Raw genomic sequence first — 72,089 nt, forward strand, 5'->3', positions numbered from 1 at the left:
CTTCTTTGGTCCTGATCATACAACTTCTATATATCGAGGCCCAAAGGATTCCAGCTTTGCATAATTTTCTGTGTCCAATAGGCCTACATGACTGTTGCAGCCTAAGAGCTTTACTGGCTGGCATCTACAAGATGGGTCCAGTAAAGTTCCCAAGTCTTAGTCATGGAGTCAGCGACCAGCCCAATGTACTGACATTTGGAATGTAGTGGCCTTTTGACAAGCTGGATACTGGATCAATGTAGCTTGGGTAGGAGGAAGGGTCTCAAGGGACTTGCTACAATTTCCCTGACTATGTGAAAAGGAGTGCAGAATCTCACAGAAACCCTGGTCTTTTCAAATGGGGTCTTGCCCTGATCATTAATTTCAGGGCAAGACCTCGACCTCACGCGTGCCGACTCGGCCCCCAGCCTGGTACCGTAGTCAAAACATGGCCCTTGAAGAAAATTAATTGGGGAACCCTGCACTACACACAAACACACAAAGCTGGGCATAGGCCCAAAATAGAAGTCCGCACACTAGAACTTTGTAAAGCTCCCACCAGTCAAGGCTTTAGTGTTTCGATGCAAAGTCTTCATCAGAATGTCGTTCTGTAATTTATACTACTACATCTATAATTAAAGTAAGTGCAGTAAGTGATATTGTTGTTAAAATGAGTATGAAATAGCTGCTCTATATTCTGATAGTAATCATTGATATGCAATATGCCTATCGTGTTTATTCAGTAATAAACACAGTACAAACAACAAAACTCCCATAACATAATTCACATGGTCAAAAAACACAGATATGGCCCAGGCCATAGCGTAACGGTCTGGGCACCGGACTGGTGATCCAGTCGCGGTGTGCCGCGGGTTCGACTCCCGGACCCGACACGGCCTTTACCGCATGTCATCCCCCCATCTCTCTCCCGTTTCCTGTCAGCCTACTTTCTATCCCTTAAAAAATCAATAAAGGCGTAAGCCGCAAAAAAATATCTTAAAAAAAAAAAAAAAAACACAGATATGCGGTGTGGTAAAATGCAAATAATAGATGGTAGGCTATTTAAAATAAATGTATTCAGATGTCTGCACACCACATGTATTTATTGACTTCATATGTGCCCTGGGTAGTGAGGGGTGAATTGGAGTAATAATCATCATTTTTCGACCAATTCACAATGCCACGCCAGACTTCCTAGTTTTTTACCTCTAGTCTGCTTCGAGGCAGGATTCCAGAGAGGAAGGGAAGATATAAACCTCATTATCAGCTCTGTGGCAGTGGCCAGCAAACTGTTCTTCTGGATCGGACTAGTGAATAAACACAGGGAAGGTTGCCGTATATTAGAGAAGTCGATGGGTGGTTCTTCCAAGAGAGAAATGAGAGAAACGGCTGGATGGCACTTCGAATTGGAGTAATGGCAGTAGCTCAGTGGGTAGAGGGGCCATCTTCTAGTAATCAGAAGGTCACTGGTTCACCTTCTGGCCCAAGTGTCAAATTGTCTGTGAGAAAGAAACTTAACTCCTTACTTCACCTCTGAGTGCTCATCGTAACACAGGGTTGAATTCTTCTTAAAACTAAAACTGTCAGGGGTGAAACTGTTCAACTAAAGGCTTTCTAACCTGTATGAACCCTTGTGTGTTTTCAGATCACAAATTTCACTCAAACACTCTACTATAAACTATAAAACTAAGGATTTCTCTCACATATGAATCTCCATGTGTTTCTTCAGATGTGGGCTTGAACTAAAGTGCTTGCCACAAAGTATACAACTTAAGGCATGAGTACGTGTGTGCTTCTTAAGATTTGAATTTAGGTTAAACGATTTACCACAAACTGTACAACTGAAGGGCTTCTCTCCCGTATGAGTGATTGTGTGCCTCTTAAGATCTGCCTTTCGGGCAAACGTTTTACCACAAACTGTACAACTAAATGTTGGATGGACGGACTTTGTCGGACTTTGTCGTCCTGATATCAGGTCCTGTGACAGCTTGTTTCTCCAAGAAAATATTTGTCTTTCCACAGTGTGTGTCTGATCTTGTGAATGATCTTCCCTGGTCTCCTCCCAGTCATCACTGTCGTCAGTGTCAGATTGAGAAGAGTGTGAAGAGATGAGCTGCACATCAACAGTTTGTTGTGATGCTCCACAGTTCTCTATATCAGCTTGTGTTTTCGCGTGTTCATTTGAAGTGCTGGCTAGAGGCTCTGTCTCTCTGATTTCATTATTACATTCACTTTTAACTGCTATTGTTGTCAGCATCGACCCGTTAGCCTCCTCTGGTCTCTGAATTAGCTCCTGCTGTTCATCCTTAATCTGTGGAGGCTGTGGTTCCTGTTGGAGCAGACCGGGCCTCCTCTCCTGTTGCTCAGGAGATTTCTCCTCTTCACAGACTGTGCGGAAGTCTAGGAGGCAAAATGGGAAATTAAGAGAAACATTGATTCTTACGATTTATTCAGACTCCTGGTACTACTCAGGGTCTCAACCCACTTTGGGCTTAAATAGCAGAGGAGAACAGCCAGTAGGCGTGACACATAATATAATGCACATGCAGTATCCACGATCCTGTCACGTAAAGCAAGTAAGTAAAGTTTATTTATAGAGCACCTTTCACAGACAATTACAGTCATGAAGTGCTTTAACAACAATAAAATTAAAACAAGTCAATAGTCAATAAAACAAGTCAAGAACTAAATCACTAATAAAGTAAGACAAAATGGAGTTAAAATAAAGCAATCAACATTTAACCAGGCCGGCTATGGAAAGGCCTGTTTAAAAAGGTCTTCAACAGTCCTTTAAAAATGTCCACAGAATCCACAGTTCTTAGGTCGAGGGGGAGCTCATTCCATAGTCTAGGGGCAAAACCTGCAAAGGCTTCATCACCTTTAGTTACTAGTTTTGTCTGAGGAACAACCAGCAAAGCCTGGGATGTGGATCTCAGTGACCTTCTGGGCACATACGGTCGGAGCAGGTCAGAGAGGTAAGGACGTGCCTTGCCATGGAGGGCTCGGTGTGTAATGTAAAGTGTGTTAGGAACAGATATAAGTGAAGCTTGATTTTGGTCAGAGGTGTAATGCAAATCTATGTATTTTTAGTTTGTTTTGTTGTATTGTTATTTGGTGTGGTTATTTTTTTCTTTCTTTTTAAATTTTAGTTTAGTAATGTCTAGAATTGTTATCTGACCTCAGCTTTGTCCCCGTTATACAATGAAAAAGCATAATATAAAATATAAATCATAAAACAAATATATATATTCAGATTACAGTCTCCCCTTATGTTTTGTAGTAGTATAGTGGTATTCACTGTTGGTGGTTTGGAGGTAATATTTAAGATAGAAAACACCACAGGCTTGCACGTTGCACCCTGCATTTACACACTTGACTAATGTAGGGGTGGCATTGTGTCAAATTAATTTTAGGCCGCAGCAGGCCAGATTGGGCAAAATTAGTCTTTTTGTGATAGTTTGGTTGAGTTGTCTCTTGTTTTAATTGTTGTATGTTACAGTACAGTTTGTGCTGCAACACAACTGCCACAAAAATAAATAAATAAAGAGTTCAAACAATAAATAAATAATGTAAATGACTGTTAGGCCTGACTCACACGACAAATTTGATGTATAGCTGATGCATGAGACTTATTTACTGATGCAAGCTCGCAATGCATTTCCAATGGGAGTCACATGGTTTGACACAACATTATTGTTGTATGAGGGGGCAATCGAAACACTGCCGAAAGCCGTACAACAAAAATGTTGTGTCAAACCATGTGACTTCCATTGGAAATACATTGACACTTACCCTTTGTTTACATCTAGCATGCATCTAGCATGCAGCAATGTTGTATGCTAGATCGAAAGGTGTGTGTGAAGCCTTAGGCCTCACACCTTTTGATCTAGCACATGGGTTTTCAACAGGTGGTCCGTGGACCACTGGTGGTCCGTGGAGGTATTGCATGTGGTCCCTGACCATGCATTTAGTAATGTAGGATTTGTTTTAAATGTTCTTTCCACTAGTTGAGAAACCGTGAACTGAATGACCTGGTGACCTATGATGAGTCCATCCATGTAGTCATTTACTGACAAGTTGGAGTTCAAGAAATTCAACAGAAAAAGGGAGTTAGAATCTCAAGAAGGGGGAAGTGCACCGGATTGTCTGGTTGAGTCATTATTATTAGGACATTTTACCAGTAGTAGTCGGTTGAGAAACAGTGGAATGTATACACATGGGATGCATAGCAAGTGTTAACTTACAAAAGCACTCATCTTAGCCCATATCCCCACCCAACACAATAGTGGTCCCCAGGTTGATATAAGTCAGGGTGGTGGTCCCTGGTTCACAATCAGTTGAAAACCCTTGATCTAGCATCCAACATTGATGCATGCTAGATGTATGAGACTTGTTTACTGATGCAAGCTACCAATGCATTTCCAATGGAAGTCACATTGTTTGACAACATTTTTGTAGTACGGCTTTCGGCTGTGTTTTTCGACTGCCCCCCTCCCCCTCATACAACACAAATGTTGTGTCAAACCATGTGACTCCAATTGGAAATGCATTGCGAGCTTGCATCAGTCAATAAGTCTTATACATCAGCTATACATCAATCTGTTGTGCACGTGTGAGTCAGGCCTTAGGCCTCACTCACACCTATACATCTAGCATACAACAATGTTGCATTGTAGATGTAAACAAAGGGTAAGTGTCATGGCCACCCCAATGCATTTCCAATGGAAGTCACATGGTTTGACCATAGACTGTAAAAAATATATGGACAAAGCGTTCTCCGGGTCTGATATGGACGTAAAATGAAGCCTGTTAGTCCTTGAATTGTAAATCGCCATCTTTCTAGATCCGTTTGGGCCCAGCTGGCCATTGGCTGGCCCAGACAACAAGGCGGGACCTCCTCTCTTCTTCTTTTATTTTGACTTGAGCGGGGGGTGGATCCCAATCATAGACTGCAAAACATTTTTGTTTGTGGCGTTCCACAAGGATGCATACTAGGGTTCCTATTTCCTAATATATGTAAACGACATGGCATCAGCTTGTGACTGCAACTTGTTCCTGTTCGCAGATGACTCAGCACTGCTGGTCTCGGACAGGAACAAACTGCAGGTTGAAAAGACCCTCAGCTCTGAACTCGGTAGAACCTGCACCTGGCTCGCTGATAACAAACTATCCTTACACCTGGGAAAAACTGAATCCATTCTCTATGACTATGCATGCACCTCTTGGTACCACAGCACCTCAAATGCCCTTAAAACAAGGCTCCAGACCTCCCAAAACAAACTGGACAGGCTCTTACTTGGACTCACCCCCTGAACCCACCTCACCCCTGCCCACTTTCACAGGAATGGCTTAGGGTCGACAACAGTGTACAGCATCTTGCAATTGGTCTGGTCCACAAGATTCGATACACCACCAAGATACCCATGTAGGCTATACCTCTCTAAATACTTCCTTAAGTCCACACCCACAACACCAGAGGGAGTGCAACAAACCATGTACAACCCAGATTCGGCACAAACAAGGGACTAAATTATTTTCGTTCCTGCCACCAAAATGTGGAACGCCCTACCAACAGTCATTAAGACATGTGAATCCCTTGACTCCTTCAAAACCGCTCTCAAAGGGCACCTACGGACGGCTGCAATTCGAAACTGGCCCCCGTAAAATCTGAATCAACCACCACCGGTGGTCCCGTTAGTCCGCAAGGCTGGTCCTATAGTTTAAACGTCCAGACCTAGTCACCTAGGGTAAATACATCGTTATGATTCGTGACAAACCTGTCAGATCAGAGGTGACTTGAGGAGTGAGGAACTCCAGCTGTCTGTGTTGCAGATCTATTTGTTGTTGGTATTGTACGATAGTTCTGACAAACACAGCTAATATGTCCTCTGCAACGGCGGTCAGTCGTTCATTGACGAACAGCCTCAACGTCTCTATGTCACACATTTTTATTTTAGTTAAAATAATATTGTTATGTTCTTAACTTATTTTACTGACAAAAGAACCCAACGTCAAGAACTTCACTGCAAAATAAAGGGGGCAACAACATAAGCCCATAATAACTCTATGCATAAGCCCCATGGGAATAAAAATAATAACTTCTGGGTCGACGAGGTTTGGTTTCTCGCATGTCAAATAAAGACTGATCCTGTTGGTCATTTGATGATTGTTCGCCCCCTGCTGCTGGGAGACGGGTAGTAGGCTAAGTTCACAGGCAGTCGTCACGAGAAGCCCCTGACTGCAGGTACATGGTCGTCACAGTCCTCAAGTTTAGTTACTTTGAGGCATGCTTCCGTATAGTCCATCATCGATTCATCATTATATACGTTTAGTTTATGCCAACAGCTGTTAATATAGCGGTCGTTTATTTTAGACTCATGATTTATTGCCTTTGTTCTTTATGTAGGTGTAACCGGGTGCTGGCAAGGAATTTAAGTTTAGATATTATGACTACGCCAACTTGAATGATCAAGGAAATTAATACATATCCGGTAAATCGGGTTCCCCACATTCAAACAAGTTCGAGACAATTATAAGTTCCCCCAACCACAAGGAGGTGTTTTATTAACCTTACAAAGTAAAACACTTTATATTTATTATATTTCCTAATTAAAAGCATGTGCAATATAACATTACAAAAGCCACAATGTACAAGTTAATTGAATGTTAAAACCATATATATATATATAGGCCTATATTCACAATAAAACAAACCCAATGCATTGATGAATATTTCCTAATTAAAAGCATGTGCAATATAACATTACAAAAGCCACAATGTACAAGTTAATTGAATGTTAAAACCATAGCCTATATATATATATATATATATATATATATATATATATATATATATTCGCAATAAAACAAACCCAATGCATTGATGAATTGAACAATGTGGACCCTGTTGTAAACAAGTGTAATGCTTAATTGGGTCGTCCACTCACAGTTGACAGTCTTTGTATTGAGTTTGTGCTTAAAATGTACTGTAAATTCTACAAACTGTTAATAAATATTTCAATCAATCAATCAATCAATCAATTCAAGGCCAATGGGCCAGGGGAGGACACTGGACACAGTCGACCAACCAACAAGGGGAGTTAATAAGAGCTAACCTTACCCAAACTGACAACTAAAAGACATAAACTAAGCACACACACAAACTTCAACACAAAAGCATGCCAGATAAAGAGCGACACCGTGCAGAGAGGTGCTCGCGTTCACACAAAAATCAACCTTACTATGTCGTGGGTAATAGTGATGTGTAATAAACAATAAAAACAAATAATAAAACTCAGGCTAAACAAAACAGCAGTGGTGATAACTACGGAAGTAGAGACAAACATTAAGTATAGCAAAATAGATCAACTAAACACCACAACAAATCGTTTACCGTATATACCTTGGCTTGTCTGTGTTCACATTATCCCTCTTGGCACATGGACTCGTCACTTCAGGACTCGAGACACATGACCTCAACCTGGGAGTAACAAAATAATGATTAAAATACTACTTAATACAATTATCAAAAACAACCATGCATCAATGTTGCTCACCGACACGGTGAGCAACATTGATGCATGTCCCTCTTTGCGTAGGACGCCTAAAAAGTCTTGGAAATGAGGGACTGTCCCCCCTCATTTCCAAGACTTTTTAGGCGTCCCACAAATTGAGACCCTGTCCCACATTGTGACTGGCAGGCAATTGCATCAGATTTTCAAATACCCTAATAGTTAGTCCCCTAATAGTTGGCCTTCTGTTGTAAAGCTCTCTCATTGTCTCTTCCTGCAAGATAAAAAATAAAGCATGATTTTAAAATAAAATGTGAGACACCAGAGGAGTTTATAAATGACAGCCAAGCCCAATAGGCCTATGGTCGAATATGACATCAAGGCATTTAATAGTACGTTGCTAACTAGCCCTGGTCCAGGGCTTACAGCGAGTCTCTCTCTGACGCCCTGTGGAAGTCCCTTCCGCAGCCCTCTGGTGATATTCTCACTCCCGTGCGCGGGTTTTCAAATCCCAGCAAATAAACAAAACGACGTAACTACTCACCAAAACAAAGCCTGCTAGACCTTGGTAAAAGTCTATTCTCGTAGCTGGGAAGCGTCTCAGGTCCCCAGTTTCTCTCTAAAATGCACTCTCTAATAACGCAATGTACCCTGAATTTACCGGGCAGTCATTTCGTCTACTATGGCATTTCCCGGTTTTGCCTGCGCCGATCTGGTTGGATTCATTTTATTTAATGATTAAAATAGTGCATTTTAGAGAGAAACTGGGGACCTGAGACGCTTCCCAGCTACGACAAACTGTGTTCTTCTGGATCGGACTAGTGAAGAAACACGGGGAAGGTTGCCGTATATTAGAGAAGTCGATGGGTGGTTCTTCCAAGAGAAAGAAAATTGAAACGGCTGGATAGCACTTACACCTGCCTTCTAATTGGAGTAATGGCAGTAGATCAGTGGGTAGAGAGGCCATCTTCTAGTAATCAGAAGGTCACTGGTTCACCTCATGGCCCAAGTTTAAGTGTCAAATTGTCTGTGAGAAAAACTCCTTACTTCTCCCCCTGAGCGCTCATCATAATCATCCTCTGCTTTGGCATCTATGATTTGTGTGCCACAGTATGTATCATGATATGTCAGCTCGGCTTCCATACAATAACTAAACCAAAACCTCACTTGAATTTGATTGCAGTACTTTAAAATGTCATGCAGCTGCAGCCCAACGCTATACCCCTGCATGCAGTGGTGAATCCGGCCCTGCTTTCTCCACATTATTCATTGTGTGGAAATTAATTTGAAATGACTTTTTCTTTCTTTTTTCTTTTACAATTCTCATTTTTCAAACTGCAACGAACACAAGCTGCTCCAGCTGTTTGTAGGGGCGCTCCGATCAGGTTTTTTAGGACCGATCCCGATCACAGATTTTCTTTTCACGATACCGATGTGCATAGGGGAAAATACTTCCAGAATTATTATATGTCAAAACCCACATGAAAGCTGTTCCTGTGTGTGGAGAGGAAGGGAAGAATGTTTAGGCCTGTCACAAAGCGATATTATACTACTATACATCTGATTGACTTGTATGCCACTCATGGTACCAGTAAGACGCCCTGAAGGCGAGAACCGAGAAGCGACCTTGCCTGGCTAAAGGGGCCCTAAAGGGCTGAAACAACAGAGCTTCTTAACACGGCACAGTTAACCACTTACTACTTGTGACGTAACGCTCCGCCATAAGGAATCCAACCGGCAACTGCTCTTGGCGGATTGATCTGTCTGATAAGCTTTATATCAAACCGGATCGCTGGTTTCTATTTTTTTATTCTTTTTTTGGCTTGGCCTTTCCTTCTTTAGCGATCCTATAACGGGTTGCGCAACCTCGCTGCTGTCCGCATCCCTTTATACAGGCTGACTAACAAGCTGATTATCCAGGGTAAATGGAGATCCATGTGATGATAGTCAGCTTACCCATGTATTGTGTTGTACCGACATGGTTCATTTGCAAGTGTGACTCTCGTCGTCGTGGCAACCACACTGGTTATCATGAGACTGACACAATATGTCCATATGTGGACATTCCCATATATGGGCTTAATATTGATGACATCAGGGATCTCCATATATGGGCCTAAAAGGGATTGTATTAGTGTGGGTGGCCTAACAGGGCATCGTCTGGGAATGCCCACATATGGACGTTTTCTGGCCAGGTAGGGCGTAAAATTTGTGCTAAACTGTAAGCCAGGCGAGGCCTCAGGCCATTTCAATCGGAGCGCCAGCTGTTCGTTTGCTTATAATTCATGAGTTTGAAATGGAGTCCTACACCTGCCATGTTGTGGACAAACACAGGTGTTTCAATTTGTCGTATAGATTGGCATAAAACTAATGTTCTAGAATCTAGGCCAATCTGATTCTGTGAACAAATATTGTAATAATACAAGTAAGACGCGTGAACGCGGGAAGCGAATGCAGCTGTTGTGGCAGTCTGACACACACATACACACACACACAGTTTTTTTGGCTTTTAAAAAAAAAGTTTTCTTTTAAAGTTGTTTTTGTTCTCTTTTTTTAAGTTTCCTTTTTTGTAATTTATTTGTTTATTTATTTTACCCTATAGCAGCGGGTAGCCTATTTAAGGGGCAGTCAACTGTCTTCCATGAGAACATTATGTTTTGGTACGATGACGTGCGACCCCCCCCCCCTCTCCCCCCCCCACCGGTCCGTGAACATTTTATGAACTGTCAGCCGTTCAGTGACAATATAAAGGTTGGAAACCCCTGATTTAGACAGAGGTGTCCTCTACAGGTGCTGCTGCCTTGTTGTCATCAAGCTTCATGGTTGGAAAGGACAGCACCTCCTTGATGTTGTTAAGGTCTGTGAGGAACATGGTGAGACGATCAATGCCCATACCCCAACCAGCAGTTGGTGGCAGACCATACTCTAGAGCTGTGCAGAAGGTTTCATCGATGACTAAAACATATCGTCATTACGTCACCACCATCGAAAACCATTGGTTTTATATATAGTATACTGTATAACTAGCTCTCAATGATTACGCAATAAAGATGTGGATTAAAGGACCCAATGCCAGAGTGTAATTGGTTTTCGATGGTGACGTAATGACGATATGTTAGTGTTGGGAGGATTAAAGGTAATGCTCCTATGTATATATACATGTATGTAATCTGGCACCACTGCCGTATCAGGCACAATTAGTCATTATGTCATTTGCTGGGACGGTTCATACGCATCAAAATTGGCGGGACGGCTGGGACGGTTCATACGCATCAAAATTGGCGGGACGGCTGGGACGGTGCATACGAGTCCCGGGCGAAACTAGTAATTGCACGCTCTGCTTGCGCAAGTAATATGTAAGGTACCTGAGGGGACTTTGGAATGTAGCAGAGCTGTCGTTACATAAGACAAATGCACTTGGAATGGGAATTAGAGGGGGAAGAAATTGAATAAGTAGGGTTTTTTGTATTTAATTTGTAAGGCTACCAACGTTTATATGCACAGCAACACTCTTTAATACTGTCCAATACATAGTTAGATGGAGATGGGGGTGAAACTATGACAGGCAAGTGCAGCTGTCAAAATATGGTCCCCAAGTAAAAAAAACACTTTGTGTTTTAAATAGACACTGCTATTCTAAGGTGTGATTTGGGGCCCTCAGGATGAATACAAAATCAATATCAACATCCTAATACCGTCCAGTAATTAGATAGGGAGGGGGGTGAAATTATGACAGACAATTGCTGCTGTCAAAAAATATAAATATATATATATTTGTTTTCTTTCTTTTTTAATGAAATATTCTTCAAGGGCATGTCATGTGATCTACCTGCACAGCCTTTGTGATCTACTGGTAGATCACGATCTACCTTTGGGGCACCCCTGGCTTAACCCATTCAGGACGGGCACCACTTTTAGTGTGTTATGAAGCATTATGTTATACTTTATAGCTATTGAAAAATAGCAGATCTACAAGCTCATAGCGCGGCACCGAGTGCCACGCTACGGGTCTGCTATTTTTGAAAAATCTTGTAAAAGGGGAACAAATCTTTGAATATATATTCTTTCAGAGCGAACGTTTTTAACTCAAATCTTTGCTTCTGGGGGGGTCCCTGGAAAATCATTTTCAGATGGGGTCCGTGGTCAAATACAGATATTCTGGGGGTCCTTGACATGAAAAAGGTTGAGCACCACTGACATAGAAACATAGGTTTTTCAGAAAACCTTTAAGATTTAGAAGACATTGTTTAGAATCGGCCTTAGTTCTATGGTGATGACATCAGGCATCTCCATATGGACATAAAAGGGAATTATTAGTGTGTGTGTAACCCTAAGGCCTAAGGCAAGCCAATCAAATCATTGCTATGGGGTACACACACAAAAACACAAAGCTGGGCATAGGAGCCCTCAAAAATAGAAGTCTGCACACTGTAACATTGCAAAGCTCCCACTAGTCAAGGCTTTATTATTAGAGTAACGTTTGACAGTCTTTATCAGAATGTCATTCAACTGTAATTTCTACTACTACATCTGTAATTAAAGTAAGTGCAGTAAGTGATACTGTTGTTAAAATGAGTGTGAAATAGCTGCTCTATATTTTGACAGTAATCATTGATATGCAATGAATAGTGTTTATTCAGTAATAAACACAGTATAAACAACAACTTAAAACACAGATATGCAGGTGTGGTAAAATGCAAATAATAAATGGTAGGTACTAGGCTATTTAAAATAAATGTATTCAGATGTCAGCACACCACATTGGAGTAATGATCATCATCATTTTTCGACCGCGGTCAAGATAATGGAATTCACAATGCCACGTGGGACTTCCCGGGCCTTCATTGCCATCCCCAGTTCCTAGCGATGACATCAGGGAACGACAGTTGTCTACCTCTAGTCTGCTTTGAGGAAGGATTCCAGAGAGGAAGGGAAGATATAACCTCATTATCAGCTCTGTAGCAGTGGCCGGCAAAATGTGTTCTTCTGGATCGGACTAGTGAAGAAACACGGGGAAGGTTGCCGTATATTAGAGAAGTCGATGGGTGGTTCTTCCAAGAGAAACAAATTGAGAAACGGCTGGATGACACTTACACCTGCCTTCTAATTGGAGTAATGGCAGTAGCTCAGTGGGTAGAGACTAGAGAAGCCAACTTCTAGTAATCAGAAGGTCACTGGTTCACCTCCTGGCCCAAGTTAAGTGTCAAATTGTCTGTGAGAAAGAAACTTAACTCCTTACTTCTCCCCCTGAGCGCTCAGCATAACCATCCTCTGCTTTGGCATCTATGATTCGTGTGCCACAGTATGTATCATGATATGTCAGCTCAGGTGGCTTCCTTGAGAAACTGTTCAACTAAAAGCTTTCTCACCTGTATGAACCCTTGTGTGTTTTCAGATCACTAATTTCACTCAAACACTCTATGAACTAGAAAACTAAGGATTTCTCTCACATATGAATGTCCATGTGTTTCTTCAGATGTGGGCTTGAACTAAAGTGCTTGCCACAAAGTATACAACTTAAGGCATGAGTACGTGTGTGCTTCTTAAGATTTGAATTTCGGTTAAATGTTTTACCACAAACTGTACAACTGAAGGGCTTCTCTCCCGTATGAGTCATTGTGTGCCTCTTAAGATCTGCATTTCGGACAAACGTTTTAAAACAAACTGTACAACTAAATGTTCTTTCCACTGTATGGGCTCTCATGGATGGACTTTGTCGCCCTGATATCAGGTCCTCGGACAGGTTGTTTCTCAAAGAAAATGTTTGTCCTTCCACAGTGTGTGTCTGATCGTGTGAATGATCTTCCATGGTCTCCTCCCAGTCATCACTGTTGTCAGTGTCAGATTCAGAACAGTGTGAAGAGATGAGCTGCACATCAACAGTTTGTTGTGATGCTCCACGATTCTCAGCTTGCATTTTCACGTGTTCATTTGAAGTGCTGGCTAGAGGCTCTGTCTCTCTGTTTTTATTATATTCACTTTTTACTGCTAGTAATGTCAGCGTCAACCTGTCAGCCTCCTCTGGTCTGTGAATTAGCTCCTGCTGTTCATCCTTAATCTGTGGAGGATGTGGTTCCTCTTGGAGCAGGTCGGGCCTCCTCTCCTCCTGTTGCTCAGGTGATTTCTCCTCTTCACAGACTGGGAGGAAGTCTAGGATGCAAAATGGGAAATAAGAAACCCTTATGTTTTGTAGTAGTAGTGGTGTTGGTGGTTTGGAGGTAATATTTAAGATAGAAAACACCACAGGCTGCCTTATATTGCACCCTGTATTTACACTCATTTTAGGTCACAGGCCAGATTGGGCAAAATGAGACTCTATCAAGGCTATCATTATGCACAAGAAAGGGACCTCATGCACAGTCACCTACTCCCACTGCGTTTCGACCTGTTGTCTCAGTCTCTGCTACAACTTTACTCTCACTTTGAAGATCACTTATTGATTGATTGATTGAAATATTTAACAACAGTTTGCAGAATTATAGTACATTTCAAGCACAAACTCAATACAAAGACTGTTAACTGTGAGTGGACGACCCAATTAAGCATTACACTTACATTTTTCTAATTTGGCTACAGCCGCCAAAGCCTGCAAGCATTGCAAACCACCACCCTCCCTCCCTATTTATTTTAAAATGATGTTTAGCTATGCAGTTACTTCATCCTCTAACAATGTTTAAATTGTAATAATACATGGGTGGCTTGGGTGCAGTACTTAGTTTAGACAGTACTTGGTTTAGACTATAGTCATTGGTTAGACCAGTCATTAGTCCTACAACTACAACCTATCTCAAACCCTCACCCTAAAGCCTAAACCTAACCTCCCACGAAGCAGCACACCTAAACCTAACCTTAACCCATGTCTAACCAATGACTAGTCTAAACTAAGTATGCACCCCATAATACATGCCTTATTTGGTTGAGTTGTCTCTCCTAAATTGTCTTGTCTTTATTGTCGTATCTGTGTTGCAATTAATGCTTATCGTCCTATAATTTAAACGTCCAGTCCAGACCTTGGATAAATAAATCGTTGTGATTTGTGACAAACCTGGCAGATCAGAGGTGATTTGAGGAGTGAGGAACTCCAGCTGTCTGTGTTGCAGATCTATTTGTTGTTGGTATTGTACGATAGTTCTGACAAACACAGCTAATATGTCCTCTGCAACGGCGGTCAGTCGTTCATTGACGAACAGCCTCAACGTTTCTATGTCACACATTGTTACTTTAGTTAAAATAATATTGTTATTATGTTCTTTTACTGGCAGAAGAACCCCAAGACAAGAACTTTGCTGAAAATAAACGGGGCAACATAAACAATGAGAATAACTTCCGGGTTAGCCTCGCATGTCAAATAGACTGATCCTGTTGGTCATTTGATGCTTGTACGCCCCCTGCTGTTGGGAGACGGGTAGGCCTATCTGGGTTCAAATCGAACATCTTCACCGACAGCCGTCACAGTCCTCAAGTTTAGTTTGAGGCATGCTTTGCTTCTGTGTTCTGTAGTCCATCATGTTTAGTTTATGCCACAGCTGTTACGGTATTTTATTTTAGTCTCACTATTTATTGCCTTTGTTCTTTATGTAGCCATGCACAATTTAACATATGTTTGTGTGAACACACCAACACATATCAAAACAAAATGAACTTCAAGCAACTGAACTGAGTCAAAATAAACATAAGGGGCAGTGGCGTACGTGCACAGACATTTAGAGGGGCAGGTGCTCAAGTGAAAAATGGGCACCTTGTGCAGCACGTGGTGCTAGATTTTGGGGCCTAAATAATATATTAGAATCGCTTTTTATCAAGAATTGAAAAAACAGTAGGCTATATGTTCTAACAGCATGATGTTATGCTGTTAGAAATGCATGTTGGTCAGACTCAAGCTCACACACTTTTTATAAATTAACTGCAAGCAGACAATGTACAAATGACAAACAGTAAAATATGTCCACCCTGCCAGGGACAAATTCAAACTAGACTAAATACATTATAAACTAGAACTGCACTCTATCGAGTGCCTATACTTGCTTGTTGCACACAAGTAGGCCATTTCTACTAGTGCGCAAGCAGAGCGTGCAAGTACTGTAGACTGAGACTTGAACAAACTTTCAAATCTCAGCCTCTCTGTGAAGGAACGTTTGCAATATTGAATTATTAGGTTTAGCTATTTGCTACGTACCTTGCTTTTGGAGCAGTGGTGTCAGATTACATACATGTATACATAGGGGCATTACCTTTAGTCCACCCGACACTGAAACATGTCATCGTTACGTCACCATCGATAACCAATTATACCCTGGAATTGGTACATATATTCATCACGTCATATGCTCATGTGTATATGTGTATATGTATATATGTAATTTCTGAGTGATTTGTGGTATAATGTGGTTACTCGGGTGGTTTGATGCGTATGCCCCTGACACTGAAACATATCATCATTACGTCACCATCGTAAACCAATTATACCCTGGCATTGGTACATAATCTACATCACGTCATGGGACATCCGCGGGAAAACATACCTGCACGGTCTGCTTCCGTATGTCCGGGGCCAGCATATGACGTCATATCATATGCAGCCCTCCCCCCTCCCCACATACAAACCCACATACATAGAAGACAACACAGTTAAAGCATAATAACAACAATAATATTATACAAAAAAACGTGGAAAACAAACAAAAAACTAAACAAAACAAAACAAGAAGAGACAAATCTACTATACAAAGAAATTTGTTAGTTGTGTCAGATTCCATAGATGTATACATAGGGGCATTATTTACCTTTAGTACATAGGGGCATTACCTTTAGTCCACCTGACACTGAAACACGTCATTGTTACGTCACCATCGATAACCAATTATACCCTGGCATACATATATTCATCACGTCATATGCTCATATGTCTATGTGTATATGTCTATATGCATGTAGTTTCTGAGTGATTAGTGGTATAATATGGTTCCTCGGGTGGTTTGATGCGTATGTCCGACACTGAAACATATCATCATTACGTCACCATCGTGGCGTTGGTACATACAGTAATCTTCATCACGTTATGGGACATCCGCGGAAAGCATACCTGCATGAGGCTGCTTCCGTATGTCCCAGGCCAGCATAATATGACATAATATCACGTGCATTCTAAGGGACATTGGTGCATATCTTCATCACGTCATGGGACATACTGTATGCTTCGTAGCATGACGGAAAACATACCTGCACGGTCAGCTTCGTGCCAGCATATGACGTCATAACATGTGCTGGCCCCGGACACACGCATCGTAGCACCTGACTGATAGCATTACTTGCACACGCTCTGCTTGCGCAAGTAATTACATAGTGATTATAACATGTACATTTTCAGAAAGATAGTGTCCCTTTCTCAACAATATATTTGAGTTATTAGGAAATGTATTTAGATAATAATGAAATGATGGTAGCCTATTTGTTTCTTTATAAAATCTGCAAGAGTGGCACTTTATTTTCTAAATACAATCTAGAAACGTTCAATCAATTTATTTAGGCCTCATTTGTTTATAAAGGAATAACACAAAAAGCGTACTTGTGAAAATAATTTGTTTATTGAAAAAAAATATATACAAAAAATGATAATATGATCCCCGATCATCACAAAATGAATGGCTGACTATGAAACAACAAGGGCAGCTAAAGCATTAGTTCCCAAAGTGGGGTCTGGGGACCCATAGGGGTCCTTGATGGAGTTCCAGGGGGTCTCTAGCTAAATTATAAGTTTGGAATCAAATGGACCCTAGCGGGTGCATTTGGTTCCATTTGTACACACTCAGAGTTAAATTAACATTGATTTTACAACATAAATTGGGGTCTCAAAGATAGACATGCCGTTACATGGGGATCCTAAGGGCCGATTCATACTCCTATTTTAGAGCCGAATAAAAGTCGGTTCGGCGCTGTAAAGCCTACAATTTGACGTCATTTGAGGTTCGGGGGGGCGGGTACCGTCCTAAAGTCGGCTCTTCGGTGCTACTGAAAAATTCTGACGAGCCGAAATCATTTCGGCACTACAGCGCCGAAACAGCGGTAAAATAGGAGTATGAATCGGCCCTTAGACTAATGCATGACAAACTGGGGGTCCTTGAAATTAATCGAGTTGAGAATCACTGCTAGAGCCATAAAAATCTTCTCTCATGGGGGGGGTCCCTGGCATATATCTTCAAATGGGGGTCCGTGGGGCTAAAATTAGTGTCAATTTGGGGGTCCTTGACAGGTGGTTCTTCCAAGAGAGAAAGTAGAGAAACGGCTGGATGGCACTTACACCCACCTTCTAATTGGAGTAATGGCAGTAGCTCAGTGGGTAGAGAGGTCATCTTCTAGTAATCAGAAGGTCACTGGTTCACCTCCTGGCCCAAGTGTTTAACTCATACATAGCTAAATGGCAGTAGCAATAGTTCAGCACAGGCTAACATAGATTTGTTCTATTTTGTTTAGAAAGAGAGTTGTAAGATTATTATTTTTTTAAGGGAAAAAAGGGGGGATTGTTAAAAGAAGTCAAATTTGGCCTAGAATGTACTTAAGTGTCAATAAATTGTCTGCGAGAAAGAAACTTAACTCCTTACTTCTCCCCCTGAGCGCTCATCATAACCATCCTCTGCTTTGGCATCTATGATTCGTGTGCCACAGTATGTATCATGATATGTCAGCTCAAGTGGCTTCCTTGAGAAACTGTTCACCTAAAAGCTTTCTCACCTGTATAAACCCTTGTGTGTTTTCAGATCACTAATTTCACTCAAACACTCTATGAACTAGAAAATTAAGGATTTCTCTCACATATGAATGTCCATGTGTTTCTTCAGATGTGGGCTTGAACTAAAGTGCTTGCCACAAAGTATACAACTTAAGGCATGAATACGTGTGTGCTTCTTAAGAGTTGAATTTCGGTTAAACGTTTTACCACAAACTGTACAACTGAAGGGCTTCTCCCCCGTATGAGTCATTGTGTGCCTCTTAAGATCTGCATTTCGGGCAAACGTTTTAAAACAAACTGTACAACTAAATGTTCTTTCCACTGTATGGGCTCTCATGGATGGACTTTGTCGCCCTGATATCAGGTCCTGTGACAGGTTGTTTCTCAAATAAAGTCTTTGTCCTTCCACAGTGTGCGTCTGATCTTGTGAATGATCTTCCTTGGTCTCCTCCCAGTCATAACTGTCGTCAGTGTCAGATTCAGAACAGTGTGAAGAGATGAGCTGCACATCAACAGTTTGTTGTGATGCTCCATGGTTCTCTACATCAGCTTGTGATTTCACGTGTTCATTTGAAGTGCTGGCTAGAGGCTCTGTCTCTATGTTTTCATTACATTCACTTTTCACTGCTAGTAATGTCAGTGTCAACCCCTCAGCCTTCTCCTGCTGTTCAGCCTTAATCTGTGGAGGCTGTGGTTCCTCTTGGAGCAGATCAGGCCTCCTCTCCTCCAGTTGCTCAGGTGATTTCTCCTCTTCACAGACTGGGAGGAAGTCTAGGATGCAAAATGGGAAATAAAGAACATTGATTCTTAATATTTATTCAGACTACAGTCTCCCGGACCCGGTCTCAGTCTCTGCTATAGCCCCGCGAGTCAGAACCCAATGGTACGTAACGTTTCTGACATTTGGATAACTTTGACTACCCATAAGGTCCTGTCCCAGCGCTAGCCTGCTACATGGTACACAGACATACAGTAAATAACCTCGGAAACGTCTGTGCTGCGCTGTGTGAGAACTTGTGATATGTTTCAAAAGAAGCATATAAGAGCTATAGGAGACAACGGAAACGGTCTGCGAATTGTCCTTTGGCGCAGAAGCCGTTAAGTATTTTTAATCTGTGTTTGACCGTTTGGCAGATCTGAAATTCTCTCTTCCTTCCTTCCTTGACTTCCTTATTGACATCCCATTGTACCGTCTAGCTGGCTAGCTAGTGGCTAGCTATGACAGAGCAGATCAGAGGCAGGAACGTAGGGACGGCAGCTAGCCAATAGCCAGCTAGGCGGTACAATGGGATGTCAATAAGGAAGTCAAGGAAGGAAACAAGAGAGAATTTCAGAGCTACCAAACGTCAAACACAGACGTCAGGGGACAGAAGTCCCCTGACGGCCGTATTCCATAATTTCCATAAGGATTTCAACTGATGGCAAGGGACCCTACGGGTCAGCGATAAAAAGAGCTCAACCGGGGGGTCCGAGAGGGGTTATATCTCTGCTACAACTGCAGTCTCACTTTACAGATCACTTACATTTTTCTAATTTGCCTACAGCCGCCAACGCCAAGCATTGCAAACCACCATGCACCCTTTCTCCCTATTTATTTTAAATTATGTTTATCTATGCAGTTACTTACTTCATCCTCTAACAATGTTTAAATTGTATTAGATATGCCTTAATTGTGTGATAATTTGGTTGAGTTGTCTCTCCTAAATTGTCTTGTTTGTTGTCGTATGTTACAGTAACGGTTTGTGTTGCAATTAATTCGGTTTCAAAATATTGTTTGATCTAATGCTTATAGCAACACAACTGCCATACTAGCCCTGGAACATGACTGCCATGATAATTATCATGACTCGTATGAATACGAGAGTCATGTTTACAGGGCTACTGCCATACAAATGTAATGTAAATGACTGGTCCAGTTCAGACCGAGGTCAAATAAATCGTTGTGATTTGTGACAAACCTGTCAGATCAGAGGTGACTTGAGGAGTGAGGAACTCCAGCTGTCTGTGTTGCAGATCTATTTGTTGTTGGTATTGTACGATTGTTCTGACAAACACAGCTAATATGTCCTCTGCAACGGCGGTCAGTCGTTCATTGACGAACAGCCTCAACGTCTCTATGTCACACATTGTTTCTTTAGCTACACTAATATTATTTTTATGTTCTTTTATTAAAAGAAGAACCGCACGAGAAGAACTTTGCTGAAAATAAGCGGGGCAACATAAAAAATGAGAATAACTTCCGGGTTTGGTTTCACGCATGTCAAATAGACTGATCCCCCTGTTGGTCATTTGATGCTTGCACGCCCCCTGCTGCTGGGAGACGGGTATGGCTCTCGGGTACAAAGAAAAGATTCAGAGATCCAATTCCACATTCTCTAATTGTGTAGACATCTTGTAAATTAAGTATTGCAGATGTATAATAATAATGTAACTCTTGAGCGTAAAATAAAACCAAATGGACCTGTACGTAGGCCTACGGGTCATTTTATGCTCTCAAGAGTCAAGACTCAGTTAAGAATCATGAATGACCCCCAAGTTCTTTACTGTAGCCTACTGTTACTTTCTACAGTCAGGTTGCAAAGTTTGCTTATTATTATGATTGATATGTGATACTCAGTTGTAGCCTACCTACTAATTCGGTCTGTAAACTTAAAAGTATTGAGTCCAATACCGAAGTGTACATCACATGAAACATAGGCTACTGTACATAGCCTAAAGTACACACTCAGTCGTCCATTCCAGTAATCCTTGAGTGCTTTCACCATTACTGACTCTAGTCTTCTCTCACTACAGCATACATGCGTCTCCTGTCCTGGCCAGAAGCTGCTCCAGCGACGTGTCATGCATGCAAAACCACCTGCCTCTGTGACCTCTGACTTATCATGCACTTGCATGATAGTACCAGTGTTGTCAAAGTTACTCTTAAAGGGTAAGACCACTTTTTTTTAGGTTTGGGTTGTGTAGTTACTTTGCCATGATGCAACTCCAAATGTGGACAAGAAATAAAAAATAACTGCTCCAGTGATTAGAAATTGATAATTCAAAATATGCTCCTCATTGACTTACATTGTAGCTAAAACAGCTCTCAAAGTCACTCTTTTAGTACGTAAACAAACACAAACAATGTTGATTCAGACAATATAGAGCATCACCAAAACTCATGTGGTTTTATTTTTTCATAAAAATGTTATCTTCCTGTTGATTTGTCCATTTTATTGGGAAGAAAACCCGGACTGGATCCGTGGATCCGGATCCAGATCTTCAAATAGTAAAATCAACAAGGAATCTGTTGATTGGGATGCTGTTTTTACTTTTTCGCCTACGTTGTTCGCGTGTTTGATTGAACCCTTAGCACAAGCAGTGAGAGATAATGAAGGTATACAAGGGGTGACGGTAAACGGTAGCGAACACAAGATAGGACTCTTTTCCGATGATGTAATTGCCTTCCTCCAGAGACCAAATGACTCACTCCCCATTTTAAGCAAAGTATTAGAAGAATTTGGTCGTTTGTCAGGATACAAGATCAACATAGCCAAAACACAGATTTTGGCTTTAAACTATGCTCTAAATGCAGCTACATATAAGGGAAGCCTTCAACTTTAATTGGGAACAAAAAAGTATTAAATATTTGGGTATAAACATAACAAAAAAATTGTCCACACTATATAAAGCCAACTACGAAAAAGTAAATCAGGAGATAAAAAAAGATATTGAACTAGAAAAAGTGCCCTTCTGGGCACAGGTCTCCACCAGGAGGATAGGAATATTTAGGAGTAATATAAACATGTTTTTTGTTTGTTTGTTCCAATCTTTGCCAATCAGGATGGAATATGGGAAATGGTGCAGATCCGTGTTGATGGCACGCATGCACAATCCACCTGTTGGTGGCGCTATAACAGGGCAATGTGAAATGGGTGGGCTATATTCCTCAGCCTAGTAGGAAAGTGCGTGAAAGATTTCACGTGAAATTGCACGCTGCGTTCATGATTTGAGGTTTTTTGTTCAAAACAGGCCAATCCTGCAAAATTTGAAAGCCAATGTTAAGCCAATTAGGATGGAATATGAAATATCAGACACATCCGTCTTGAGCACATGACTATGGAGATACTGTGTAACGATTTGCGGGATTTTTGGACAAAATCTGTAGGTGTACTGTGCAAAAACTTGTTTTGCACAAAGCGGCCTCCTGGTGGCGCTATAACAGGCCGTTCTGGAAATTTTGGGGCAGAGGTTCATCGTTGGCATCCAGGGAGTGTGTGTGCAAAATGTGGCATCGACCGGGTTAACGGTGGCCGAGATTAGCTTGTCACGGACGGACGGACGGACACACGGACACACGGACACACGGACGGACGGAGTGCAAAACATACTCTCTCCCCATGCCTTCGGCCTGGTGGAGACAAAGATGGGCTACTTTGCCACTAGACCTGAACTCAAGGTTGGAGGCAGTTCAAATAAATGTATTATCCAGATTGCTCTTTCTATTCCAATCCTTACCTGTAGAGGTCCCACAAGGGCAATATTTATTACATGGGACAGAATGATTTCTAGGTTTGTGTGGGCCGGGCAGAGGCCAAGGGTCAGATTTCAAACCCTTCAACTCCCAAAGGAAAGAGGGGGCATGAGTCTTCCCAACCTAAAAATGTACTATTATTCGGCCCAGTTACGATATGTAGGATGTTGGTGTAAACCAGATTATATAGCAAAATGGAAAGATATGGAAAAGGAATTCAACAAACATCCCATTCAGAATATTATAGGAGACAAGGAAAAGTTTAAGAAAATAAAACACTGTATGGATCCAATCACCCTATTTACACTGGAGATCTGGTTTAAAATAGTAAAAATATATAAGTTAGAGGATATAAAGATTTTAAAATGGATGGCATTTGATAGTTAATTTAAACCTGCAGGGCATGATAAGGAGTTTAAAATATGGAGTAATAGAGGAATGACAGCATGGTGTGTTTTGGAGAAAACTGGGGCATTGGAGAGTTTCACAGATTTGAGTGTTAAATACATGTTGGATAAACATGATTTCTTCAGGTATTTGCAACTAAGGGATTATTATACTAAGGAAGTCAAAGGGAGGCCCTCCATAGAAGTGAATGGTATTGTCCAAATTATTAAAAATATATAGGGGGAAAAAGATTTGAATTATATCATCAATATAATACAACTCTGATGAGTGGCAGTCATTCAACGGAATACATTAAAAATAAATGGGAAGCAGAACTAAACATAGAAATTACAGAAAAAGATTGGACACATGTGGAGAATGCACCAATCAACTACCAATTCACGGATATGGAGGGAATTCTCTTGGAAAAATCTATGCAGAACACCAAAAATCAAGAGTAAGCAGTTGAAGCAACAGATACAATGTTGGAGAGGTTGTGGGGATGTAAATGTGGATCACTCACATGTGTTTTGGAAATACATTTCATGGAGAAGCTGACACACCGTCTGAGACTACAGGAAGAAAAAATGGAGGACAAATGGTATAAATGGACAATATTTAAGAGTATGGGGGAATGAGAGTCAATAGTAAATGCCTAGATAAATCTATGTAACAAATTTGAAACGCAATGTCGATGCCTTTTTTATTTTTCTGTCTTTTCTTTTTTTTTGTACGTTTGTGGTGTTGTTGTGTACTGTACGTTTTTTGTCTGTCTGGTCTTGAAAATCAATAACATTTTAAGTTAAAAAAAAAAGAAGACACAGGACAAGTGTGTCTATAAGTGTGCGTGAGGCCTAAGGGCACAAAAACATAGTGGACAAAATCAGAAAAGTCAAATCCACCCAGTTTGTCTCCAACAGACAATATCCCTGGCTTATAATGGATGGATTAATAACAATAGATAACTATACGTAACATTAACATGTAGCTACTGCTTATATTTTAAACACACATTGTATTCCACAATTCTTACATGTTTCAGTCTCATTATAGCAGGTGAGGGAGGTGCAAGAGAAGAAGTGTCTTCAGAGACAATCTCCGCCTGTGCATTAAACAGAAGTGTATGCGATTTAGAAACTTAAGATATACAGTAAACTTACTTACTTACTTACATTATATCGATGTTACATTTAGCCTAGGGTGAATACCAACCTGACTCTGTGAATGTCAGTGGAGTGGTATTCTTGTAGCCTTTACAGGCAGTGGGGTTGATGCAGTAGTGTTTATTGAAAGTGCCTCAATGGTGGCACAAATGTAAAATGTGGTTGCTTACCATATCCATAGCATAGAGGGTACTCAAACACAGAGAATGTCATGTGTGATGTGGTGAAAACGTGGTGGGGGAATTCATGTGCCACTGCAATTTATCAAGACAAACCTGTACCTTTGTAGGAAACATGGCATTTGAGCTTCTGTGCACTCCAGAAACTGGTCTGTCATCAGCTTTCTGAAATGTTATAAAATATAAATACATGGACCCTTTTAATAATATTGTCTTTTTAAATAAATAAATAAATATCATTATTTTGTTATTGCTTGCTATAATCTGTAATACACGTAACTCGAGAACCATTCGTCCCACCGACTTCAAAATTGACACACGCGTTCAACACCACAACAGGGAGTGCAGTGAATACCCAGCCTGTAGTCGGTGGGATGCACCATTGTCCAGAACCAGCCCAAAGGCCTCTGCCCAGGCTCTGGACAGAGCCCAAATTAGCCAATTTACATTGACATAACAACGCGTCATCAGAGCGGAGGGAGGGGCGTCAGCTGCGACTCCGCGGCTCCGCCCACCCCCCAGGGTAAGATTTGTGATTTGTGATCTGCTCTCGTTCACTGCAATGCAATTTGCGGCATTTTCAAAACAATATTGCGCAGAGTAGCGATTATCAAACGTATTTGCAATGCCATACGTTGAAAGATCTGTTGCCCGCGGACAAGGCACGTTACCTCCGCAAGTTAGATATTATCGGCATGGATGTTTGTCCGTATGTGATTAAGGATTGGAAAAAGTTGCATTGGCAGCCATAGAAAATTCTGCCCAGGGTAAAAAACCGGATGTGATGTTTTTGGGCGTTCCTGTCTTGTTAAAAAACCGGCTGTGACGTTTTTGGGCGTTCCTGTCTTGTTTCGTGTCAATGTCTGTCCTGTTCTGACATCACAACATTTGTGATGTGTCATTTGCATAGACTCCATATAAGGGCACAAAAGGGTCAGATACATAATAACTGGGTGGGGCATGCATTTCCAACTTGCATCGTTCCAAGTAGGCCATTGCCCAACGTGCATGCACCGCTCTAGTTGCAGACAACTCTAAGAAGGAAAAAACTAACCTCGACCGACACTGGGACTGTCAAAGTAGTGGTAATTTACAGTAGGCGAGGCGAAGTCTTTGCTAAAAGACCCATACTGTAGTAGCATCCTAATAGAATAAAAACATATTACACATAATACAAATTCTCTCCAACTACAAATAGAGTAAAATAGTGTAGTGGGAAGAGGGGGTTATCATGCCAGAAATATACTTCTAATCAGTGTTTGGAAAAGAAATGCTGAAAAGTCTGGTGAAATTGTGTAAAGCCACATATTAATTCACTAAAATTACATAAGTAGATAGTCATGGTAGTCACAGAGTATCCTGACACATAGGGGTAAGTAGAAGAATAGGATTTGGGGGCTTATATTGTTGAGGGGCGCTAGCCCCTCCTATAGGCCTACAGCTTTTGTCCCCACACGTCTCAATATTCAGTCAGTATCAGCTATACATTTGGAATAAAATAATGAATGACTGAGTTTGAACTGACTCCACATTATGGAATATTTCTTACTTGAATGTTAAAGGAGAATTCTGCACAAGCTGTTTAGTTCTTTATATGCCAATTGCTGTTGCACATAATTATTTCCATTGTGCAGCACGTGTTTCGGCGTCAAACCTTCTTCAACGTGTATAACATACGCTGAGGAAGGCTTTGACGCCAAAACACAAAGCACTGTGTTGTCTGTCTGTCCGTCCGTGTGGCACAACGTGCACTGAAGCAAAGCACTGGCCTTGTTTCTGGCTCTGACTCGGCCTTTTGCCTCTCTCCACTAGTCCACTTCCTTCAGCTTCCTTCTTTCCAGTCTCCCTGTCTTTCTTCCATTTGTCCCTCTCTTTCTGAAGATATTGCTGTCTTCTATCTGGGTCAGCACCCCAACATTAAAATACAATACTTATTATGCAAAACAACGTATAACAATGTTGATGAAGTATTATAATTTAATAATGTAATGTATACGGTTCTGGTCATAATGCATTATAAACACTCAGTGGAACAGCACATTATAACTACCAGGTAACACTTTACTTACATGTTGGGTCTATAATGCATTATAATCACAATAATTGTAATGTATCATAATGCATAATTATAATTACAATTCATAATGTTCCTTCACACACTTTAATAGGCGGTCCAGGTAAACTAAGCATGCCTTATAGCTCTATAAGGTTTGTGTTTGTAAAATCTGTGGTCACAAATACCAAAAATCAACAAATCATTGATTACTTGAAAATTGTATTAACAGTTTTTAGAATGTGTGAACGAAAGTCCAGGTCAAATATACAAAAACTGCTCAGAGGATAAAACCATAAAAAAGCACTAAGACTTTTGACATCAGGGTCCTCCATTTTCAATGAATCAGAAACAATTATTATAACAATAATAAAGTGTATTGTGCCCGAGGGGATATTCGTCTTCACAGGTCTGTTCAAAACACCAACAAAAACAAAAAACTGACCTATAGTCAGATATATTACAAGTCATTACAAGTATTCTTCTGTAACTACTTCTGTAAATTGGTTCGTTGAATACGCAGTTTAACTTGATCATCTTCTAGATTATATGGTTAGACAGGTGGTGCCAAAATGGCCAGAGTGTACATGGCAGATGGCAGATGGGGGGGGGGGGGTTAGTGTTTTCTCAAACCATTGAAAATGTTAAAGATGGAGTGCCGCAATTTCTGTATTTTTCCAGTTTTTCATGTGTCTATGAGGTGACAGTACTTCATTAGACACCCTGGAGTAGTTTTTATGTGCAATGGTGTATTAACTTTGTATTTACTATTTAGGGTTTCTTCCTGGAGGCTGAACCCTTGACAGTCAAACATTACAACTACAGCTGTGGGTGCGGCTTCAGTTCAGGTGGATCACCACCCATCACCAGTGCCACCCAACAGGCAAACCAGGCATACTTAATGAACTGGTGGGAGTGTCCACATAAAAGCATGATTTTAACAAATACTGTACACTTTTTGGAAAAAGTTCTCCTCCTTATATTATAATAATACCTGATGATCATGTTTTAGGGTGGAAAGAAATTGTGGCACTCCATCTTTAAAGAACATTGGTTCTAGTCTGTATGCATTTTAAGATGTCGGCTCATGTCATCCATTTTACCAAAGCCTTTACCACAAACTGAGCAACTAAAGGGTTTTTTCCCAGTATGGGTCCTCAGGTGCATCTGCAGATGAGCTTTTTGAGTAAAGTGTTTGTCGCTACAAATTGTACAACTAAAAGGTTTTTCCCCTGTATGGATCTTCATATGTCTGCTCATGTCACCCCTTTGACCAAAGCCTTTACCACAAACCGAGCAGCTAAAAGGATTTTCTCCTGTATGGCTCCGCATGTGCATCTGCAGATGTGATTTTTGATGAAAGTGTTTGTCACTGCAAACTGGACAACTAAAGGGTTTATCCCCTGTGTGAATCCTCCAATGTATCCTCAGACAACTCATTCTACTAAAGCCTTTACCGCAAACTGTACAGTTAAAGGGCCTTTCTCCTGTATGAGTCATTGTGTGTATCTTGAGATTTCCATTTCGGTTAAAATGTTTACCACAAACTGTACACCTGAATATTTTCCCCCCTGTGTGTGTTGGAGGAGCTTGTTCGGATGATATCAGGTCCTGGGACAGCTTGTTGCTCAAAGACAAAAACTGTCCGTCCACAGTTTGTGTGTCGTGTAATTGCAGTGTGTTTAAAGCTGACAGATCTTCCCTGGTCTCCTCCCACTCATCAATGTCTTCAGTGTCAGATTCAGAACAGTGTGAAGAGATGAGCTGCACATCAGTAGTTGGTTGTGATGTGCGACAGTACTTCATGTGTTCAGTTGAGGTGCTGGCTAGAGGCTCTGCCTCTCTTTCATTATGTTCACTGTACCAATGTTTCACTGCTAGCGACGTCATCGTTGACACGTCAGGTCTTTGAAATATCTCCTTGTGTTCCTCTTTAACGTGTGGAGACCCATGTTCCTCCTGAAAGGGACTGGAGCTCATCTGTTGATGTTCAGGGGAACCCTCCTCTTTAGACACAGAGGGCTGCAGGACGTCTAGGGAAAATAAATAATAGCAGACCATTACATTTTTCATCTTAATCTTCAATCGATGGATCATGAATTTTGTGTTTGCTGACCTACAAGCTCACAAGGCTTCATTTTCATATTTCCCCCCCCTACCTACCTATAATGACATGCCTAACATTGCGACGCCAAGGTTCTGGTTTGGTCACCCCAACGTGAACGGTGGCCGCTAGGCTGGATCTCACGTTCTCTCTAGACCAGTGTTTTCGAGAATGTTGACCACACCACACGAGGCCCAGGGGTGTCTGGAAGGACTTCCAAGAGTCTTTTTGTCTTGAAGCGATCAAGGTAGGCCTCAAATCATATATCGTTGCTGTCGGGCAGACCGTGTATCTACATAATTGGTCACACTTGTGTGAAGTGAGGGGCAGGGCACTCTTATAATCTTACAACATGCATCACATTTGGTGCTCAGCCAATCAAATCATCGCTATGGTGTACACACATTGCTCAGCCAATCAAATCATCGCTATGGGGTACACACAAACGCACAACGCTGGGCATAGGAAAATCCAACTTTCTTTTTCTCAGCTTGCGTAACCAAACTAGATTTAAATATAGATGTATATCCTACTAGATTTCTTTCATTGTATTTCTCTGACTGACCTGCCAAAGCCAACACTAATTTGACTTAATTCAATGTATGTGACAGGGGGAACATTTAACAATGCACTGCATTGTTAAATAGAACGGAACACAGAACGGCTGCATTGAATGCAGCCGTTCTGTGTGCATGCCGCGATGCACGTCCGTGCGTGTGCGTGCCTGCCTGTGACGTTCCGTGGTACCACCAGTAAAAAGATCACCGTGACACCACTGGGTTTACATTATGTGGTTATGTGGGACCGTGGGACACCCCCATCCCCTCACATAATGTCTGTCAGGACTCAGAAGCCGTTGAGAGTTGATTTCACGGTTCACCCAACACCACTTTGCACACCACTGGTTTACGTCATGTGGTTTGGACCGTGGGACACCCCATCCCCTCACGTATGTCTGTCAGAAGCCGCTGAGGGTTAATAGAGCACCGAAGTCCTGACGTCACTGTCGGTAGAGGGCGTCAGTCCCCAGGTTCATGTATTTTTTTATTTGCATTGAAATCCCCATAGGGGGATTTTAGATCTCTTCATATAAGAACTGCGTTTGAACCTTTTCACTCATATGGATATGAAGCATCGACTGAAGGTGGAAATGTACAAATATACCCAAAGAGTAACAAAATAAGCGTTAGAAACGAGTCAAACAACCCAGAGACGACATTTCCGGGTAGGCGGGTGGCTGCATCTGCCCGTCGCACAACAGAAACTGAATGTTAATTACGTTTATTTTTATTTCATTGATATTTAATGTTTCGTGGTTAGTACGAGTCAAGTCACCACCAGCTGAGCTTACATCAATGAGGAATCTCAGGAACGCAATGTGTTGACAGCTGGGCGTGACGTATATTAGCAGCGACATTCCCTTGCCATGTAGTTTCAAGGCTTTTGCAGCCACATTAATTCCATTTTCTCCAGAAACTGGCTGTATCAAATATGAATGGACATCATTAACGACACACAGCCACCCCCCTGACAGAAAGGCAGAGATGATCGGTTTATTTTTCAAACACAGTTCTTATATGAAGCGATCTAAAATCCCCCTGTGGGGATTTCAATGCAACTAAAAAAATACATGAACCTGTGTAATGCAATACTCTATGGTGTAATGGCGCCCTCTACTGAAAGTGACGTCAGACTTGGTGCTCTATTTCACCCAACACCACTTTGCACACCACTGGTTTACATTATGTGGTTAGGTGGGACACCTACTGGGCGAACAGTGGTACTGCATGAAGGTCAAATAGCAGTTCATCATCCTCTGCATTCACTTACAGCAGTGGTTTTCAACCCTTTTCGTATCGAGGCCCATTATTTATTGGGCATTTGAGCCGCGGACCACGATTTCATGCATTTAGCCTCTCAGACCCAAAATGTAGAATATTTTTGTTGTCACTGTTGTCGGATAAGCTGTTGTCCACAATTGCTGTATTAATGTTGGTACCACAGGAGAGATAACAGGCTAACGTTGATCAAAATAACAATTCTTCTACATTCTCTAATTGTGTAGACTTAATTTTATGAATAACGTAAGTTTTGAGAGAGTTACAAATCTAAGGGTCCACTTGGTTAACCAACTCTCAATCATTTAGCTGGGGACCACCTGGAACCCCCTCAAGGACCACTGGTTGAAAACCCCAGTCAAAATGTTGATGCTCATGCACAGTGGTGAACAGCAACTAATTACATTTACTTGAAACATAGAAATATTGAACATTTGACTCCATTACATTTGCAGTGAAAATAGCAGATCTACATACCTTGCTGCTATGTGGACCTACTGATGCATTGCCACTCCTTTTGCACCTTAAAGGACAACTTTAGTTGTTTTCAACCAAGGTTCATGTTTTAGGTTGTTATTAGATAAAGTAAAAGATGAGTGTTGCTTTCTTTCATTTTAGGGATTGTTTTGACAGGGGCCCCCATGTTCGAATGCCCCCGGCAAAATGTATTTTTTTACAAAATGTTATAGCGATTTTCTTATTTTTTATTTACTATAGTCCTATACTAGACCCCAAGAAATTATATTTGGCCACAAAAGATCACGAGATTTACTGAATGTGTCAAACTGATATATTGAGCCTATGACACACAGTATGGCATTCAGTAGATCCTGTGATCTTTTGTGGCCAGATGTAATTTCTTGGGGTCTAGTAGGACTATAGTAAATAAAAAAAGAAATCACCATAATATTGTGCTCCCTCTCTGCTGCCACCCACTTTTTTCTTTCTTTCCTGGAAAACAACAAAACAGATTACACAAAAGAAAATATATATATTTCCCCCACTGATTTTCACCTGTAAACCTGTGCCATGAACCGATTCCGATAGTGGACAGAGTCACTTTTTTTTAAAATCACAAGCCTTTGGGCTGGCCACGGGAGTGAGTCTATACGTGGGTGCTACTGGTTGCAGAGGAAGTTCAGAGGTGTGATGAAAATAACTGAAATCCAAACATTCGCAGAGTTCATATTAAATGATTTATTATCTGACGGTCTGACCAAAGTCTTATACTTTGTTCTAGATACAAAATAAATATAACATAAACCGTCAAACGCACAGGATACAGAAACAAGTTCACAGTCAAAAACAAGTTTACCGTTGCCACTGGCAACACCTGCCTAGTTACAGGCCAGCTAATGAACAAAATATACACAGTATACACCTTCAAAAACACAAAAAGGCTTGGCATTACGCAGGGCAAAAAGAAAAGATACACACACAGTATCTACACGTATGACAGATCCGTGTCAGCTGTAATGAGCTGTTACTTCAGAGCTACTGAACAAGCGGAGCGAGATTATATACTTCCGTCCATGGCTCCAGGCACAAAAGAACGGTCCAAGTTTCCTCTGTGGCGTTGAGCCGGAGGAGGCTGGTTCACCTCGCTCCGTCTCTCCAAGTCCCTCACTTATACTTATATACTGGATCTCTTGTCCATTAGTCCCTTCCTAAGATTTTAGTCTAGTTTTAATTTGTTGACGAAATTGTAAATATATTTAGTCTCAGTTTTAGGCATCATAGCGTAGTTTTCATTTCGTTTTCGTCCGTGGAAAAAAAGGCAGTCGGCGAACGTTTTCCGGCATAGTTTTAGTCGACGATATCAACACCGTCTGGTACGCAAACCGGAGGGGGTCAAGGTGGTCTCTCACCAGAGTTTCAGCTGCTCGTGATGTTTGGGGCGACTGACCCGTCATGGTCACATGCTGGGGCAACCTTCTCTAGTAGCCTCAGGCAGAGGTTGAAGAGGTGCCTGAATATGACGGCATGCAGTGTTGTTTGTTGTCATAGTCTCTTGAATAGTTTTCATTTAGTTTTAGTGTTTAGTTTTAGTCGGCTAAATATCATAAGATTTTAGTCGACTAAATCTACAGTTGATTTAGTCGACTGAAATTTATTTTGGCGGGCATGGATGCAGTCGTAATGGCTGATTGGCCTGATTTCACACGATCTACAAGCCCACAACGCAGGGCTTGAAGCCAAAACAAATCCCAAGACTGAAAAAGATTTTTTGCACATCTGCACTGATCTCAATAAATGACCCCTATGAAATCCTCAGGACTGAAATCCGTCCCCAGGACTGAGAACTTTAAGCCCTGCCCACAACGTGACGCGTTGTGAGCTTGTAGATCTGCTATTTTCAGCATGCAACCAAGTGTATGATGACTTTCACTGGATCTCTTGTCCTCTAGTCCATTCCTGACATTTTAGTCTAGTTCGACGAACTTTTTTTTTATATCATAGTATTAGTCGACGAAATCAACACTGACGGCACGTCCCGCTCCCTGGTCCGCGTCACTGCAGTGCCTTGCTGAGCTGTAAACCCGCTAATATTCCTGAATCATCACAAAAACGTCCCTGTGGTTGTTTTGCAGTAAGGCAGCTCTCAGGTTCAAATTAACAGCGGTGTGTTTATGGCCACAATATGGTTCATTTAATGTTACTAGCACTGTTCAGTTACGCTGGCACTCCTCTTCCCTGGCACGGCGGGGTTTGACTCTGTACCGGTGGTGCGTTTTAACTGTGGTTTTGGCAGGATATTGCGCCACCTGCTACCGTCCTTTGGGTGGTTTGTGGGGCTGCCGAAAGACAGGGTTGAGTCACACGTGTGGCCCCAAAGGGGTTTTGGTACCAGGTCAGCAGCATCAGAGGGTATTGGTACCAGGTCAGCAGTATTAGAGGGTTTTGGAACCAGGCCAGCAGCATTGGAGGGTTTTGGTACCGGTGTTTTTTGCAAGCAGGTGTTTGTGTAGATGGTGTCGGTGCCGGCTGCTTTGCAAATCCGAGGCAACATGGATTTCAGGAAGTTTATCCCCATGGGCTCTCTGGTGTACCTGCCGTTAGGAGAGACAAGAAAGACACATTTAGGTAATGTGTAAACACTGTAAACTACAGTGACTCTGCTGTCAGGCAGAAAGTCCATGACTTTTTTCTTCATGAATTAACTCCTACTTGAACACACTACACCACAGCATCACAAAAAACTAGCAGATTCAAAGGCTCGAAGTGCGGTGCGAAGCGGCGCATTTTGAGCTTGCAGATCTGCTACTTTTGAATTTGAACACTGAGAAAAGTAACAGTTTTGCACATAATGAGGCTTCCACCCGACAGGGACGATATAAATTAACCACTATTTTACTTCATCGCACAACAGTGTCGTCAACAGTGAAATAGCAGATGCACAAGCTCACGTGTCTTGAGCTTGTACATGTGCTTCCTTTTAACCTTATTAAAGTTTCAAATATCGACTTAATTTTTTTTTTTTATAATCGATCAAATCGATTATCTGTTGCACCCCTAAATAATAGGCTACATATGCAAACGTACACGCGAGCTGGCTGCAACATGGCTGACTCACCACAGATTTCTGGTGGCGTTTGCTGCTCGTATGGGATGGAGGTAGAAGGCAGGCGGATCGGCAGGCAGCAGCGACAGGTATTTCTCCAGTGAAGCGACGGGACACAGCGGGTTCCCGGGCTGCTCGCGCATGAATCCCCGCAGCCAGCGCCCGTCGTCTCTTTGACCGTGGGCTTCGGGGTGTTCGTTGAGAGCCAGCGTCACGTACTTCCGGCCATCGCTGGCGTCGTCCCGGTGGACGGAGAACGACTCAGCCTTCAGGTGGCGGTTGCCCTCGCCGTTGGCCCTGCGGCCCATGTGCAGCTGTACGTCGAACCACACCTTGTTGACCAGGCCCCCGGGCGTGTTTGGGTCCAGAGCTCGGGAGCGCACGATCGTGCCGAGGTCTGCCTCCGTCAGCGGCCGAGCGCGGAACGCGTCGCTATGGAGTCCTTCCCGGCGAAGTTTTTTCAGCACCGCGACGAAAACGGCGTTGCTGGAGATGAACTCGGGGTCCTTCAGCAGACACATGGAGCGGCCGAACGGCGGCTCCTTGATGTGGCGGTTGAGCCCCGCGCGCAGACCCACGTAGCTGCTGAAACCGTAGGCTCTGCCCTTCACGGTCTTCACGCTGGCATAGAACCGACGGAGGGTCTGGTTCAGTTCCACTTTGGTGACCGTTTTAAAGTCAACGGCCAGCTCCTCCTCGACGCACCAGGTCTGAAAGCAGCGCACCGACCACTTGGTCTGTCTAAGGGTCGATTTAAGGGCTTCGTATCTCGACCGTTCCAGCTCTTCCAGGTCGTTCTCGTTAATTTCAGCATGTCTCCGTCCTTTTTTTGCTTCTTCTTCCTCCTCCTCATCATCCTCATCGCCGTCGCTTTCTGTGAAATGTGCCATTTCAACTCAGCAGAGTCAGAACCAAGGACTGGAAGTATGTGTTTTAGAACAGGGGTCGGATTGCATATTACTGACACAGCAAAAATAGACGATCTACAAGCTTCAAGATAGGTCACAATGCGCAGACGAGTCTTGAGCTTGTAGGTCAGCTATCTTTGCTATATTTGAATTGAAAACCCAGAATATTTTCTTTTTGCGCTTTTTGAATTGGAATCGTGAAAAGTTAGATTTTATTTCAAATGCATTTAGTTATAGGCCTACTTATGTTAACTTTATGAACTTAAATGCAAATACATTGGACATAAAAAAAAAGCTACAAATATATGAAGTAATTAACCCATTTTGGGCGGGAACCCCTTTGGTTTTTTAAGCATTCTGTTCTACATTTTTCTAAGTTGTGAAAATGTGGCGTAAATCTTTGAATATATATTTCAGAGCGAACATTCTTAACTAAGATATTGGCTTCTGGGGGGTCCCTGGAACTACATATTTTGAGATGGGGGTCCGTGGCCCAATAGAGATAATTCTGGGGGTCCTTGACATGAAAAAGGTTGAGCACCACTGACATAGAAAACATGGGTTTTTCAGAAAAACGTTAGGATTTAGAAGCCTTTATTTTTAATCAACCTCAGTCCAAAATGGGTTAAAGCGGGTCATGTTTGGAATTCAGTATTCCGATATTAACCTGCAGGCCTGACCTCGAAATAAATAAATAAAAGTTTTCTAAATCATGACAATTTTCGGAAAGATTTGAGGCACATTTTAACGATTTTTCAAAAAAAGCAGACCTAGCTCATTACGCGCCACTCGGTGGCGCGCTATGAGCTTGTAGATCTGCTATTTTTCAATAGCTAAAGCATAACATAATGCTGACACCAAAAGGGGTTCCCGCCCCAAACTGGGTTAACCTGCAGGCCGCATTAACCCATTCTGACCTGAGATCAGATTCATACGAGGTTTCCGCCGGACACACACTGGTCTGATGAACCCATTCTGACCTGAGATCAGATTCTAAAAAATGTCAGTCGTTCTTCGATTTTTCAAAAAATAGCAGACCTACAAGCTCGTATCGCGCCACTCGGTGGCGCGATATGAGCTTGTAGATCTGCTATTTTTCAATAGCTAAAGCATAACATGATGCCAACACCAAAATGGGTGCCCGGTCAGAATGGGTTAAGTGAAGGTGGGGGCCACCAGACGGGATCAAACACTTCTTTACTGAACAATACTCAATAGTTCAGAACACAACAAGCAGCCTGAGTCGACGACGGGCAACCTCTTGTGGCTCGACGTGACTTTATATTAAATTTGTATTAGGTATATGGAGAAGGACCATTAAACGCAGAGTGTGCGGCGGATATTTTGTGGGTGTTCTTCTTCGGAGACTAACAACAGAACAGAGGTAATACAAAATGTTCAAAATGGATTAAGAACTCATCGCTGTCAGTCCCGTCCGAGGCTAACCGTGCGAGAGACTTTGGTGTGTGTGTACTGTGTGTGTGACTGTGTGTGTGTAATGTGTATCAGAGAGTTACCTGAAAAGACAGCCTGTGTTGGTGGAGAAAGTGGAGCCAAGTCTCCGTGAGGACGGTCTGCAGATCCTGCAACACATTCAACGAGGAAAGCAGACGAGAGAGAGCCTTTATTTAAAGGTCCGTCCAATACAAAGATCAGAAAAATCAGAAAAAAGACACGATCCGGGCACTTAAAGTTAAAAGAGGAGGAAATCCTTCTTTAAATTAAAAAGGGAACTGGCAACATGTTTCGACCTAACCGGTCTTCATCGGGGCAAGAATGAAGCACATCACCAAACACACTCCTTATATAGTGTGTCAGAGGCACGTGAGTACTAATCAGTTATTACACAGTAATTACATAGACATGCCATTAAGCATTCAAATCAGCTGCTGACATCACACGTGTGTATGACAACCAGAGGACTGAAAAGCTAAGCATATCGAGTATTCAACAAATGAAAAAGGAAACTTGTATTACAAATCATGAAAAAACAAAATAATCAATAGAAAGCACATAAAATCACCATCTTCATAAAGATCTGTTGGTTTTATTACTGTGGATCATCATCATGTAGATTTGGACAGGTGTAAACACTTACCAAACATTGATTCTTGACCGGATTGTTATTACCGCATTTAACCACTTGGTGTCGCACTTCACTCAGGAATGAATGATATTTGAGTGACGCATGCTTTCTCACAACCATTCTGCCTTGCGCTTTCCTTCTTCTAAATAATAACTACAATATGACTTTTCTCAAGCAGGATACTACATGTCCATTTGGCTGTTTCTTTGCCCCAAAATGTATGTATGCTCGAGACAGACAAACTGTTTTTCCATTTTTGCCAATGGGTACCCAGATTGGGTCAGCAATAGGCCTAATGTAAACTAGAAAAAGTGTGCATATAAAGTTTTACACAGATCGGTGCAACAATAGGTAAAAACAAGAATGAGCCAGTTCGCACGCTTATCCGACACACCATAGGACCGACATGGTCCTATGGTGTTAAGGTTGGCGACCGGATTAAGGTTGGCGAACATGCGTTAAGGTTGGCGAACATGCGTTAAGGTTGGCGAACATGCACTGCTCCGTGCTTGCGGTTATGGTTAGGTTAGGCTTTGAGGTATAGGTTGTCGGACCAATAGTATGCCAGTGCACGGTTCAAAAACCAAATATCTTACCTAAAAAGTGATTATTGTCACGATGATCTACTCACCAAGGGGTGGAAAACAGCAGCCGTGGGCCGTTGCATTTCCTTCCCCACATTCAGGGTCCTCTGCCTCCTCCTTGACGATGACTGTTCAGGAGACACAAGTCATCAATATTAAACGTGGGTCTAACCCGGGTGTGACTGTGCAGTAGAATACGTTTTTCCAGCTGGCTTCTCGGCTTGAGACCTAAAACATCATACTATAATTCTAACAATGTCTGTGTGTGTGTGTGTGTGAGTGTGTGTGTGTCAGAAACACCGCATTATCTCCTCATTGCCTGCACCAATCGCTCCCACTTTTCACACAGGCATTGACCATATGAATATGGAGGGCGTAACAAAGCCCTTTTTTCAATTTGACACATTAATGATTATTAATTTAATTTAAATATTAATTTATTAGTGAATTAAAAACGCACCCAGGCGCAGCGCAGTACCCCCCACAATATCTCACAACGGGTAAGGGCTAGTACATTTAATTTGGCATCTACCGGGACAGCGCTCCACACGTCCCAGACTCTTCTCCCTTCTGGCTCTCACACTGTCACACTCACACCGTCTCACTCTCACTCTCACACACACACACATACACACACACACACACACACACACACACACACACACACACACACACCCCTAAACCCTATCCCTAACCGCACATAAATTCTGCCTAAACCTAACCTCAACACCCCGTCCACCTGGGCGAAACACCAGGGAAAGAGATTGTCCCCCCCACAAGCTCAGAGCCAAAATACCTTGGACTCAGCTTTTGGTGATTTACCACACATGTAAATCAAGGAAATATAGCTTGTTGTTTCTAAAAAATAAATACAGGTCAGAATAAAGACAGAAATAAACAATCTGTCTGCTTCTTCGCACACGTTTAAATTGTTGATAATCCACTCAATATAACCAACAGTCTTAGGATCAGAAATACTTATAATTTGACCTGGTTGGTGGTTGAGAGAGGTGAGAGATCTATGAGAGGTAACATGCAAATAAGTATATCTTCAAGTGGTTTCAGGTGCCAATGTACGACACGTAATTTTGGAACTTACATTCTGTACTTTAAAAAGGTCACACACACACACACACACACACACACACACACACACACACACACACACACACACACACTCCAAAAGAAATAAATAAACAAAGGAAACTTACTGAAGTCTGGATCATGTTCTTCAGGTTCCTCCTCCTTAACAGAAAGGCCTGTGTCAGTGTCTGGGTCCGGAGAGTTCCTCCTCAGCTGCACTCTGGACTTCACACACTGGTCTGGAATGGTCAGCGGAGTTTAGGATGAATCGAGATGAGAAACTCAACAATAAAGGCTCATACATAGTCTGGATTTTCGGTGGTGGGGTGACCACCGAACTACAACATGACGTCACGAGCCGCGGTGAAGAGCAAACCACCGCCACCGCTCCAGCCCTTCTCTCTGTTTTTACTCACCACCGCTCAACGTTATTTCAGCTCTGGTGGTCAGCTCACCACCCGAGTGGTGGTCACCTCACCACCGAAAATCCAGACTATGAATAGGCCTTAACAAGACAATAAGGCAGGAGTAACTTATTACTTATTGTAACTTATTATCTTATCAGAACGACCGTTAGAGCCACATTTACAGGTGTAAGGAAGTGGGTGAAATCCCATAAATTGTTCAAGCTAAAAACGGCCATAGCCACGTTTTTAGCCCAAGGACTGTATTTCGTGCAAAACTGCACATCATGCTTTTGCACAAAATACAAAGCATGATGAAATTTTGATTCCCCCCCCATAGGTTGTTAATGGTATGGTCACATATGGCAATTATGAAAATTGCTCAACATATGAAAGTTAGCATCCGGCAGTTTCTACATGCTGGGGACCCATACTCAACATTTATAACATAAATCCATGGTGTACTCAACTACTCAACATGCCAGGGTTCACATTCTGGCAAGTGGACTAATAAGGCAACATAAAATCTCATGACTGAAAATGAAAGTGTAATGATAATGTTTCATTGTAAACCCATGTTCCTGCTGTTCTACATACAGCTAACAAGTTGAATAATAAACCACAGATTAAGGCTTTGACCTTTTGCTTTAGCCGATCTACACGCGTGCCATAGATAGAAGACATGCTGGCTGCTATAGAATTCAAATGAGTGAAATCAGTCGTGGCGACGGAGAACTTTAAAAATCCATGGGGAGTGCATGGGGACACAAAGATGGTAGCACTTCAGCAGGTACTTATTGACTGATGATAACCTTTCCCACGAGTCCAGCTTGGAATGAAGAGGTACTAGGTGTTTAAAGGCTCAGTAAATACAAAATAAATGGTGTATTTAGATAGTACGACTTCGTCTAGTGCCTCACCACGCCTCTCAGCCATTATAAAATACAACGTAACCTCACACCTCTTGTGGCTTATTGCTTTAACCCATTTAGACCCGAGCCGATTCTACAAATGCCTTCTAAATCCTGACAGTTTTCTGAAAAGTCCATGTTTCTATGTCAGTGGTTCTCAAACATTTTCATGTTAAGGACCCCCAAAATTATATTATGTAATTGGCCGCCGACCCCTATCTGAAAATATGTTGTTCCAGGGACCCCCCCCCCCCCCCCCCCCCAGAAGCAAAGATTTGAGTTAAAAACATTGGCTCTGAAAGAATATATATTCAAAGATTTGCACTACATTTTCACGATTTTTCTAAAATAGCAGACCTACAAGCCCGTAGATCTGTTATTTTTCAGTAGCTAAAGTACGGTATAACATAATGCTTAAAACACCAAAAGGTGTTCCCGCCCAGAAAGGGTTAACGACCCACGGTTCAAGAGTTCTAGGCCAAAGCGTGAAGTGGGCCGTCGTATAGCGCCACCACCAGGAGATTTAATCACAGCACACAACGGGAAACTCACGGGTCAGTGTAGAATGAAAACCAGGCTTTCCTCCGTGTGCGGAAGCCTGGTGACGCGAGGTTAGGTGGCTCAGGGCCCGGGGCAGAGAGTGGCCGGATGGGAACAGCAAAGGTTCCCAGTTCGAATCCGAGCTCCCCCAGAGTTAGTGTCGAAGTGTCCTTGAGCAAGACACTGAACACCCTAATTGCTCCCGATGTGCTGGTTGGTGCCTTGTATGGTTTCCTCTGTCATCGGTGTATGAATGTGTGTGTGTGTGTGTGTGTGTGTGTGTGTGAATGGGTGAATGTAATGCACAATCTATGAAAAAGTGCCTTGGATATAGGTGCTATATAAATAGCAAACCAATAAATAGTAAACCAATTACCATTTAGCAGACTGTGGATTTCAGAATTAACAGACTCTGCCTCTCTCACTGCCTCTCTCACCCATGATGTGACCTGTGTTTTTGTTTTTACTTTTATTTTATTTTGTATTTACTTTTGTCCTGTTTGTCCTTGTCTTGTTGGGGGGGTGTACGTTGTTTGCTGATGTGTTTCTGTGATGCGTTGTGATGTTTTTAAAAAAAGAATAAAATGGGTGACTATGTGCAAAGATCTTCCTGACAGATGTGCTGCTTAACTGTCCCCAATAAAAAACAATATATATATATATATATATATATATATATATAGAAAAATGCCATTTAGTAACCCACTCACCCAAGTCAAAGTCCTGGAAGTGTTGGGGTAATGGTCTCTGTCTCTTGGTCCACCCTGCATGGCACTCTGGAGAATCTGGAGAAGTCGTCTTCACCTGCAGGCTGGACTGCACACACTGGTCTGGAATGAATGAAAGAATTCAATAAGGACTTACGATACGATACAACTTTATTGTCAGCTTGCACTGAAATTTGCTTTGCGTCCATGACGTCACCGTTCAAGAAACAGACAAGACATAGACATACATTACAAAATGGTAGACATTACAGGACAAAAATCACAGAAACAATCAGGAGCGAGAACATATCCACTGGTTTAACGATTTTGGTTTCGAAGCAAGACAGACTGATGTACAAACGAGTTCTTTAGTCTGTTTTCCCGAAATGTAGGGATATTTCACTTTTGCCCTACTCAGGCTTATGTGAACACCCCCAGTCTGTTTTTAAGTTGCCTGATTCAGTATTTAGATATTTGATATTCATTTATTTCATTATAGCTGCCCCCAGCCGCCAGCCCCCTTCCAATATAAATCCATTTGTAACTTCAATCTCCATTTTTATTTGACCATGTTAGATTCATCGACTGAAACTGCCCCCCTAAATTTTGTTGTATACGATTTTAAGCCAATTGTTTGAGTTTTTACCAAAACGAAAAAAGTTGTAAATAAGATCTGTTTGATTGATTGATTGAAATGTGTAGACTTGTAGTAAGAGTTTGCAGAATGAGTACAGTTCAGGGAAAGGTTCAAAGGTCAATAGAAAATCTGCTAGGATTTGATTGATTGATTGATTGATGTATTTATTAACAGTTTGCAGAATTACAGTAGATTTCAAGCACAACTCAATAAGAAAAAGCAGAAAAAGACTTGTTTATATCAGGGTCCTCCATTTTCAATTAATCAGAAAGCAGGATTCGTTTTAATCGCAGCAAAGCTCTCTGGTATGAATGTGACCTTAGGGTTGACGACAGAGTACAGCACCTAGCAATGGGTCTGGTGGTGGTCCACAAGATTCGATACACCACACCCATAAATACTTCCTTAATGTTAACGAAGTCCACACCCACAACACCAGAGGGAGTTCAACAAACCATGTGCAACCCAGATTCGGCACAAACAAGGGACTAAATTCATTTCGCTCCTATGCCACCAAAATGTGGAACGCCCTAGGCCCTACCATTACCAACAGTCATTAAGACATGCGAATCCCTTGACTCCTTCAAAACTGCTGTCAAAGGGCACGGCTGCAATTCGAAACAGGCCCCTATCAAATCTGAATCCCCCCCCCCCACCGCCCACCCCTGTTCCCCCTCACTGCTGTTCCTTTTTTTTTACCTCCTATGTAGCCCTAGAACGGCTCTTGTTGTTACATACAGTATGTACAGTATTTCACATACAGAGCCATAGAACAGAGCCATGATTTGTGGTAGACCGTTACCATATGCGGCATGAATGTGATAAATGCTCCGTTTGTACTCACCCATTAAATTATTCCAAAGACGTGGAGTGAAAAATGGTCCTCTAGTTTTATATCCATGTGAAAGTTCTGGCACAAAACGCGTATTTAGTGAATTATCTCCACTTTTTCAAGAGATGCACACGGACGCCTTTCTCTCCGGCGAGGGGACGATTTTAGATACTTCCTGTTGTCATCACAAATTGACCGGAGAAACACAAAAGTTTGCGGTCACACAATTGGCAGGTGGTGTGATTAATTACCCAGCACCTATCGCAAAGCACCTGCCAATTGTGTGACCCAAACTTTTGTGTTTCTCCGGTCAATTTGTGATGACAACAGGAAGTATCTAAAATCGGTTCATCGATATTCCAGTGCCCCCCCTCGCGCGGAGAGAAAGATGTCCGTGTGCATCTCTTGAAAAAGTGGAGATAATTCACTAAATACGCGTTTTGTGCCAGAACTTTCACATGGATATAAAACTAGAGGACCATTTTTCACTCCACGTCTTTGGAATAATTTAATGGGTGAGTACAAACGGAGCATTTATCACATTCATGCCGCACATGGTAACGGTCTACCACAAATCATGGCTCTGTTCTATGGCTCTGTATGTGAAATACTGTACATACTGTATGTAACAACAAGAGCCGTTCTAGGGCTACCTCCTATGATGATTTCCTTTTGACTATATAGTTGTGTATATTCGTACGTCTCTAAATGTTTTGATTAATTTAAAATGATCGGCCCTATTGTAAAGTGTAATGCTTCATGGTGTCGTCCATTCACTGTTAACAGTTTTTGTATTGAGTTGTACAGTAAGTACTTGAAATGTACTGTAATTCTGCAAACTGTTAATAAATCAATCAATCAATCAAAAAGGAACATTTACAGACATACACATATACACTTGTTTGTTTTTTAAGTTTGACCAACCTGTTGTGTGTAGCAGTGTAGCGTCCAGCAGTGTGTGGTGTTGTTGTTGTTGAATGTGTCTGCGGTCAGTGCGGTGTGTGTCTTCATCCTTATTATATTCACTTATAAATCTCTCCAGCAGCTCAAAGATCTCCTCCGCTGCCACGTGGAGGCGCTGCTGCACCAGCAGCTTCACCGAGTCCAGTGGAATCATCTTAGAAACGCTAATAAACGTTATTAAAACTCATAAAAGTACACCACGCGACGCTGTCTGTCTCTCATGGATGTAAACAATACAACAGCTGCTTGCAGTTGTTGCAGGGGGGGGGGGGGGGGGGGGCGCAGCAGTTTGACGTCACCAGCAGGCGCCGTCGCTATGCTATGGGCATGGGGTACATTCTTGCCCCGTTTGACATGGACTACTGTTTTTGCCCTGTAAAATATGGGGTACATTTTTGCCCCGTTAAACATCGGACTACATTTTTTTGCCCTGTTAAATATGGGGCACAATTTTGCCCCGTTCAACATGGGACTACATTTTTTGCACTGTTAAATATGGGGTACATTTTTGCCCTGTTACACAGACATAGAGGGAACATTTTTGCCCTGTTACTTATAGCCAAGCTATATGTGTCATAGAAAATAGAGTTATACTAAGACTGTTACTATCATCATGTCAAAGACCCCAAGATTTATATGAATCATGCATATATAATATCATATGTCAGTGGTTCCCAAACCTTTTCATGTGAAGGACCCCCAAATTGACACTCATTAGCCCGCGGACCCCCATTTGAAAAGGTATATACCAGGGACCCCCACGAGAGAAGATTTTCACGGTTCTAGCAGTGATTTTCAACCATTTTCATCTCCAGTTTGACCTGAATTAGGTTACGGACGGTCCCCCATTTCTATCTCTGGGACCCCAATACTGTAACATCAAAGTTAATTTAACTCTGAGAGAACAAATGGAACCATTTGGTTCCATTTGTACACTCTCTGAGTTACAGGGTCCATTTGGTTCGTAGCTATCATTTAAGCTGGGGACCCTCTGGAACTCCCTCAAGGACCACTTTGAGAACCTCTGTAGCTAAACAGTAGGACAGAAGAATGATTGACAATAGGCTGCTTGCTACAGTAGCTCTGTACCACAACATAGAAACAAACATCTATCGGTAAAGGCATTGTAAAGGCCCAGAAAAATATCTTACAAAATAAAATGATAATAACTGCTATAGGTCTCCCAACTTCTCTCCAGCTCTTTACTAAACGGACAATACTGTTATATATAATTTATTTTGTGGCTTTCGCCTTTATTTTATATTCTTTATGGAGGGACAAACAGTAGGCTGGCAGGAAATGGGGAGAGATATGGGGGGGGGTGACATGCAGTAAAGGTCGTCGGGATCGGGAGTCGACCCCGCGGCACACTGCCAGACTGGACTACCAGCCAAGGCGCTTGAACCGCTGAGCCACGGCCCAGGCCAGTATTGGTACTTGTACTTTTACTTAAGTAAAACAATTGAGTACTTTTTCCACCACTGTGCCATACATGAAACTGGCGATGGTATTAAGAAAGGGAACTAACACGTCCCTAACCACAAAGCAATGACTAGACAATAGCCTACACTGAGAAAACGAAAGGAACTGAAATCTCATTCATATAAACTGGCTCGTACGTGCTTCAAGTGTTTCAGGTTCTTCTCTTCAGCAAGAACTGGCCGGGTCCCTGAGCCGGTCCGTTCTTCTTGCTTGTTGTACTGGTTTCTCACCTGTGTACAGTGTAACATATATACTTTGATGTGGACTGATGGATATACTGATCAAAGTAAACAATGACAATGACTTTCAAGACGATATCAGGTACGGTCGCCCCTGAACCATCTCGCCCCTCGATATTTCCGCTGACCTCACGCCGACTGCTCGCTGCCGCGGTTCTTGTATTCTTTATTTTGTTTTACTGAGAATAAGGTTAGGTATAGGTATCGGTTTAGGCATAGTTTTACTGAGGTTAAGGTTAGGAATAAGGTTAGGTTTAACCGTTTAAGCATAATTTACATAATTTACTTTAGGAATACCAGGCCACACAGTTCTGCCGGCTGTACGCCCGGGGCGAGTTGGTAAAGGGGTGACTCGTTTGGTATTCTTCAAGACAGCCAGGCCCCCTGTTACCTCCCGACATAGCTGACGCACCCCCCAACGCTAAGTCTCGTTGCATTTGGCCGATAATTATATACATTTGGACAGTCATCATAGGTCACCAGGTCATTCAGTTCACTGCTTCTTATCTAGTGGAAAGATGTTTTTTCTTTTTTTTTCAACAAGCACATCATGATTTTGTCGACTAAAACTAAGACGAAAAATGTTCGTCTTAGTATTGACTAAGTGAATGCTATTCAGGAGATTATGACTAAAACTAAATATAAATGTGCTGCCAAAAAATTCACTGCTTCTTATCTAGTGGAAAGATTTTTTCTTTTTTTTCTTTTTTAATCAACAAATCCTGCATTACTTGTTGATTTTGTCGACTAAGACGAAAAATGTTCGTGGACAAAATTTTTTCACTAACGAAAACTAAATGGAAACTAAATTAAAACTAATTAAGCTACCGTGATTAAAACTGAGACTAAATATACTAACAATTTCCTCAACAAATAAAAACTAGACTAAAATGTTTGCAAGGGACTAGTGGACAAGAGATCCAGTATAAGTAAAAGACACAAGTCATTTTACACTTGGTTGCATGCTGAAAATAGCAGCTCTACACTACATCTATGTGCTGCAACGCGTTGTGAGCTTGTAGATGGGCTATTTTCTGCAAGTATAAAATCAGCCATTACAATGGCATCAAGGCCCGTCAAAACACATTTTAGTCAACTAAATCAACTGTAGATTTTGTCGACAAAAATCTTATGATATTTAGTCGACTAAAACTAGACTAACAATAAAACATTCCTGGTGACAAAAATATGACTTAAGTGAATACTATTCAGAGACTATGACTAAAACTAAACCAGTGGTGGTCCACAGACCACCTTTTGAAAACCCCTGGTGTAGAAGAAAAATAAATGGGAAATACTCAAGTAAAGTACAGTAATACCTCACACTTGTACAGAACTTACAGTACTTAAGTAAATGTACTTAGTTACTTTCCAGCACTAGATCTCTGATAATGAAATCATAAGGAAGAGGTAGGCCTGACTCACACCTTCGCAACAGATTGATGTATGCTTGTTGTATGAGATGTATAGCTGATGCAAGCTCGCAATGCATTTCCAATGGGAGTCACATGGTTTGACACAACATTTGTGTTGTATGAGGGGCAGTCGAAACACAGCCGAAAGCCGTACAACACAAATGTTGTGTCAAACCATGTGACTTCCATTGGAAATGCATTTGGGCAAGATGTATCACACCCTTTGTATACATCTAGCATGCATCAATGTTGTATGCTAGAACGAAAGGTGTGAGTCGGGCCTAAGGCCTCACTCACACCTTTCGATCTAGCAAACAACATTGATGCATGCTAGATGTAAGCAAGATGTAAGTGTCATGGCCGCCCCAATGCATTTCTAATGGAAGTCACATGGTTTGATACAACATTTTGGACTACAAGCTGTTGTATGGCTTTCGGCTGTGTTTCGACTGCCCCCCTCCCCCTCATACATACACTTAATTGGTTGCCAGTATCATTTCGCATTGATTTTAAGATTTTATTATTAACTTTTAAAGCTCTTAATGGTCTAGCGCCTAGCTACGTATCCAACATGGTTGAATTTTATGTGCCGCCACGTACCTTAAGGTCATCGGTTCAGGGTCTACTGAAGGTGACCCATAAGGCTAAATTGGTCACTAAAGGGGATCGGGCTTTTGTGGTTAAGGCCCCAAGGCTCTGGAATAGCCTACCAGAGGTGCTGAGACTAACCCAGTCCCTAACACATTTTAAAACCCTCCTAAAGACCCATTTTTATAGAATAGCCTTTGCATCTCCCTGATTTTTATCTGTGTTTGTTATTTTGCTTTTTCTACTGTTTTTTTTCTTTTGCTTTGTTTGAAAAAGTGCTATATAAATAAAGTTTTATTATTATTATTATACAACACAAATGTTGTGTCAAACCATGTGACTACCATTGGAAATGCATTGCGAGCTTGCATCAGCTATACATCTCATACAACAAGCATACATCAGTCTGTTGTAAAGGTGTGAGTCAGGCCATGTCCGGAATTCAAAATGTAGTACGAGTAAAAGTACAAAATAATTGGCATCAAAATGTACTTAAAGTATCAAAATTAAAAGTATAAATTGTGCAGAATGTTCCATTTAGAGTTCTCAAATGTATAATAAATAATCTTTTGAAACTATAGCCGATCTACAAGCTCACAATGCGCATTGTGAGCTTGTAGATCGGCTATTTTCAAATGAACGAAATCGACGGCTGAAGTGGGTAATGTATGTTTTGTAATAACGATCTAAATCTACATAAGTAACTAGTAACTAATGTTTTCAAGTAATTGTAGTGGAGTAAAAGTACAATATTTACCTCTGAGATGTAGTGGAGTAGAAGTAAAAGTATTGGGAATTGGAAACACTCAAGTCAAGTACAAATATCACAGTACAAGTAGCCTATACTCAAGTAAATGTTACTTTCCACCACTGGGAACCAAATGCATCCTTACAGGTGTGAGTGGTACAAATGCAACGTGAAGAAATTGAAGGGAACTTGGAAAGACCCAAGTTCATTTCAGATTTCTTTTTTCCTAGACGAGAAAATTAAAGAAGGAACTGAAACCTCAGCCAATTAGCTGACCATGCATATACGGCCCCAGGAAGAGTAGACTTCACTGCTGCCGTGAGGGCTAAATGGGGAACCGCAATAAACCGTAAACATGAAACTGGATCACAAGCATGGATGGCATCAATGTTTTACTGTACGTTTTGTCGCATCGACAACTGTGATGGTGGGAAAGTGGCAGTGAAGTGACAAGAAAGACAGAACTGAAATCTTCAGTCATATGACTGAGATTTCGGTTCTTTCTTCCAGTATCGCGTATGGTGTGTGTGTGTGTGTGTGTGTGTGTGTGTGTGTGTGAGAGTGTGTGTGTGTGTGTGTGTGTGTGTGTGTGTGTGTGTGTGTGTGTGTGTGTGTGTGTGTGTGTGTGTGTAATGAGTATACCATACCTGGGCCATAAGTTCAACATCGCTGGTGAGTGGGGGGAGCAAGTCAAGGAGCTCACTAGAGCATGGGTTTTCAACAGGTGGTCCGTGGACCACTGGTGGTCCGTGGAGGTATTGCATGTGGTCCCTGATCGATCTGTCCCCCCTCCCTATAGTCATGAAGCTCGAGGCTGTGAGAGAAGTGGCCCTGGCGAAGATACAACACCTATTTGCCAATGTACACATCCCACAACATGCACTGAGAGACATGACAAAAATAACTGTCCAGCTGGCCAGAAAATGGGTTGGTCTTTTTTTTTTGATTGATTGAAATATTTATTAACAGTTTGTAGAATTTACAGTACATTTTAAGCACAAACTCAATACAAAGACTGTCAACTGTGAGTGGACGACCCAATTAAGCATTACACTTGTTTACAACAGGGTCCACATTGTTCAATTCATCAAAACATTTAAAGACATACAAACATTTAGAGACATACAAATAGACATTTCTATGTAGCTAAATTCATCATATGGGAAGCAAAAAAGGGAAAAGATACAATATACAGTGAGGGAAAATGGGGTGGGGGGGGTGGGGGGGATTCAGATTTTACAGAGGCCAGTTTCGAATTGCAGCCATCCGTAGGTGCCCTTTGAGAGCGGTTTTGAAGGAGTCAAGGGATTCACATGTCTTAATGACTGTTGGTAGGGCGTTCCACATTTTGGTGGCATAGGAGCGAAAATAATTTAGTCCCTTGTTTGTGCCGAATCTGGGTTGTACATGGTTTGTTGCACTCCCTCTGGTGTTGTGGGTGTGGACTTCGTTTACATTAAGGAAGTATTTAGACAGGTACATGGGTATCTTGGTGGTGTATCGAATCTTGTGGACCAGACCCATTGCAAGATGCTGTACTCTGTCGACGACCCTAAGCCATCCCAGCCTGTCAAAGTGGGCAGGGGTGAGGTAACTCACACTCCACACGAGACATACTCTTCCTTTCATATGGCGAAGGGGGGCTGGGGGTCCCAAATGTAGAGTGGTTGCAGCAACACGGCTAAGCCACCTACTACACATGCTCAATAATGATGATGGCACCGTCAGAGAAATGGCCAGGGAATCACTCCTACTGGACCTGTGCAGGAGGAAGGTACCCCATATTTTCTACCAGCATTAATGGTATTAAGTGTACAATTGTTTTATTACAATTTGTCATGTAGCTGTAGCTCCTCATACCCACTTACGCAGGGTCTGTACCCCAAAGATAAAGATTTGATCATAATTTATGTTTTGCATATAGTGACTCACTTTTATCACATATACGCTGATATTAAATAATCTTCTATTACGACCAGTAAGACGCCCTGACTGCGAGAAGCCACCTTGGCGGTGAGGTCGCGTGCACGCATCCGCCTGGGTGACCGCCGACTGCCGCTGAATTATGTCTTGGCCATATATGGAGCGTGTCTTGAGTGTACAGGGTTTGATGAGGACAGATCAACATACGGAATGTCAGAACAGGAAGGACTGGTGGGGAAGGGTCAACATAATGCAATGTCAGTGCAGGTCAGCTGCAAATATGGAGATCTAAGAGGGTTTGAGGTTTGAGATGTAGAGTTGCTGGCCGCAGCGGCCGGTTCCATATAGACAGATCTAGATCTGATGATGCAGTCATCTCCATGTATGGTTATCCAGAGTTAGATGAGGTCATTGTCGTGATATTCATATATGGAGATAGCCATATATGGTGGCGTGATGTGTCACAAGGCGTGACCATATATGGAGGTGTGATGTCAAGAGGCGTGACCATATATGGATGTCACAGTGATGTCACGAGGCGTGACCATATATGGATGTCACAGTGATGTCATGAGGCGTGACCATATATTGATGTCACAGTGATGTCATGAGGCGTGACCATATATGGATGTCACAGTGATGTCACGATGCGTGACCATATATGGATGTCACAGTGATGTCACGATGCATGACCATATATGGATGTCACAGTGATGTCACGATGCGTGACCATATATGGATGTCACAGTGATGTCATGAGGCGTGACCATATATTGATGTCACAGTGATGTCATGAGGCGTGACCATATATGGATGTCACAGTGATGTCATGAGGCGTGACCATATATGGATGTCACAGTGATGTCACGAGGCGTGACCTGGAGGTGTGATGTCACGAGGTGTGACCATATGGAGGCGTGGGGTGCCTATAACTAACGGACGGATGGACAGGAAATGCATGTTTACATAGTAAATGAATAATAACGTGATGTTATTATTGTAATAGAAGGTTATTTAATATCAGCACTAGTTCTGAAATTATTGTTTAACATCTGCATTACTTAATTTACAAATTAGATAATGTAACATAATTGTTTTTTTGTTGTTGGTTTGCCTGTTATCTCTATAATGGTACCAACATCAATACAGCATGGAATTGTGGACCAAATCTTGTCCGACGATAACTAAATATTCTTTAGGTTGGGATCTGAGAGGCTAAATCTCCTCAAATGGTCGTCCGTGGGAATAAATAATGGGCCTTGATATGAAAAGGGTTGAAAACCACTGGTTTAGTCAAACAGAGCGTTTGTTACGTATATCCTTAGGCTTCCCCTATAGCCTGGCTCCAGTCTGTCTGCCAAAGATGTTCTGGCCATGAAGTGAAACGAAAGGACAATTCAGGCTATATCCCTCCCTGCCAGTTCTGACATAAAGTGAAACAAAAAGTAAAATAAAACCAAAAAGTTAAATAAAAAAAAGTGAAACAACAGAACCCTCCCACCTATACCCGTTCCTTGTGTCACCCCATATGCTCGACTATATAAGAACAGAATTCACACCAACCTTCCATCAACTCTCCATCCCATATACGGCAAGGTAAGGACTCTTTCTCTCTCTCTCTCTCTCTCTCTCTCTCTCTCTCTCACAACACACACACACACACACACACACACACACACACACACACACACACACACACACACACACACACACACACACACACACACACACACACACACACACACACACACACACACACACACACACACACACACACACCACACGTCAGACACACGTCAGACAGACATAGGTTATTTTTTGGCATTTTATTTTTGTATTAATTCAAATAAAGACATAAGAAAGTGCGAGAATGAAGGGTGGAAATAGCACAATACAGTGGGCTCGCTACTCTAGCCCAAAATAATTGTCTGTCTGTCTGTCTGTCTGTCTGTCTGTCTGTCTGTCTGTCAGTCAGAATGCAGTTCCTGCTAGTTGCCGGTGTCATCCTGGCTGTGTCCAGCGCTGCCACCATCACCCTGGAAGACCTGGAGTTCCATGCGTGGAAACTCAAATTTGGTGAGACTGAGACCCAAACCACACCAATGACTCGTCATGCGACTCCTTGCAACCAAACGGTTTGCGAGTATAGTTGCATGCCATGTAGTTTGTCTAAGACAAATGTCTTCCTCGGGAGACTAATATCTATCTCTATGTAGTTGCATGATGCAACCGCGGTTAATGGTTATCCCCAATGACAGTAGCAAGGAGTTGCGTTGGTGTGACATGTCCTTAATCCCATTCAGGACGGGAACCCCTTTTGGTGTTTTAAGCATTATGTTATACTTTAGCTATTGAAAAAGGAACAAACACCTGCACACTGTCTTCAAATGCAGTGACCAACCTTTCATCAGGATATCTTTATGAACACAAAGACAGTGTGCGGGTGTTTGTTCCTTTTTCATTGTTGGGCACCGCGTACCCTCTCCTACGCACCTGTCGCCTGTAGGTGTGCAAAAGCCTTGCTTTTTATACTTTAGCTATTGACATTTTTATTTTTGAAAAATCGTGAAAATGTGGCGCAAATCTTTGAATATACTCTATATTCTTTCAGAGTGATTTATTTTTAAACTCAAATCTTTGCTTCAGCGGGGTCCCTGGAACAACAACATTTTCGGGTCCGCGGCCAAATACAGATGATTCCTGGGGGTCCTTGACATGAAAAAGGTCCACTGACATAGAAACATATATATTTTACAGTAGTTACTTGACACCAATGGAAACAAGTCAATGGGGCTTTCTTGGGTTCATGATTTTATCCTTTTTACCAGACCTTGTATTGTACTGTACTCCCCTGTGCTTAATTGTCCATCATGCAAACTGTTAAAGAAAGTAAACTATATAGAAGTGTATATTTGTACGTCTCTAAAGGTTATGATGAATTGGACATGGTGGACCCATATTGTAAACAAGCGTAATGCTTTATGGTGTCGTCCACAGTTGACAGTCTCTGTATTGAGTTGTGCTTGAAATCTACTGTAATTCTCCAAACTGTTAATAAATCAATCAATCAATCAATCAATCAATCAATCAATCAATCAAAAACCACTGATCTCATTCTATCCAGGAAAGGTGTACAGCTCTGCGGCAGAGGAGGCCCATCGTAAAGATGTCTGGCTCAATAACCGCAAACGGGTGCTGGTTCACAACATCCTTGCGGACCAGGGAATCGAGTCCTTCCGCCTGGGCATGACCTCCTTCGCTGACATGGTAGTGTTTCCGTTTGTTTTGACAGCAAGTTTTAATTTAGTTTTAGCCATAGTCTTCTTGAATCAGTTTCCATTTAGTTTTAGTCACATTTTAGTCACCTGCAATGCTTTAGTGTTTGTCTAGTTTTAGTCGACTAAATATCATTATATATATATATATATATATATATATATATATATATATATATCGTAATAATACATATATCGTAATATATCGTTTAGTCAACTAAAATGTGTTTTGGCTGGGCTTGCTGTCTGATTTTGATTGCATGCTGGAGTTAGCCGATGTATACAAGCTCAGAACGCGAACACGTTATTCCAATCAGTTCCGTTTTCCACTTCATCAGGCACCCCAGCTGACCAGGGGGAGGCAGTATAGAGACCAGGATTACGGTTCTTTCACAAAGTACAATAGTTGAGTAAATGCACTTAACGTTTCATGTCCGACCCATGTGAACAGGACAGAGTGGGGTACGGACGCTTCATCTCCCGAGGCCTCCTGCGCTCGTCCAACTCCTCCACGCCTCGCCGTACAGGCTCCGCCTACCTGCCACCAGCAGGTACGTGGGACAATCCAGAGCCATAGAGTAAGACAGCGTTACGACAACTCCGTTCACGTCATGGGGCCAGTCCAATGGCGGCTCTTAGTGCTATAGGCAAAGAGTGACAATGTCCTGGACCGGAAGTTATGGCAGAATGCACTGGACTCAGGCAACAGCCCAGCTTTAATGATCTTAAATCCCTTTATGTCAGATCGTTTTTTAATAATAGTACATAACATAAACATTACAGAGAGTAGATAGTTGTTACTGTACTACTGTAATACTTTAAAACAGTTGCCATGTTGCACAAATGCCTAAAATTGCTGATATTTGCGCCGGTCTCGTTGTAAACAATGTATTTCAAACTCCAGCTTGTCACTCTCCTGGCTACAGCGCTAATTCTTCTGCCTCCTCAATGTCGTAACTCTGTCTTACTTTATGGACCATCATTAGGGCTGAAAAGTATATCAACAGTATATTCACATGCACATGTTGTATGAGTACTGCAATATAGAAATATTCTGTTACAATTAAAAGAACGAAATTCAAAATGTACAAAAGAGAAAGTACTCATTTTGCAGAATGTTTCAAGTTTTCAAATGTATGAAAATCTTTAGAAAATAGCCGAAATAAGGTGGTTAATGCATGTTTGTGTTTGTATCTTTATCCAGCAACTGTAGTTATGAGTAGACGTATGTCTTTTATATAGATTATTTTTTTAATTGGACTGAGCTGGATTGCTAATCAATTTCATTGTCTTTCACAATGACAATAAAGATATTCTGATTCCAAAGTACAGAGCTAACTCAGGTCCAGTGTGTGACAACGACAGTTTCACCATAGATTAATATCTCCACGATAATGATTATTGTGAGCGTGACCCGAGATGAACGATAATGAATGATATTATGGTTTCATACCTCCAGGGGGCATCAAGCTGCCCACCGCAGTGGACTGGAGGAACTGGGGATATGTAACTGATGTTAAGGACCAGGGGCAGTGTGGTTCCTGCTGGGCCTTCAGCGCGGTATGCTGCGTGTGTGTGTGTGTGTGTGTGTGTGTGCGTGCAAGTGCGTGCATTATTACTCATTCACTCACTCATTCATTCATTCATTCATTCATTCATTCAGCCTTTGTTTTTCTCTGAAAAACATTGAGAGCAGGATCCTCATTTCCAATGATGCTGACTCAGAGATTACAAAACTCACATATGCGGGCGGCACTGTTGAAATCTGAAATATTGCATGAAAAGAACACTTTTGTCATTGTTGAAGACAGAAAGGGTAGGCGTTATAAGCCGCGGCTTATAATGGCCATGTACTGTTTTTGTAATGTTAGTTGTGACTTAACTTAACTGTACATATGTACAACACCGAAATAAAACTATATAAAAGATATGTCTTTGTCCTTGTCTGTCCCGCCCACCTCCAGACGGGTTCTCTGGAGGGACAGCACTTCAGACAGACGGGGGAACTGGTCTCTCTCAGCGAGCAGCAGCTGGTGGACTGCTCCGGAAGCTACGGAAACCAGGGCTGTAATGGAGGAAACATAGACCAGGCCTTTGATTACATCGAGTACCAAGGCCTGGACACCGAGGAGTCCTACCCCTACGAAGCTACGGTCAGTCAGTGGTGGAACAATAAGTGTACTCTTCTACTGTACTCTGAATTCCTTTACTACATTTTAAAACTTATCTTCATATAATTGGCCATCACTGATGCTCATGGTAATAGGCCTATCTACCTCTGAGACAAAGCACGAGTAGACAGAAAATTGTGACATATCATCAAAGTCAAAGTCGTACGATTTGTCACACACTACCGCAGTGAAATTTCGTTCTCCGCATTTGACCCATCTCTTGGATGGGTGAGCTGCAGCCGTGCCACGCTCGGAAATCATTTGATTCGTTGATTTGACCCCCCAATCCAACCCATTGATGCTGAGTGCCAAGCAGGATAGTCACCATTTCTGTCTACTCACACAGACATAAACACCTATAGATACCTCATTGGCCGCAGAAATTCATTGGATCGCAGGGAAGGCGGAAGTTAAGTGGATTTGCGGATGACACGCTGGGCTGGCCAATCACAGACTTATATTGGCATGAGAAAACAAACGTTTACATTGCCTCTGATTGGCCTATATCGAACGCCCCCTTCTGTGACGCACGCAGAAGCTTGCCTTCCCAGAAATGGCGCCCGAGATACAGACGCTCTGACATCATGGATAGGCAGGTTTGGTCATGTCGACGATTTCAGAAATGGCGCCATATTATAATGAGCATTAGTGAGGACCTGTTACTGAATATGAGGATAGGTTGAAAGTGGTCCTTTACGTAGCCTAAACATAGCCACACTGTCATGTAAAAATAAATAAACAAACAAGTGGCAGTTATTATTACTATGCAGAGCTATAGATAAAGGTTTGTAAATAACAAAAAAACAACTTTAGCACCTTTAATTTACAGTTTACACTATACTCTAAGTATATTTACATTTTGCAATACATTTGAGCATACTACTCAAGTCAAAATGTTTACACAGGCGTGGTTCCCAAACTATTCAAGTCGAGATCCAAAAGACAGATTGGACCCAAACTAGGGAAAATTAGCAGATGTACACGCACATAATGCGTCACATCGCGGCACGTTGTGAGCTTGTAGATCGGCTATTTTCATTACTTCTTAATTGTATTATTTTTTTATTCATGGAATTTCTTAGATGTGTCAGATTTTCACTCCAGTCGTGACCTTTAAAATTTGGTCCACCGTTTGGGAAACAGCGTTGTGCACAGTGGTGGAAAGTAACTAAGTACTTTTACTTAAGTACTGTACTTAAGTACAATTTCTGAGGTATTTGTACTTTACTTGAGTATTTCCAATTTCCAGTACTAGTATTATTAGAAAACACACATTAACCACTTCAACGCTATACATTTTGACAATTTGAAAATAGCCAATCTACAAGCTATACTAACAAACAACAGTACTTCTAACTTGCAGAATTGGTACTTTTACATAAGTAAAACAATTGAGTACTATTTCCCACCACTGGTTGTGAATGATCGTGGTGTTCCTATAGTATACTTTTACTCGACTAATAACCGCGAGTGCTCCTTCGTCCTCCCTCCACTGCATGCGGCGCCAGGAGGGGGATTGTCGCTTTGACCCCAGCGCCGTGGGAGCGACCTGCCGCGGCTGGGCGGACCTCACCGGAGCCACCGAGGAGTTACTGCAGAATGCTGTGGCCACCGAGGGGCCGGTGTCTGTCGCCATCGACGCCAGCCACCAGTCCTTCCAGCTCTACCGGTCAGGTGAGAACCATGCAGTATGCATTGTATACTGAAACTAACATGGCCGAGCCGTCCGGGAACCTATAGGCTGGTAATCCTATAGCCTGACAGCGCGTCTCTTTCCCCCTTTCCTGTCAAACTACTGTTAAACTGTCAATAAAGACAAAAAGAAATAAATATATATATATATATATAATGAACACACTCGGCACTTGTGATGTGCGTGCAAAGTTGCACAACTTTATATGTTTTTAGGCCCTCAAAAACGCGATAACATTTCCAGTAGGCCTTCGCTGGTGTAGAGCTCATGCAGGTACTATTTCTTCTATTCTATTATATATTCAAATTTGTATTTATTATTATAAACTTTTTTTTTTTTTACAAAGCTAAATAAAACGTGTGTTAGGATGAGGTATATTTAGAGATCAGGGTCACTGTATCACAGGTTAGGGGTAAAAAATGAAATGAGATCAAAATCTCTTCTAAAATGATAATGTCCTTACAAGTATAGTACCGCCGTAATTATACGCGTGTGTGTGTGTGTGTGTGTGTGTGTGTGTGTGTGTGTGTGTGTGTGTGTGTGTGTGTGTGTGCGTGCGTGCGTGCGTGCGTGCGTGCGTGCGTGTGTGTTCCTGTAGGCGTGTATGATGAACCAGCGTGCAGTTATAACCTGGATCACGCTGTCCTGGTGGTGGGTTATGGTACTACAGAGGATGGACTGGACTACTGGATAGTGAAGAACAGGTAAACATATAACAGTAGTCTACAGTACAGTACAGTACAGTACAGTACAGTACAGTACAGTACAGTACAGTACAGTACAGTACAGTACAGTACAGTACAGTACAGTACAGTACAGTACAGTACAAAAACGGTGGGACCCACCTGATTGACATTGTCAAGTGGGTCCCCAAATACTAGTCAACAAAACACTAACATTTTAATAACGTTCATATATATTTTTTTAAGAATAACGTTAATGTCTTATATACACATATATATGCACGACCCTGACAGTTGGTATAAATGTGTGTTTGTATAGCTGGGGAGAGGGCTGGGGCGACATGGGCTACATCAAGATGAGCAGGAACAAGGACAACCAGTGTGGGATTGCCACAGCAGCCAGCTACCCCCTCGTCTGAATGACCAGCTACCCCCTCGTCTGAATGACCAGCTACCCCCTCGTCTGAATGACCAGCTACCCCCTCGTCTGAATGACCAGCTACCCCCTCGTCTGAATGACCAGCTACCCCCTCGTCTGAATGACCAGCTACCCCCTCGTCTGAATGACCAGCTACCCCCTCGTCTGAATGACCAGCTACCCCCTCATCAGAATGACCAGCTACCCCCTCGTCTGAATGACCAGCTACCCCCTCGTCTGAATGACCAGCTACCCCCTCGTCTGAATGACCAGCTATCCCCTCGTCTGAATGACCAGCTACCCCTAATAGACTACGACGCAGTGGACTACTGGTGGACAATAATGACCTACAGTATACACACTGGGGGTGGAGCCGTTAGATGTTTGGTGGTTATTCATTTGTGCTATTTGTGTTATTGTCTGTCCTGACAAAGGTCTCAACGATGATGCGTCAAATAAAGAGCAACAATATTGTTCCAATTCCTGACAGTGTTTCATTTCCAATTTCTTTGTCATTCAGAGATCGGCTTTTAGATTGAAATAAATAGTGATGAAAATAGCCGATGTACCACACCAGGCCCACAACACGTCACATTGTGATTCTTATAGTGAGCGTGTAAGGCTTGATTATAATGGAAACATACCGTATACAACACAAACCATCACAGAACTGGAGAAGTTTCAGGTTCTGGACAGGTTCTGCTTCCGGGTTAACACTTTGTATAGTCCAACAGAGGGAGCCCGCAACCAGACTTCTGTCATGTGTGCATGGGGATCAATTAAATTTCATTAAAAGTGTGTGTGTGTGTGTGTGTGTGTGTGTGTGTGTGTGTGTGTGTGTGTGTGTGTGTGTGTGTGTCCTGAGTCCTGACGTTCTACACACGGGTGCAGTGCCCGGTGTCGAGTCGGTCGGACCCACGGTTGTCCAGAACCGCCCCCAAAAAGATCTGCCTGGGCTCTGGACAGGGCCCCTGCCTGGGCCCCTGCCCATGCTCCATTTTATGGAGCTGGCCTGTTCTGACATCATTCAGGCATAAAAGGGACACAGACTTAATATCTGGGTGATGCCCCACCCAGATATTAAGTTCCATTCCATAAGTTCCAAGCATTTCCAACTTGCATTGTTCAAAACGAGTGTTTTGTCTTTGATATTTCTGGTTTCTCGAACATTCAGTAACACACACCAACTCAAGATGACACCAATTAAGGGTCATCAAAAATTCACATATTTTAGAACACATTTGTACCCATTTCTGTTTAGTTAAATTTGATGACATCTGGGCGTACAGCAATGAATACTGTTTGTTTATATTTTTGAAGATGCAGTAGTGCAGGAGGAGATACATGAAAATAGCCTGAACAGTGTCCATAATGTAGTCTATTCTAGTCTAGTCTATACCAAGGGGCCAGTGAGGCGCTCCAACATTGAAGCATTGGGCCCTAGTGGTAAGAGGAAGGACTGCAGGCGGACCCGTGGATTAATGACGAGGAAACCGTAATTGTTAAGTTCACTCTGTATATCTATGGGCATAATAGCATGATAATGCAATTACAAAACATGCGCTACACCTGGCATTTTGTTCTAAAATACAAAATCCTTTTTCGCCAGGGCTGGTATGGTCTACTTTAAGGGATTAACCCCAGAACTCATAATGTTTGCATTAAAATAGATTCACATTGTGATGCTTTGTGAGCTTGTCAAGCTTTATTACAATGGAAACGTAAACAGAGAACCATCACAGAACTGGACATGTTCAGTTTCTGGGTTAATACTTCCCAGTCCAAAAGAGGGATCCTGCATCAGACTTCTGCCACAGCGTGGGGATCGGTGTCTCGGGGAGTCTGCGTCTTCGTCCGTCTGCTGACGAGAAGCAGAGTGACGCCGAGGCCGACCATGACGGCCGTCCCTACGACACGAACCACCAACACCACCCCGTGGAAACGATCAGAGCAGGCTGGCGTGGGATGGACAGCCGCTGTTCCCCTGGAACCAAGGGATGTTTGGGTGGCTGTTGTCATCATGTCTCCTGCATGGAATGGAAAGTGGTGGATGAAGTACTCAAGAGTTGTTACTTATAACAATAATATGAATGCTGCCATGCATAGACTAATTTAGTCAAAAATAGCAGATCGTCAAGTTCAAAATGCGCCACGCGTATATAGTGCGACACTCGGTGCCGCGCTATGAGCTTGTAGATCTGCTATTTGTCAACAGCTAAAGTGTAACATAATGCACACCAAAAGGGGTTCCCGTCCTGAATGGGTTAAAGGTTAGAAATGGTTAAGTAAAAGTACAGTAACACAATGTAGAAATACTCTGTTACAAGTACAAGTCCTGTATTCAAAAGTGTCAGTATTGGCATCACATTATAATTACAGTATACCAAACTTAAAGTATTCATGACGCATAATGTCACAGAGCAACATGGTGAGCTTATAGTATACCAACACAGTCTCACCCACAAAAAGTCAAATGTCAACTGTAATCTGATTTTTTTTTTTTTTTTAGATATTCTTTTTTTTGCGGCTTACGCCTTTTATTGTTTTTCTTTGAAGGGACAGACAGTAGGCTGACAGGAAACGGGAGAGAGATGGGGGAAGACATGCAGTAAAGGCCGTGTCGGGCTCGGGAGTCGAACCCGCGGCACACTGCGACTGGATTACCAGTCGGGTGCCCAGACGGTTACGCCACAGCCTGGGCGACATGACGTCATTTAACTGTTTTGATCCCCGTTTGGTTTACCAATGGCAAGACAAAGGAAAAACAGCGGCCCCTTAAGAAAATTCGCAATTAGATTTTTGAAAAGTAAAAACTTGACTTTTCGTGGGTTCTGCCAAAAAGTCGACATTTGACTTTTTGCGGGTGAGACTGTGTTATCTGCTATTTTTGAATACCGGAACTATATAAAAATGTATGTTTTGTAATGTGCTTTATTTGTGCTGTCAGATAATTGTTGTGGACTACAATATTTGCCTCTGCTTTGTAGTAAAGTAGAAATATATTGATGAGTAATATAAGTATACTTAGGGCCGAATCATACTCCTATTTTACCACTGTTTCGGTGCTGTAGTTTTAGATTTCGGCTCATCAGAAATTTTCGGTAGCACCGAAGAGCCGACATCACATTGTAGGCTCTACAGAGCCGAACCGACTTTTATTCGGCTCCAAAATAGGAGTATGAATCGCGCCTTAGTTACCTTCCGCCACTTCTGGGAAGTCAACAAACGTCTTCACGCCTCCGCTGACGGTCACCTGACACCTGACCTTCCTGGTCAGGTGGCGCGTGTGGACGGTCAGATTGGCAGAACATCCAGGCCTCTGAGAGTTGTCCGCCAGCAGCGTACCGTCCTTGTCCGTCCAGCTCACGCCGAGACTTTGGCAGCTTGCATCGTATCCAAACAGAGAGCACTGCAACGTCCGTCCCTCTGTCCCCCCGCCGGGCCCTCTGGTGACCTCCCTCACCGCCAGCACGGACAGGCCGACGCGCTGGTCGTCCCCACGCTGCCTTCCATTTTGAAACTGTCGGCAGACATAATGGCCGACATCTTCGGCCGCGACGTTCTTGAGGGTCAGAGAGCAGTTTGTCTCCAGACTCATCCGGGTGGCTTTGGACGGCTGCAGTCGACTCGTTTGAATCGCGCCGTTCTCGGCCACGGTGACGGCAGTCGCCGAATCTTGTTGGCTATGAATCCACGTGGTTGACTCGCAGCCTCGGTCGCCGCCAGGCAGCCGGTTGACGAACGGCAGGATGACGGTATCTCCACTTGTGCGGTAGAGGTCCAGTGTAGAGAGGCTGGTGTCGACGGCAAGCAGGTAAAATAAACATGCTGGAATCCATCTGAACCCACACATTGTGATGACTGATCCCAACTTTGTCTTGGTTTATTTTGGTGCCTGCCTGCCTGCCTGCCTGCCTGTCTGTTTGCCTGGGTGTGCAGTGAGGCAGTAATCAGTGTTAGTTCCTAATGCAGAAATCAGAAATATGTCAATCGGTTGAGGTTGTTTCCTGGCTGTGATGATGACACTCATATTGGTCAACAGACATTTAGAAGTGTGTGCGTGTAACCTTTTTAAAGTACAGAATTTCCAAAATGACGTGACGTACATTAGCAACTGAAACTACTTGAAGATATACTTATTTGCATAGATCTCTCACCTCTCCCAACCACTAGGTTAAATTCTAAGTATTTAGTGATCCTAACAGCGCAGGCACACCTCAGCGCACAGCCGCGGACAGACGAAGATGACGCCGGACGCCATTCCGGCTTTTTAGACAGCTGGTGGATGGAAAAGAAGCTCCACCTCCGCGGCTGACTGACGCGGAGGAGAGCGCTTCCGGGAATCTGTCCGTCGCGTCAGTCAGCCGCGGAGTTGGAGCTTCTTTTCCATCCACCAGCTGTCTAAAAAGCCGGAATGCCGGGCGTCAGCTTCCTCTGTCCGCGGCTGTGCGCGAAGGTGTGCCTGCGCTGTAACACTGTTTGGTATATTGAGTGGATTATCAACAATTTAAACGTGTGCGAAGAAGCAGACAGATTGTTTCTTTCTGTCTTTATTCTGACCTTCTGTATTTCTTTTTTAGAAACCACAAGCTATATTTCCTTGATTTACATGTGTGGTAAATCACCAAAAGCTGAGTCCAAGGTATTTTGGCTCTGAGCTTGTGAGGGGGACAATCTCTTTCCCCGGTGTTTCGCCCAGGTGGACGGGGTGCTTTTAGTCATAGTTTTTGTGACGTTAATTGTTAGGGTTTAGGCGTAAACCCGGGGGGACGGACGGACGGACGGACGGACGGACGGACGGACAAACCGATGAAAGAGGTGGATGAGCTGAGCTGAACTGGATGTGACTGCAGGTTAGTCCGACGTCCCAATAATCCGACCATATTCACATACTAAGCCTATCCCCACACCCTAACGGCACACAGAAGCCACGGGTGACATCTGAAGACCTATATTGAGTTTGAGGTGATAGCTTATCACCGCGGTGTAGTTTTCTAAAGTTTAGAAAGCTACAACATTACGTGCCTCGCCACGTTGATCTGCTATCACCGGACCTGATCGACTGTCCCCATTACAATGCGCTAGACCCCTGTGAGATGGAGTCTATCCCCGTTACAATGCGCTAGACCCCTGGGAGATGGAGTCTATCCCCGTTACAATGCGCTAGACCCCTGGGAGATGGAGTCTATCCCCGTTACAATGCGCTAGACCCCTGGGAGATGGAGTCTATCCCCGTTACAATGCGCTAGACCCCTGGGAGATGGAGTCTATCCCCGTTACAATGCGCTAGACCCCTGGGAGATGGAGTCTATCCCCGTTACAATGCGCTAGACCCCTGGGAGATGGAGTCTATCACCGTTACAATGCGCTAGACCCCTGGGAGATGGAGTCTATCCCCGTTACAATGCGCTAGACCCCTGGGAGATGGAGTCTATCCCCTGTTTGGATCGAAGTCCCCCTGTTTGGTCTAAAGAAGTCTATTGGAAGTTGAAAATACTCAAGTAAAGTCAAAGTACCTCAAAATTGTACTTAACCCATTTAGACCTGAGGATGATTCTACAAATGCCTTCTAAATCCTGACAATTTTCGTTCTCATACATTTTCATGTCAAGGACCCCCAAAAATATATGTAATTGGCCGCCGACCCCCATCTGACAATATGTTGTTCCAGAGACCTCCCCAGAAGCAAAGATTTGAGTTAAAAACGTTCGCTCTGAAAGAATACATAATATATTCAAAGATTTGAATATATTGCTCGTAGATCAAAGTATAACATAATGCCCCAAAATGGGTACAGCACTTGAGTAAATGTAATTAGTTACTTCCCCCCAGTTCTCGTAGCATCGCTTTGTTACAAAAGGATCTCATACTGTACATGCAGTTTGCCAACTTGTGGCATCTTTCACAATCCTCTGAATCCTGTGTCACGAAATTCCGTGGCCATGCATGTGTGTGGACGGCTGGGTTTCACGTGACGTGTGTAAGGGGTTGGGTGTAAGACAAAGTGGAAATGTGAGTACTTTGCCCTCCCCATTCATTTAAATTGGCTAACTGTGTGTGTGTGTGTGTGTGTGTGTGTGTGTGCGTGCGCGTGCGTGTGCGTGTGCGTGTTACCTCTATTCTGGAGTTTGTGTATAGCGCTCCACTGAAATTAAATGCTCAATGTCTTTTTCTCAGCGTTTACCATACTTTGTATCTCTGACATATATTTGTTGTCTTTTAAAGTGAAGCACACATTTTATTTATAGCTTTGTCTGAACTATATGAAAATGCCCTTGACTTGACCTCTCAACTATATAGGATCTGATAATGGGCTGCTATGCTTTCCATTGAAGCATTCAATGTTTGCAATGTCACTAACAGGCAAGCAGAGACAGATAGACGCATTTACACATTGTCTATTTGAAAATAGCAGATGTACAAGCTCACACTGCAAACTATACAGGTACTGTATACCTGCTTATTTTTAATGAAAGACCTTGAAGATTGTCAATATTCTTTGCATTTGTTTTAACACAAATCTTCTCTTCTGCATGTCCCTGACACAAATCATTTTCAGATGGGGGTCCCTTGGGGGGGCCTACCAATGGGGGTCCTTAAGCATTAAAAGAGAACCACGATAGATAGATGGATAGATAGATGGATAGATAGATAGATAGATAGATAGATAGATAGATAGATAGATAGATAGATAGATAGATAGATAGATAGATAGATAGATAGATAGATAGATAGATAGATAGATAGATAGATAGATAGATAGATAGATGGCAAGTCCGCCGATCGGTCGTCAGACGTGGCGGTCGGCAAGTCCGACGCGGCGGTCGGCAAGTCCAACGGTCGGTCAGCAAGTCCTATACAGTCGGTTGGTAAGTCCAATGGTCGGTCGGTAAGTCCGACGGTCGGTCGGTAAGTACGACGGTCGGTCGGTAAATCCGACGGTCGGTCGGAAGTCCCACAGGCGTCGGAAGTCCCACGGGCGGTCGGTAAGTCCCTAGCGATGACATCAGAGAATGATAGATAGATAGATAGATAGATAGATAGATAGATAGATAGATAGATAGATAGATAGATAGATAGATAGATAGATAGATAGATAGATAGATAGATAGATAGATAGATAGATAGATAGATAGATAGATAGCATGTGCTGTATATGATTCACTCTGTTTTCAGTTAGGATTGATTGTCAGTTTTCTGTACAGTGATTTTAATTATCCTGCTTGCGTACTATACAGTGTTAATTGTGCTGCGAATCTGAATTTCATTAGCGCCAGTGATTGAACAGCGGCTGCCAGTTGTTCCAAAAGGTCATTCTAATCAAATTTTAACTTTGTTATGAAAGGCTTGTGTTTTTGAGTGAGTGTGAGTGTGTCTCTGGTTGTGTCCCTCGCGGCTGGCTGGCTGGGTCCTCCTGTCCGAGCACGAAAATATAGTGCTTGGTGTGCCGCACGCACGCACGCACGCACGCACGCACGCATGCAAACACTAGCACACTATTGTATAAAACTATGTACAAACACCACTATGACGATTTCGGATGTGACAGTACAGTACAGTTCAGTGACAGCCCCCTGGGCGCGTTCCTGTGGGTTTGGATGTTCTAGGGACCCTCCGGGGACCTCCACACGGAGTTGCACCACTCAGTTCACACAGGTGTGATTGTTTTACACTCTAGGGAAGTAGACGGATAGGAACTTTGAGACAATGGATAATTTTAACTTGAATTAAGTTAAATCTTAGTCTCACGCATGCAGCGATGGAAACAGTGACTCAGTACATTTACTTGAGTACTGCACTTAAGTTAATGTTTTGAGAATCTATTCTGTACTTGACTTCAATATGTTCTACAAGCTAAGGAAATATGTACAATACAGAAATGCATTGCTGGAAAAAAAAGACAATGTACCTTGTAATTTGTATTTTTGAATACTTAAGTATTCAAAAGTCCATGATTTTAAAGATGGAGTGCCATGACCCCCACGTGTGATTATAATGTTCAAATATGTCTTCCCTGTATATTTTTGGTTTCTTCCTGACAGCAGAAAGCCTTTGAGCCAAAAGGCCCAAACGGAATCGTGATCACGGAACTCCATCTTTAAGATGTTGGAGATAAGTGGTGTCTGCCCGACAGCGATGATCTATACTTTGACTCACGTACTGGGGTTGATACGTCATATTGCCCTGCAGCACAGCATGTTCTCAACAGTCAGACCCAACGTCAGTCACTCCATTGGAATACGTTTCATTTTCCTCTGTGATTCATGATCTAATCAGCCAGTAACGCACGCGTGCCCCCTCGGCTCCACAGTGTGCGCACACAGCCCGCTGTTTTGCCCGATGCGCTGCATGTTTGCCAAGACGTTTCCGAAGCATCTGCGCCTGTAGCGACGCGTGTCGCAGGCTTGCATGGCTTGCGATCACCCCGAAAAGCCTTCATACATTCATACCAGCCAATGGAAGTTGGCAAGAAATGCACGTTGGCAGGTTTTATAGGACACTCTGGTTCTCAACATGTGGGCCGGCCGGGGGTACACCTTTGCCAACTTAAAGGTATATTCAGTGATTTCACTCAAAAAACCTTAGGTTTCGTTTTTGGCTGTGGGACCCAGCCTTTCGTCCAATCAGGATAGAGTTTTTTGACCCCCCCAGGGGTTAACTGGGGACAGGGAGGAACTCCTTATATGGCCAGCACACTCTATAGTAGGGAGGATTATCACAACAAAACAAAAAAATAAGTGATATTTGAATTAAGTGAAATTACTGAATATACCTTTAAAGCCTAGCGCGCCCCCGTTTTGGGCATGTCTTAAAACCCTCTGGCGTCCGTCTGGCATTTTGTTTTCAAAATACAAAAAAAATGACTGTCCTTTCACTGCACCGTTGCCATATGACACTCCAAAGGGTTTAATAGGTGAGCGCGTTCACCGAAAATAGACGATCTACCAGCTCACGGCTATTTTCAAAGCAGAGAGCCCTGCAGGGAGACATCTGTCGATGAATTATATAAGGTTTAAGTGGTTACGGGTTCTTCTTAACCATTACAATAAATGGTTCATTAAAGAACTTTGGTCTGAACCTGTTTGGGTTCCAGTTGGCACCTCGCTTGTCGCTGTGCGTGCGTGCGTGTCTTGTTTTCGGTTGGTCCCAGCATGTCCCATGTGCTTATAACGGTGATCTGGCAGGGCCCGTTCGTGTCGCACAACACCATATGTCCCCTCACTGTCTGTCTGTGAGCGGGACGGCGGACCCCCTGCTATACCGTTCGCGCGGTGTCGTGAGTGTCCCTGTGCGCACCGAACGGCACGGCACACGCGTGACAAGGACGCGAGCAACCATCACTCTGAAGCATGGCGCGCACAGCAAAAAATGGGCCGATCTGCATGAAGCTCACAAAGTGGACCATGTCAGGGCCTCGGGACTCGGGAGACACTGGTGAGCTTGTACGTCGGCTGTTTTCGGCTACTTGCCGTTTTCCCGAGGCTACGCATTGTGAGATGTAGATGTTCAATTTTAATTTTATACATTTTGAAAACTTGTAGCAGACATAGGGCTCCATTTCTGTCACCGCTAAACCCCTTATCCCTAAACTTCTTTGCCTTTTTTACTATTTTGAAAAAGAAAAAAAAAATAGTTCAACTAGCCAATCTACATTGACACGCTGTGAGCTTGTAGACTGGCCATTTGAACTATTCAAAAATGTTTTGCAAAATAGTAAAAAAAAGGCAAAGAAGTTTAGGGATAATGGGTTTAGCGGTGACAAAAATGGAGCCCAGAATCTCCTACATGTAGCAGACAATTCTGATGAATTGAAAAGGCTGGACCCTGTTGTAAACAAGTGTAATGCTTTATCAGTGTGTCGTCCACAGTAACAGTCTTTGTATTGAGTTGTGCTTTCATGTGAAATGTACCCATTCTGCAAACTGTTAATAAATACTTCAATCAATCAATCAAACAAACAAACAAACAAACAAACAGAATATCATGCATGTACCAGACAGAATCTCCTACATTCACCAGACAGAATCTCCTACATGTACCAGACAGAATTTCCTACATTCACCAGACAGAATCTCCTACATGTACCAGACAGAATCTCCTACATTCACCAGACAGAATCTCCTACATGTACCAGACAGAATCTCCTACATGTACCAGACAGAATCTCCTACATTCACCAGACAGAATCTCCTACATGTACCAGACAGAATCTCCTACATTCACCAGACAGAATCTCCTACATTCACCAGACAGAATCTCCTACATGTACCAGACAGAATCTCCTACATTCACCAGACAGAATCTCATGCATGTACCAGACAGAATCTCCTACATTCACCAGACAGAATCTCCTACATTCACCAGACAGAATCTCATGCATGTACCAGACAGAATCTCCTACATGTACCAGACAGAATCTCCTACATTCACCAGACAGAATCTCATGCATGTACCAGACTGAATCTCCTACATTCACCAGACAGAATCTCCTACATTCACCAGACAGAATCTCATGCATCATGTACCAGACAGAATCTCCTACATGTACCAGACAGAATCTCCTACATTCACCAGACAGAATCTCTATAGACAGAATCTCATACATGTACTGTAGCAGACAGTATACAGACTTCATGTCCTAGTATGAGCCGATAGGGGAAGGGGATCAACATCACGTGATTCTATGTTTGACCCCACAAAAACTCGGATGTGTGCATGTCAGGTTTTTCCACAACATTGGTGGTTGTTGTTGCAATCATCTGCACTACAATACTTCACCAAATGTTGTGCTATGACGAAACCCCCCGCCCCTTCCCATAAAATGTACCGATGTCTACGTTCCCTAATGCAATTCCAGGGGTGAAATTGCCGTGTTGTTTTAACCCCGTTTAGGAATGGCGGACTTGGCCATGACACGAAATACCCGTATGAGTGTCTCCAAGAGTCAAGACAGAAAATGAGTCACGTTTTACTCCTTTAAGTACTTTGTTCACCACACTACCAAACATAAATCCTCTCTGTAGTTGCTATGTCTTAAGCATGCGTTCAGGCCTGGATACTCGGTTCGCCCCGTTTGTGCCGCGCCCGTTCGCGCAACTTCCCGTCTTTGCATCGACTTTGTATGCAATCGCACCGCTCTAACCATCCAAGTCTGAACGCACCTTAACCCATTCTGACCTGAGATCAGATTCATACGAGGTTTCCACTGGACACACACTGGTCTGATTAACCCATTCTGACCTGAGATCAGATTCTAAAAATGTCAGTCGTTCTTCGATTTTTCAAAAAATAGCAGACCTACAAGCTCGTATCGCGCCACTCGGTGGCGCGATATGAGCTTGTAGATCTGCTATTTTTCAATAGCTAAAGCATAACATGATGCCAACACCAAAATGGGTGCCCGGTCAGAATGGGTTAAAGGACCACTTCACCACTTTTCAACCTATCTTCATGTAATAGGTCCTCACTAATAATCATGAAAAAATGGCACGATTCTTTTCTACTCAGTCTGTGTCTCGTAGGACGGCTGTGGGCAGTTCAGAAACCGTCTTCCAGTGACATCATCATTTGGCAGATTCATTTCATTTCCTGAAACTTGAACATTTTGGAGTTAGGTGGTTTCTTCCCGACATGGAGCAACAACATATTTTTAATGCGTATAGCACAAAGGGCCTTGCAAACGGGGAGCGATAAAACGCGCCTGTAGTTCATTTTCAATGAGACCTGCGTTTTTGCTCGGAGAAGTCGCGGTGCGACAACGCAAGTGTATTTACGTGAGCGCGGTCCCGTGCATTTGCTGCACGTGCGCTCGTTACGTGCACACGCCCGCGACTCACCAGACCTGGATTCTGTTTAGCTTTTTTTTTTTTACGCTTGCGTCGTCGCGCCCCCTCTTCAACAGACCTGGAGGAGACCTGTGTTGATCCAGGCCATAGACTGTAAAAAATATGGACAAAGCGTTCGCCGGGTCTAACATGGACGTAAAATGAAGCCTGTTATTCCTGCACTGTAAGTCGCCATCTTTCTAGATCCGTTTGGTACCAGCTGACCATTGGCTGGCTCCGTTTTGGACCAGCTGGCCATTGGCTGCCCAGACAACGAGGCGGGACTTCCCCCCTTCTTCTCCGTTGGTTTTTATTTTGACTCGAGTGGGAGGGGAATCCCGATCATAGACTGTAACGGTAGCCACGCCCCTCAGAACATACGCGATGGTTTTTTTTCTTTATGGTAATTTTTTTAATTAATGGGACCATCATTTTCCAAAAAGAATATTATGACATTAGAAATGAGACTTTAAACTAGTGACTGGAAGAAGAAAGTATTCATGACCATGTTTATTAAGGTAATACAGTCTAGGTGAAGTTGGGCCAAAATGCATGGGCCTCTATGGAGCTATGGGGCTTTTTGGGTCCAGTCCAGCGCCACAACAGGCCATTATATGAACTACCGATTTCAAATGAGGCTTCACGAAATATCTGGCTGACTGCCCCCCTGATCCAGACCCTCTTCAACAGATCTGGAGGAGACCTGTGTTGATCCAGACCCTCTTCAACAGACCTGGAGGAGATCTGTGTTGATCCAGACCCTCTTCAACAGACCTGGAGGAGACCTGTGTTGATCCAGACCCTCTTCAATAGACCTGGAGGAGACCTGTGTTGATCCAGACCCTCTTCAACAGACCTGGAGGAGACCTGTGTTGATCCAGACCCTCTTCAACAGACCTGGAGGAGACCTGTGTTGATCCAGACCCTCTTCAACAGACCTGGAGGAGACCTGTGTTGATCCAGGCAACAACGCCTGCGTTCCTCGCTTCACGTTTGCAAGGCCCTTAATAGACATCCTTAATTGATTCCGTTGGCGCTCTTCATTCAAATGACCAGACGACGGTTGATAAGAGATGTCAGTAATTTTATTTGAATTCTAATTCTGTAAGTCATTACAGATTCCACCAAAGGATTTTTATTTTTGTTTTCTTCTCCCTCTTTCTCGGTCGTTGTACCATACCGTCCCGTAATGCGTGCGTGCACACACACACAAGCGTGCACGTACGTACGCACGCACGCAAGCTGCCATATGCCATTCACGCAAGCATCACGATACATACTGGGCGCTCAACACGCGCGCGCACACACGCACACCATTGCACATCAGAGGACACAGAGCATGATAGAAACATTGTAGTTTTATACAATAGAGTTCAGAGTGTGTGTGTGTGTGTGTGCGTGCACACGTGTGTGTGCGTGTGTGCGTGTTCTCGTAACTCCGGGGCCATTGGATGAAAACAGTTGTTTAAAGCCTCCATTAGCTCGTCCGTTAGAAGAAAAAATAACGTGTCCTGTCTTCTTCTTCTTCTTCTTGTTGTGAGAGAAAGAAAAGCCGGGTGAGACGGTCCCCTTTTTAGTCCACTCTATTCAGCTCTGTCCACCAACAGACCACAGCAAAAAATAAACTTGCAGGAGAAGATTCTCTCTTTTTTTTCCTTTTCAGCATTGAATTCATATAAGATTGTCTTGGTAATGCCGGAATGTTCTGACTAGGAGCTACGGTTTAGGTAATGCACTGGAAGTGTTTTTTTTTCTTCTTCATATTATTATTATTATTTTTTTTAACCACTTGAACCCGAGTATCCATATGCCAGGTTGGGGGATCGAGGTGGATGGGGTGAGGTGAGGTGAGGCATTAGCCCCCAAAAAAAGAAAAAAATACCCGATCCACAAGCTCACATGGAGCTCGTAGATCGGCAATTTCTTGCTTGTAGATCGGCTATTTTGGGGTCGAAGAGA

General features: G+C 42.7%; 3 protein-coding genes across 4 annotated transcripts; 1 reads left to right on the forward strand and 2 right to left on the reverse strand.

Moving 5' to 3' along the window:
• Positions 1-27,530: 27,530 nt before the first annotated feature.
• LOC310878209 (uncharacterized protein) lies at positions 27,531-43,875 on the reverse strand. 2 transcript variants are annotated; one of them, XM_083792385.1, is made up of 7 exons: positions 43,632-43,875; positions 41,242-41,361; positions 38,805-38,915; positions 37,641-37,721; positions 36,441-36,506; positions 34,028-34,889; positions 33,006-33,503 (listed from the first exon to the last, which is right to left on the reverse strand). In XM_083792385.1, exons 1-7 carry the CDS (start codon positions 43,822-43,824, stop codon positions 33,113-33,115), a joined length of 1,824 nt encoding a protein of 607 aa, XP_083648511.1. In that variant the 5' UTR covers positions 43,825-43,875; the 3' UTR covers positions 33,006-33,112. The 2 variants fall into 2 exon arrangements, with proteins under 2 accessions (XP_083648512.1, XP_083648511.1); XM_083792386.1 differs by lacking the exons at positions 33,006-33,503; positions 34,028-34,889 and adding an exon at positions 27,531-28,544.
• Positions 43,876-52,033: 8,158 nt separating this feature from the next.
• LOC310877952 (procathepsin L-like) lies at positions 52,034-58,394 on the forward strand. Its single transcript, XM_083791970.1, has 8 exons — positions 52,034-52,141; positions 53,190-53,332; positions 53,792-53,891; positions 54,800-54,900; positions 55,305-55,493; positions 57,020-57,185; positions 57,803-57,908; positions 58,207-58,394. Exons 1-8 carry the CDS (start codon positions 52,042-52,044, stop codon positions 58,304-58,306), a joined length of 1,005 nt encoding a protein of 334 aa, XP_083648096.1. The 5' UTR covers positions 52,034-52,041; the 3' UTR covers positions 58,307-58,394.
• Positions 58,395-60,105: 1,711 nt separating this feature from the next.
• On the reverse strand, positions 60,106-62,212 carry LOC310878306 (uncharacterized protein; the record flags this gene model as incomplete). Its single annotated transcript, XM_083792561.1, has 2 exons — positions 61,504-62,212; positions 60,106-60,332 (listed from the first exon to the last, which is right to left on the reverse strand). Exons 1-2 carry the CDS (start codon positions 62,156-62,158, stop codon positions 60,106-60,108), a joined length of 882 nt encoding a protein of 293 aa, XP_083648687.1. The 5' UTR covers positions 62,159-62,212.
• Positions 62,213-72,089: the final 9,877 nt, after the last annotated feature.

The sequence above is a fragment of the Protomyctophum parallelum genome (genome assembly GCF_964188405.1).
Source record: "Protomyctophum parallelum genome assembly, chromosome: 20".
Taxonomy (NCBI): Eukaryota; Metazoa; Chordata; class Actinopteri; order Myctophiformes; family Myctophidae; genus Protomyctophum; species Protomyctophum parallelum.

Coding starts and splice junctions, on each gene's coding strand:
- LOC310878209 (XM_083792385.1), bottom strand. CDS start 43,824: ATGATTCCACTGGACTCGGTGAAGCTGCTGGTGCAGCAGCGCCTCCAC. Junction 41,362..43,631: donor TACACTGCTACACACAACAG/GTTGGTCAAACT, acceptor CATTCATTCCAG/ACCAGTGTGTGCAGTCCAGC. Junction 34,890..36,440: donor AACACAGGCTGTCTTTTCAG/GTAACTCTCTGA, acceptor CACATTTCACAG/AAAGCGACGGCGATGAGGAT.
- LOC310877952 (XM_083791970.1), top strand. CDS start 52,042: ATGCAGTTCCTGCTAGTTGCCGGTGTCATCCTGGCTGTGTCCAGCGCT. Junction 57,186..57,802: donor CTTCCAGCTCTACCGGTCAG/GTGAGAACCATG, acceptor GTGTTCCTGTAG/GCGTGTATGATGAACCAGCG. Junction 57,909..58,206: donor TACTGGATAGTGAAGAACAG/GTAAACATATAA, acceptor GTGTTTGTATAG/CTGGGGAGAGGGCTGGGGCG.